The sequence below is a fragment of the Anolis sagrei genome, chromosome 1, assembly GCF_037176765.1.
Source record: "Anolis sagrei isolate rAnoSag1 chromosome 1, rAnoSag1.mat, whole genome shotgun sequence".
Classification (NCBI taxonomy): Eukaryota; Metazoa; Chordata; class Lepidosauria; order Squamata; family Dactyloidae; genus Anolis; species Anolis sagrei.
The window spans coordinates 237,322,323-237,394,411 of record NC_090021.1 but is presented as its reverse complement, the minus strand read 5'-3'; the positions used below and the strand labels follow the sequence as shown (position 1 = coordinate 237,394,411).

General features: G+C 41.5%; 1 protein-coding gene across 1 annotated transcript; it reads right to left on the bottom strand.

The window, feature by feature from the left end:
- Nucleotides 1-39,377: 39,377 nt before the first annotated feature.
- Nucleotides 39,378-71,156, bottom strand: LOC132771965 (acyl-CoA 6-desaturase-like). The gene is made up of 12 exons (XM_060770590.2): nucleotides 70,734-71,156; nucleotides 60,252-60,362; nucleotides 57,468-57,665; nucleotides 55,723-55,824; nucleotides 51,285-51,410; nucleotides 47,161-47,221; nucleotides 45,556-45,632; nucleotides 45,262-45,359; nucleotides 43,663-43,759; nucleotides 42,097-42,176; nucleotides 40,861-40,986; nucleotides 39,378-39,888 (listed from the first exon to the last, which is right to left on the bottom strand). Exons 1-12 carry the CDS (start codon nucleotides 70,962-70,964, stop codon nucleotides 39,837-39,839), a joined length of 1,359 nt encoding a protein of 452 aa, XP_060626573.2. The 5' UTR covers nucleotides 70,965-71,156; the 3' UTR covers nucleotides 39,378-39,836.
- Between the last annotated feature and the right edge of the window lie 933 nt (nucleotides 71,157-72,089).

The window sequence follows — 72,089 nt, the reverse complement described above, 5'->3', positions numbered from 1 at the left end:
TGTTGTGGCTTGCATTGCCTCTCCTGCTAACTTTGCACTTTCGTTTTATTTCGTTGGGTATTTATGGCTGTCTGTGATTATTTTATGGTTTTTAAAATATTTACTGGCAACTAGTAGCCACTGTTATTCCGACAGTATGCAAACTAGGTGAAAAAAGGAGGAGAGAGGGGATTTTGACAGATGCAACTGATCACTCAAAAGAAAGAAAAGTCACCTCATCCATATCCCTTAATTCTGTTGAATAAACTCTTTTGAGATCTGACTGCAGTACATATATCAGAGAAGACATTGTGAAGACCCAGAACAAAAACAGAGACTTCATCTTCTTACTGACCATGAAACAGGACACATTTGACTTGCTGGCTGGGCAGGAGCCTGACTCCAAGCACATAGGTTTGGGACTCTACACTCAGCAAAGGGTAGGACTGAGAGGTCACCATCAGGGAACTCCTGGTTGACAGCCAAAAGCCCTATTTCCTGGGTGAAATTTTGGAGGTTCCTGGCTAGAGAAGATGTGCTGCTGTATATCATCACCAAGAAGGTGACACTGTTCTGTTGCTTCCAAGAGTGGAGGTGGAGCAGGTTTTGTGTGTGTGTTTGTATCAGGAGTGACTGGAGGAACTGTAAGTCGTTTCTGGTGTGAGAGAAGTGGCCATCTGCAAAGACATTGCCCAGGGGATGCTCAGATGTTTTGATGTTTTACCATATTTACGGGAGGCTTCCCTCACGTCCCCACATGGGGAGCGGGAGCTGACAGAGGGAGTACATCCACACTCTCCCTGAATTCGAACCTGCGACCTGCTGGCACTTCATAGCCTCATGGCCCAAGTAGAGGTCATCAGGGGGAATCTGGCACATAGAAGAAAGGAGAATGGTGAACATCAGGCAGCCTTGCATTGTAGGAAACTTCAACAGGAAGCCACCCTGAGTTCTCATGGGAAGAGAGGTCAGGTTAAAAATAAAAGTTTCATATTATTATAAGGGGTAGGGATGACCTACTGGGTCAAGCTCTTCATCCTGGTCCCATTTTTTTAATATATGACCACAGGCCAAAGGCAGACCAAAGTTTTTCCTTCTTTGAATGGGTCTGGAACATGGCAAGCAGGGATATGGGCATGCAAATAGGAAAGGAATGTTTTTATCAATTTCATCCCTTAAGATGCATAATTGGGAGCAGAAGAACCCAGTTGCTTTGTCCAGGCCAGGACCTCCTTCACCAATGAGCCTTTGAGACTGCTGTTGTTTTGTGAGCTGGGCAGATGTGGGAGCCATCCCTCTCTCAGAGTGAAATCAAGATGCTAGTTTCTATTTTTGAAGTGCTCAAAATGGCCCAGGTTCCATATAGGTATATCTGCTCTTTGAGATCATTGCACATTTCATTACTAGTTGAAGGGAGGGAAGTGTGCCTTTGGATGGGGCCTCATTGGTACCAACTATCTAGTAGGGTTGCCAAAATGAAACCGGGGGTGGGGGGAGGGGCTCTTGTGCACTTAATGATTGTGTAGAAGATGACATTTTAGTAGGTGCTGCTTGCTGTCTGGTTGTATGTCAAGTGATGCCTGCGGAAATAGTATTTTCTGCACAGCTATGAAAATGGCAGGAGCCGTCTCTATTTTTCAGTCTGGCAACTCATAGTCTATCTATCTATCTGTTCATCTAAAAAGGCAGCCCTGCCCAGACTCTGGAATTTCCACTCTTGCAAGCTATGTCTTGCTTCCTTTCTCCTCATTTTCTAATGGTAAGTCACCTCTGACTTACCATTGCCTTAGAAAACACTATGGAAATGTATGAGGTTATAATAAAACAACTGGTGAAAGCTGGGATAAAAAGTAAGTAAGTAAATAAATAAATAAATAAATATAACCCAATCTATCTACTATGTTAAATATCTATATCACATTATAGTGCCCTATACCATACTGTAATAATATATCAACAATTCATATTTATGTTTCATTCCTGTAAATAGGATGATGGGTGATGCTTGTTGATGCTGGGTAGAAAATAGTCGCTTGGCTACAGGCTGGTGTGACCAGCCCTCACTAGTTAGGAATGCCTGCATATTTTGTTTAGACTGAGTTATGAGACTGTTATGGGTGCCTGGTATCCAATGTCCAATGTCCACCCTGTGTAAAGGACAGGTAAGGGGGGAAATCAAATATGTTTTAATTACCTGGCCAATAAGGGGAAAGCCCATTAAAATTTAATGTGTACTATGTCTGAGTCAATGAGCTACAACAGACTCTTTCAGATTACTGTATTTTCTGGCATTATTTATTTATTATTTATTTCCGTCACTTTTACCCCGCCCTTCTCACCCCCGGGGGGGGGACTCAGGGCGGCTTACAAGGAAGGCACAATTCGATGCCTTGTCACATATACATACATATATAAGCAAGTTAAACAATTACCTATTAAAAATTTAAAAACATCACTACACAAAATACAGTAACACAATAGTAGGCTAATCCTGAGCTCAGCATTCGAAGTTTCGTAAATCCATTCCGTCTCATCAGATTCCAGCTCGTCATCAGGTCTTTCTTTAGCTGCCTTGATGTCCAAATGCCTGGTCCCATATCCAGGTTTTCAACTTTTTCCTAAATGAAAGGAGGGACGTTGCCGATCTAATCTCCCCGGGGAGTGAGTTCCACAGGTGGGGGGCCACCACCGAGAAGGCCCTGCTCCTCGTCCCCGCCAATCTCACTTGTGATAAAGGCGGGGTCGAGAGCAGGGCCTCCCCGGAAGATCTTAGGTTTCGAGGTGGGACGTAGAGGGAGATCCGTTCGGACAGATACACTGGGCCGGAACCGTATAGGGTTTTGTAGGTCAAAACCAGCACTTTGAATTGTGCTCGGAATTGGATCGGCAGCCAGTGGAGCTGACACAACAGGGGGGTGGTGTGCTCCCTGTATGTCGCTCCGGTGAGCAATCTGGCTGCCTCCCGCTGGACCAGTTGGAGTTTCCGAGCAGTCTTCAAAGGCAACCCCAAGTAGAGTGCGTTGCAGTAATCCAATCGGGATGTAACAAGAGCGTGGACCACCGTGGCCAAGTCCGACTTCCCAAGGTACGGGCGCAGCTGGCGCACAAGTTTTAGTTGTGCAAAAGCTCTCCCGGCCACCGCCGAGACCTGGGGTTCCAGGCTCAGCGGTGAGTCCAGGATCACTCCCAAGCTGCGAACCTGCGTCTTCAGGGGGAGTGTAACCCCGTCTAACACAGGCTGTAACCCTATGCCCTGTTCGGCCTTATGACTGACCAGTAGGACCTCTGTCTTGTCTGGATTTAATTTCAATTTGTTAGCTCTCATCCAGTCCGACACAGCGGCCAAGCACCGGTTCAAGGTCTGGACAGCCTCCTTGGTGACAGGTGGAAAGGAGTGACAGATTTGGACATCATCTGCGTAGAGATAACATCTCATTCCGAAACTCCGAATGATCTCCCCCAGCGGCTTCATGTAGATGTTAAATAACATCGGGGACAGAATTGAACCCTGTGGGACTCCACACAACAACGGTTGCGGAGTCGAACAGGTGTCACCCAATAACACCTTCTGGGTCCGTCCCTCAAGGAAGGATCGGAGCCACCGCAGAGCAGTGCCTCCGAGCCCCATCTCCATGAGGCGCCCCAGAAGGATACCGTGATCGACGGTATCGAAGGCCGCTGAGAGGTCCAGCAGAACTAACAGGGACACACTCCCCCTGTCTAGCTCCCTGCGCAGATCATCTACCAAGGCGACCAAGGCTGTCTCAGTTCCATGTCCCGGCCTAAAGCCAGACTGTGCCGGGTCTAGATAATCAGTGTCTACCAGAAACCCCTGGAGTTGTGCTGCCACCACACGTTCCATGACTTTGCCCAAATAGGGGAGATTGGAAACTGGCCGAAAGTTGTCGAATTGAGTGGGATCCAGTGATGGTTTCTTCAACAGCGGTTTTATCACAGCCTGTTTTAGACTCGCTGGAAATTTTCCTTCCTGTAAGGAGGCATTAACCATCACCTTCACCCACTCCGCCAAACCCCCTCTGGCTTCCTTGACCAGCCAGGATGGGCAGGGGTCTAGGATGCATGTGGTGGGTCGCACCTCTCCAAGGATCCTGTCCACATCCTCAAGCTGAACCAATTGAAATGAATCCAACAAAACTGGACAAGCAGATGTTCTCGTTACATCCCCGGAGACTGCCGTTAACATGACGTCAAAGCCTGACCGAATCCGCTCAATTTTATCCGTGAAGAATCGAGCAAATGCTTCACAGCGGGCCACCGAGTTATCCGAGGCCTCGCATTTTGGCGGATTTAACAGGCCCCTGACAACTCGGAAGAGCTCAGCCGGACGATTCTTCGCGGATGCAATATTGGCTGTAATAGATGTTTTTTGAGCTGCCGCTATTGCCACACCGTAGGACCTTAAAAAGGCATTCAGGTGTGTTTGGGCTGGATTGGTGGGATTCTGGCGCCACACGCACTCTAGTCTCCTCTTCTTTCGCTTCATCGCTGCCAGCTCCTCAGTAAACCAAGAGGCTGGTTTAGCTCGGTTACTCGAGAGGGGACGTTCCGGAGCGATTGTGTCAATTGCCCTGGTCAACTCACTGTCCCAGCGAGAGACCAGAGCATCGACAGAGTCACCAGCCAAGGAGGTGGAAAAATCCCCAAGAGCCGTCAGAAAACCATTTGGATCCATGAGTCTCCTGGGGCGGACCATTCTAATGGGTCCACCACCCCTGCGGAGGTTCGAAGGCACAGTTAGTCTAAATCTGATCAGATGGTGATCGGTCCATGGCAATGGAGCGATGGTCAGCTCCTCCACCCCGTCACCTTCATCCCATCCCTGCGCAAAAACCAAATCCAAAGTGTGCCCGGCACTATGGGTGGGACCAGATATTAGTTGGGACAGGCCCATGGTTGCCATGGCGGCCATGAAGTCCTGAGCCGCTCCTGAGAGAGAGGCCTCGGCATGGACATTGAAATCTCCCAGGACTAAAAGCCTCTGGGAGCTCAAAGCCATGTCCGAGACCACTCCCGCTAGCTCAGGTAGGGAGACTGTAGTGCAGCGGGGTGGTCGGTACACTAACAGAATCCCTATCCTGTCCCGGTCACCTATCCTGAAGCCGGCACATTCGAACGAAGATGTTTGTGGGATGGGACGTCTGATCAGAGGGATAAACTCCTTATAGATCACTGCGACTCCTCCTCCCCGCCCTCCAAGTCTTGGTTGGTGCTGAACAGAGTAGCCTGGTGGACAGAGTTGGGAGAGGTTAACCCCTCCCCCTTCGTCCAGCCAGGTCTCCGTTATACAAGCCAGGTCGGCCTGTTCTTCTTGGATTAGATCTTGAATAATAGCAGTTTTTCCGTTTACCGACCTGGCATTGAACAGCACCACCTTTAACCTGGAGGGTCCACCATCCTGGGACCTCAGTTGTATCTTGTCAGGAGGATGTTTTGGAGCTGCCAATCTGTTTTTGCTAATTTCGGGCCGAATTGTAGTCTCAATTTTTGGAATTGCCAATGTTCTGTTATAGATTTTTGGCCGAATTTGATTTTTCCTTGGGTTGTTAGCATTTTTGAAGGTTGCCAATCTATTATCGTGAATTTTGGGCCGGAATAGATAATTTGCTCTCCCTTTCCCGTATCTCCCTCTACCTGTCACCACCCCTATGGCGGCACCCCCACCCGTGGGCTCACCCCTTTCCCCGGGGACATGTCCCCCATTTCCATCTATTGTTGTTCCATATGTCAATGCTTGATGATAATTGTAGTCACATATATTTGGAACTTGATGTTCCCCCCCCTTGTAATTGTCTGCTCCTTCCAGTGTATTAAAAATGGTAAAGTGCACTAGTATCGATAGCAGCAAAGTTGGAGTTAATGGTAGCATAGGAGTAGGGTGATTAATAAACAACAATATTTGTGCTTAGTTCCAAAGTGACTGTGCCAAACCCTGAGAAGTTGTTTAAAGTGCGACACAGTTGATCACAGTTAATCACAATTAATCAATCAATCACTTGATCATGGATTTGGGATTTGGGACCGGTTTGCTACTGGCAAGAGTTCTGGCAGATTAGAGATCTAAAGTGCTCAATGTAAAGTGGTATAAGACGACTGGGTGTATAAGATGACCCCCAACTTTTCCAGTTAAAATATAGAGTTTGGGATATACTCGCCATATAAGACTACTCTTCCAATGCACACCAAATAAATTTTTTAAAGCATCAGATTTGATTTCAATATTGTAATTTTCCTATTACTGTACCTCCCTCTCTGCCTCTCAGATCTCGCACATGCGCACCTGCACCACTTCACTGCAGTCTTCAGGAGTGAGATATGACAGGCAGAGGAGGAGGAATGGTAATAGGATACAAGGGCGGGCCAGGCAGGTAAAAGAGGTGTGTTTTTCCGGGCTCAGGGCCACTCTATCTCTTTTTTCCATACCCCGGGCACCCTGGACACCTGCAGCTTGCTCTGCCCTTCACTTACACCTTCCCAGTGAGGCGCCCCTTCACCTTACCATTGGGACCGCATTAAGTCCATGAATCCTGATGAATGGATTTTCTTCTACTGTACTTGTACAGCGTTGCCCTTAATGCTTTCATACAGTCGCTGCATATGGCAGGGACACGGCCATTGCCATTTTTGAGCTCCCCCCACCATATGCAGCAACCACAGGTTCTCAAATCCGGATTGGAAGTTTCAGCACCCGCTCTATAAAACTACTCCTGCGTATAAGGCTACTCCCACGTATAAGACGACCCCTGACTTTTGAGAAGATTTTATTGGGTTAAAAAGTAGTCTTATACACCAGAAAATATGGTAGTTTAAAGAAGTTTGATTTCTCACAATACAGACCCTTGGGTTTTTCTGGGTGCTCTTGTCTATGTCTACACTCATTCAATTCTTCTTGGGCCTGTTTGTAATATCAAGTCAAATCAAATTGTTTATTTTGGTCATAGACCAGCACAGGAAATGTTTGTAATATTTCCTTTGATCTGCATCAAGGTACTTTCTAAAAATGGGGCGTGGTTTGCTAAAGTAGTCCTATGGTTCTTTCTTTTAAAAAAAGAAATCTTATAGTTTTGACTTAATCACAGTCACCCAAAAAAGTGCCTTAGTATATTTTCATCCCATCTTCTGGATGGAGCCTCACGTCAGCCATCACACAACATTGTGTGACTTCCAGCAGAGGCCCCGCCTCCAAATGGGGTGAAAGCATTTCCGGAGGCTTCCCCCACAGCATGGGACACTGTGGGGTACTCCATGGAAGGGCGATTCTTCCCCCTGTGTGATGGGGAAAGCGTAGCAGAGAGAGGGAGCTGCATGAAGGGTGACATATTCGCCTTGCTGCTCTCTCTTTTTTCAGTGAAGCCTGACAAGGCGGAACACTTTGCCTGGCTTTTGTGATGAGACTCTTATAGTGGAAACATTCAGTTTTACTCTTACACTGCATCTATAATACACTATTAATCTTTAAAAAGTGATTTTTTTTTTACAATAATGGAGAGAAAGAACTGGAAAAAGGAATTTTACTGTTTTGTTTTTTCTCAAAATAAAAAATAAATCCTGGGGTAGGGGGAATAAAATGTTGCCGCTAGGACTTGGAAATGCCAAAACATTGTCTGGGGCTATGAATCATTCTTGGGATTGTTTAAAAAACCCACTGAAGTACTACAGCAACAAATACTGTAATTTCCACAAACCTCTCCTAACATACTTGCCCTATCTGGTGTGACCCAATATTATTGCTTTGCTCTAGGATGAATCAATAATAAAGTATATAAGTTACTTGGTCAGTTGAGAATGAGGTAAGAGGTAAATGGAAATCCAGGTACCATCACTTGGGCTGGAAAATCTACCAGACTTCTGTGGAATGAACATATAGAGCAGCGGAGGGAACATATAGATTTCGGAGGGGTCGCGAGGCCACTTCCGTTGGCCCTGCCCCAAGGGCGCGGGCCAAGCGAGGGCCCCTTCGCATGAGGCCTGGCCTCGTGCAAAGCCCGCCTCGCCTCCACGCACTCTCACCATCCGGCATGGGTGCAAGGCAGGCGAGGGGTCATCGGTGCAAGGCCTGGCCTCGTGGAAAGCCCCCTCGCCCACCTTGCAAGGGCGCAAGGCAGGTGAGGGGATCTTGACGTGAGGCCTGGCCTTGCGCAAAGCCAACTCGCCTACCTCTCGCTTTCGTCATCGTCGGGCCTCCTGAGTGGGTCACAAGGGGGGTGTCAGACAGGTCACCAAAGACCATCTGAAAACACAGTATTTTCTGTTGACCATGGGGCTTCTCTGTGGTAAGTTTGGCTCAATGCTATCATTGATGGGGTTCAGAATGCTCTTTGATTGCAGGTGTACTGTAAATCCCAGCAACTATAGCTCCCAAATGTCAAGGTCTATTTTCACCAAACTCCACCACTGTTCATGTTTGGCCATATTGAGCATTCATGCCAAGTTTGGTCCAGATTGATCATTGTTTGAGTCCACAGTGCTCTCTGGATGTAGGTGAACTACAACTCCAAAACTCAATGCCCATCAAATCTTTCCAGTATTTTCTATTAGTAATGGGAGTTCTGTATGCCAAGTTTAGTTCAATTTCATCATTAGTGGAGTTAAGAATGCTCTTTGATTGTAGGTGAACTATAAATCCCATCAACTACAACTCCCAAATGACAAAATCTCTTCCCCCCCCCCCCCCAACTCCACCAGTATTCAAATTTGGGCCTATCAGGCATTTGTGCCAAATTTGGTTCAATGAATGAAAATACAACCTGCATATCAGATATTGACATTACGATTCATAATAGGAGCAACATTACAATTACGAAATAGCAATGAAAATAATTTTATGGTTGGGGGTCACCATGACATGAGGAACTGTATTAAGGGGTTGCAGCATTAGGAAGGTTGAGAACCACTGATATAGAGGGATTAAGATATTACCATCCTGTGAATTGTCAAGGAGAGGAGTGGGTGGAGCTATACTGTACATATACAGTATCCAATCCCTACATCGCGGTTTTTCACTTATTGCGGGGGTTCCTGGAATGGAACACCCTATGATAGGTGAGGGAACACTGTCCTCAAAAGCTGTGGGACTAGACAAGTGTTTATGAATATGTAGCAGCTACAAATGAGTAACTGTAGGTTATGTAATCTTAACTTCTCAACAAGATTCCAGCAATTTCCTTTAGTTTGTTAAAAAGTTAGAAAGTAAAATTGGAATCAAGATGTCAATGGTTCTACCTGCCAGATAGGACAAAACGTATTGGGAGTTTGCTGGAGGTTGTTCAATGGATCTCTTCCAAACAAGTTTTTAAAAGTACAAGATGAGTTCTTGTAAGATAACTCTGAGTTTTGCTTATTGTTTTCTTTTCATTTCCAATTATTCTGGATGAGTGAAGAAGGAGCTCTTTATAGGAACTGCGTGGAACTGCAAACTTGGCTCTGGTTTTCTGAGGTGATCCTGTGGATTGAAGAGCAAGTTTTTAATCCCTCCCCACTTAGAGTTATCACATTATACTGCAAAAGTTTCACTGATTTATTCTAGTACTATTTTGTTCCAATATTATCAGAATTAAAAGAAAGCCCACTTGAGGGTGGAAGTCAGATGTTGCAATTGTTGCCAGAAATTGCTAAAAATTATTCTGGACAACAGAAGCACTATTTTGATACATTTTTAAAAATAATAGTAAACCTGAGAACTACAACAGCAAATTATACAACTCCCAATCTGGAGGAACCAGATATTCCTCATCCAATTTTACTTTCTGCCCTTTTTAGAACCTCAGTTTTTGACTCCATTTTTCCTCCCAAAAGGTTTTCTTGATCTGTTCTCTTATGGATAATTAACTACATCATGTTGCTTTAAGAAACCTAGGGCCCTTCCACACAGCCCTATATCCCTGCATATCAAGGCAGAAACATCCCACATTATCTGATTGTGGACTCAGATAACCCAGTTCAAAGCAGATATTGTGGAATTTTCTGCCTTGATATTTTGGGATATACAGCTGAGTGGAAGGGCCCATGGATTCAGAAATCACTTTAAGAGTACAAAGCTAATGTCATTTGATGGTGTAGATTTGAATTGCAGCTGCTCTTTTGCCAGGTTGCCCAAATACACTATTATCAGCTTCTTATCAATGGTGGGCTTGCAGTTTGGTGACCTGAAGTGTCATCGGGTGCGAGCATTATGTCAGAGAAAGGTGATGCAAGGCCTTCAAGGTCATTGTGGAGCAAATGTCCTGTTGGAATGAGATGCCCTGTGACCTATAACGTAAACTTCATGAGGGACATTGATAACCCTTTGCACATGCAATGCAGGGCAGTTATTCAACCTCCTGTAAGACTGAGCTATCAGCGGGAATTAAGGTTACCAATTAACAAATCAAAAGCCAATTTAGCTTGCCTGTTCCTGGGCCCCTGATCAGGAACTTCTGCTCTAGAAATTGGCAGGTGAAACTACAACCCAACGTAGATAAACATCTTGAAAGATCAAACTGCTACTGAAAAACAAGAATAGGTTTAAAAACCTACTAATGATCCAAATTTTCCAATTTATTTATTAAGCACATATAGCAATTGTTTAAAATCTTTATCCAAAAATTCTAATCAACCAATGGATTACGATTACTTGCAATAAAGTACAGGGGTTTTCTTTTAAATACTGGAGAAGGAATCTGAATATAAAATATCTTTTCTCCCAATTAAAATTAGAGTAAATTTGTGGGCATCTTTTGTGGAAAAACAAAAAAAAAAGTTGCTTTCATAGCAACCTTCCAGGGTATTTTAAAAAACCTTGTTTGTCTTGGACATCCAGAGCAGGCAAGTGCAATCAATGAGCCAAGGACACAATTTCAAATTAGAAGTTACTGAAACATTAACTAGAAGAGGTACTGCAAACTGAAAACAAATAACAGAACATAGAGGCAAGTGACACGATAATTGTTAAGGTTTTGACAAATAAGGACCCTCTTCTAGAATAACAAGGAAACAGACCCCTGTCAATGTATTGTCAAAGGCTTTCATGGCCAGAATAACTGGGTTGTTGTAGGTTTTACCGGGCTATATGGCCATGTTCTAGAGGCATTTTCTCCTGACATTTCGCCTACATCTATGGCAAGCATCCTCAGAGGTAGTGAGGTCTTTTGGAATTAGGAAAAAAGGGTTTATATATCTGTGGAATGACCAGGGTGGGACAAAGGACTCTTGTCTGCTTGTCATCTAGCTCCAGCAGACAAGAGTCCTTTGTCCCACCCTGGTCATTTCACAGATATATAAACCCCTTTTTCCTAGTTCCAACAGACCTCACTACCTCTGAGGATGCTTGCCATAGATGCAGGTGAAACGTCAGGAGAGAATGCCTCTAGAACATGGCCATATAGCCCGGAAAAACCTACAACAACCCAGACCCCTGTCAATTAGAATGGATGTCTCTTTGAAAATGGTGCAGTTTTGAGACCTATTCAAAATTTAAGGCTTATTAAATACAAAATGCAGATGTTTCTGCATAGGAAAAAAAAACTCATATGAGCCAAAAATGTTGTTTTCTATTCAAAACAAACATGTGTGATTTTTTTTGTCCTGTTATGCAAGATTCTAATTAGTTCCAGATTCCTTGTCAGGGTTACTCAATTTATGAATATTTTCAAATATTATTTCCATCCCAAACTTCCTTCCCCTGACACAGATGGTGTGTAGAGGGACATAATTATTCATACCTCAGCCATCAAAGTAAGCTACATCTATTTGGGAAGTCTGGCACCCTTTTGAGCTCATACTCCAGCTTCAAGGTAGACTGGTTAAAGACAAATGGGAACACCCAGACAAGCACTGGAGTTAGAAAATGCAACATAGATATGCTATCCAGTAGAGCAATTAAGCACCTATTCCATTCTGCTAGTGAGTAGTACCTGAAAAATAATCCTTACTAGGAATTTCTAGGTCTTGTAGCTTGATTCTATGTTCAACTTCTGTTGGAAACTGAACATAGAATCAAGTTGGGGGGATCTAGAGATTTCTAGAGAGGGACTCTCTATAGAAGTCTCTGGATCAATGGTTCACAACCTGTGGGTCCCCAGATGTTTTGGCCTCAACTCCCAGAAAGCCTAACAGTCGATAAACTGTCTGGGCTTTCTGGGAATTGCAAGCCAAAACACCTGGGGACCCACAGGTTGAGAACCACTGCTCTAGGTCCTCAAATATCACTGTTATGAAGTTGACCATAGAGTCAGACCTAGAGGTACCCCAATGAACATTTTAAATCAAATTTATGAATAATAATATCTGCAAAAGTCAAAATTTCTAGTATGGAGGGACACTTGTGTATAGAGTGAATGAACGAACCACTGTGAAAATATGAAGGCACAGAATGTACCGTATACTGAAAGTCTGTGCATTTTAGGGTGCACAGGCATAGACCTCAGAAATTGTACTAACTGTAGGCTTGGGCTGAAGCCAGCAAAACACCTTCCTGATTTTCCTTCCATACTTCCTCATCTAGACACTTCTGACTGTCAACTCAGGGCAGACAGAATTCCTGTCCATGGGAGGTGAATGTGGGGCACCCTATTTTCAGTCAGGTCATTCCATCCTAAGGAAGCCATTTTGACTAACTGGTGTTCAGTGACCTTTCAACCAGATCCTTCCTAAGAGTTCTGCAGGCCTTGTAAGGTCTAAGGCTCTTGGGTTCCCAACTCTCTGTCTTTTCTTTGATGGCTTCTTGGAAGGCATGTTGAGAATGCCACCACCTTGCCAGAACAAAGCCCTTTCAAGATAACTTCAAAGAAGCCTAATTGATTTTATGAAATATAGGAGCAATTTGTCTGAATAGCTGATGACTGATTTTCTTCTCAAAAGGAAGTCATCTCTTTGGAATTAGGAAAGGAATAGCTCAAGAACAAACATGCTATTCCACATTCCCCAAGCTTCATATTTTCAGCAACAAGTAGGAAGCTCTGAAATCTGACACTTATGCACTAAATTTTGTTAAAGTTTTTCTTAGGCTATACAATGGGCATGTAGCCTTCCAGATAGTGTTCAGTTTGATAAGTATTTACCATCCTGGGGCTATCTGAGCTAGACAGTGATGGGGGCTAGAAAATAAGTACATGCTCTAGTCTAGGCATCCTCAAACTGCGGCCCTCCAGCTGTTTGGGCCTCCAACTCCCAGAAGCCCTTACAAGCTTGTTCAATTGTCAGGAATTCTGGGAGTTGATGACCCAAACAGCTGGAGGGCTGCAGTTTGAGGATGCCTGCTCTAGTCCATATCAGTTGGGGAGCTGTTGTGGGTTGCACAATGAATTGAGCATTAAGCTAAAATAGTTAAGCTTAAATATTATTCAATTAAATATTAAACCCTAAAATCTGAAATAGTTCATCCCACTGATCATACCGAGGGATTCTGGGAGCATACTCCAAAAGAATACCTTTTCCAAGCTCTGCCTCAATTTATTTCTGGATATTTCTGGATATACATGGATATAGCCATGTATAAATATGTGAGAGGAAGCCACAGGGAGGAAGGAGCAAGCTTGTTTTCTGCTTCCTTGGAGACTAGGATGCGGAACAATGGCTTCAAACTACAAGAGAGGAGATTCCATCTGAACATTAGGAAGAACTTCCTGACTGTGAGAGCCGTTCAGCAGTGGAACTCTCTGCCCCGGAGTGTGGTGGAGGCTCCTTCTTTGGAAGCTTTTAAGCAGAGGCTGGATGGCCATTTGTCAGGGGTGATTTGAATGCAATATTCCTGCTTCTTGGCAGGGGGTTGGACTGGATGGCCCATGAGGTCTCTTCCAACTCTTTGATTCTATGATTCTATGACTTTTTTTTTCATGTCAGGAGTGACTTGAGAAACTGCAAGTTGCTTCTGATGTAGAGAATTGGCCATCTGCAAGGATGTTGCCCAGGGGACATCCGGATGTTTTTATGTTTTACCATTCTTGTGGGAGGCTTCTGTCATGTCCCCTCATGGGGGGCTGGAGCTGACAGAGGGAGCTCAACCCGCTCTCTCTGGATTCGAACCACTGACCTGTCGGTCAGCAGTCCTGCTGACACAAGACTCTTACCCATTGCGCCACTGCGGGCTCCTTGGGGATGACAGATTAACAAAGAAGAATTTTCTTCAACTCTGAATGTAATAAATCGAAATTCAAAGTGAAGTCAACAACTATTGATATTCTAATAGATTGTGAATGATACATCCCTTTTGAGGTTAGAATAAAAACACTTCGACAGATCACTATGTTCTGTTTTGAAAAGTGAGATCTCAATGAAAACTCTGAAAGCCAAAGCAAGGCAACCCCAGATCTCATTTAGTTTTTCTCCATAATCTTTTCCCCAGGATGCACAAAACCAGTCCCAGTACATCTATTATCAGGGAACTTCCAATGTCAAAAGTGAAGCATAGGTAAGCAAGGATTCTGTGCAGGGAACTTTGTGAGTGATAGTGTGCTCAAAAGAAACCTGTTCACACGAACAGTTCTCAAATATGTGGAGCCACATCAAAGGGCAATGGTTCACTGATGCCGCTTTCCTGGAAAGGCTAAACATGCAGGTGTTTCCATGTGAGATGGATTCAAACGATCGAAGAGTTCAACAGGTGTTCACAATGTCTCTTTTACCTGAACCTCACAGCGGCATTACAGCAAAGTGCCAGATAAAGCAGGGCAGATTGGGTTACTATGGAAGCACTGTACTTTCATCTCAGCCAGGAAAAAGTCAGGGACAGTCAGAAGCTTTTAAGCCCAAAGGCCAGCTGGACCTGTGACTGGTGGCTGGTAGTATTGAATCCATTCTGGTTTTAGTCTGAACTACTCTAAGGTGCTGGAGATATGGGAGACTGGATAGCTCCTATAAAGTTGAGACTACTTTTATTCATTCCAAGTGAAATCATGACTGTTCAATGAAACCTTTGGGATTTAATTTGTTTTACATGAACCCCCTCAAATAACATGGTTTAAACTAATTTTCTAGAGATCTATCCTCATTAGGAATTTGCTAGATCTTCCAACCCAACTCTCCAGGGGAAGCATACCATACAATGACCTGAAGGACCTAACAGATTCCTAAGGGGACCATTTTCCCCCAATGATGAGTAGTGAAACTGCAGATATGTATTCCATGGTTATGGGAATCTTACTGCATATGTGTGATGGGTGTCAGACCCTGTAACCCCAGATCTCATTTACTTTTTCTCCATAATCTTTTCCCTAGGATGCACAAAACCAGTCCCAGTACATCTATTATCAGGGAACTTCCAATATCAAAAGTGAGGCATAGGTAAGCAAGGATTCTGTGCCCCTTTCCTGTGCAAAGTAGATCCACTTCCCATCCTCTTCCTAATTGACTATGTCAAATCCATATTTAAATCAAAGGTAGAAGAGCTAGGCTAGGGCATTCAGGGTACTTTCCAAGCTCTCATTTAAAAGCATAAATCCTTTTGGTGTTATGATTCATTTGGCCTTGAAAGCAAAAGCTTATCGCCATAAGAGTGAAATGTGCCTTGAGTTCTATTTGAGACTAATCATGAGCCATAGCTATTGGACATCTGCAAAACAAAGTATTTCTCCACAAAAGGGTTTGTTTGATGGTCAGCAATGCAAAACTGCCAGAAAGAGCAGCTTTGTTTTTCTCCACTCTTACAGACTAATTTTCCTGCTGCCATAAAGAACATTCTTATCAAGGTTCATAATTAAGATTAGGGTAATTATTCTCGGTTTTATGCCAGCTTCTCCTGCCCAGTGTTGAGCCTCTTAATCAAAAGAATAGGGGTGGAGTGCAATTGGTTTAACCTCATCATCATTATGCATGAAGGGAAGGGAGAGTAACTGCAGCCTCTGGTCAAATGCTACTGAGAGATCCAGGGAGATCAGTGGGGTAGGGCTCTCTCATCTTTCCCTCAGAGTTGGTCATGGATAAGAGCTACTTATGTGGGTTCAGTACCATACCTTGGCCCCATCTACATTACCATACAGTGCAGTTTGAGATTGCATTACATGCTTCAGTAAAGGGGGATTTGCAAAAACAAGCTTGTTCTCATACAACTCTGAGTCAAATAAGATCCTCTTCAGGAGAGAGCACATCATAGACATCCTGTAAGAGCCCGACCAAAATATATTCCTGATCCAGATGGGATCATTGTACCAGTTTATTGCTGAAAACAAGCCATCCTTGCTCCAGATAATATTTTCTCAGAAGATACGATCTATCACCAAGGGCACTTTGGGGATTTGGAGGGGCAACTTTGGAGGGAAAGTTTCAGATTCTACAGTATTCAAAAATCCTAAGATGTATCATCTTTAAAGTATGCTGCCTTGGAAACTGGTCCATGAACCAAGGTTTCAAACTACCAGCAAAAAGAAGTCCACTTAATGTTTAAGTGGGGTTTTTTGCTGGTATTTTGAATCCTTGGTCCATGGACTGGTCTCCAAAGCAGCAAAAAAGAAAAAGAAAAAAGATCTTCATCTTCCACATGACATCCAGATATTTAAAGATAGCCATCATGTCTCCTCTCAGTTCTCTTTGCTCCAAGCTAAACATACTCAACTCCTTAAATTGCCCCTGATAAGGTTTCCAAACCGAATATTTTGGTCACCATTATCTGAACCTGTTCCAGCTTGTCAATACCCTTCTTGAACTGAGGTGCTGGAACCAAGATTCCTAGTGAGGTTTCACAAAACAGAGTGGGACAACTGCTGTCTTTGATCTGGACACTACACCCCCGTTACTGCAACATATAATTTTATTGGTTTTTTTAAAAAAGAAGGTCATTTTTTGTGTTTTTTCCCCCTACTGCATCACTTCAACTTTAGCTTGTAACTTAGTAAGACCTTTTGATCCTTTCCATATGCTTTCCAGTCAGATGTCATCCATCTTATACAGTATTTGTGCATTTCATTTCCTATACATAGATATATTACCTTACATTTATTCCAGTTGAAATTGCTTTTGTTAGCTTTGGCCCTCTGAGGTATTAGCTACCAACATTGGATGTCACCCACAATTTGATAAGCATGCTTTATACTCAATCATCTAAGATACTATAAAGATACTAAACAACACCTGACCCAGGACTGGACCCAGTGATGTCCCAATACCCATTTCTCTCTAGGCTAGAGAAATACTTGGTGAGCATTCACTGGAGTTCTTATGTCAGCCTGTTACAAATCTACAGCTTTGCTAGAAATGTTAGCAATACTATCAGACTCAGTTGCAGACAATATGGGATCAGAACATTTAAAGTGGGACATCTAACTGGGTCCCATAAGTAATATAATTATTTGCTAATTTTCTTCTCAAGGGATGCAATAAGTAATTTTAGCTATTTTTTCTGTGAGAATGTCTTCAAAAAGTGTGCAGTTTTCAAACAGCTTTCACAGTTTGGGGCTTGTGTGCAAAATCTGTTCATTTTGTTTTGCACAAAAAGTATCCTTTTTGTATGGAAAATAATGCTTATGTGAAGAAATATAATTTGTACACCGGAAATGTTACTTCCTGCACATAAAATGCTGTTTCCCATGTAAAACAATCATGTGGGAATTTTACACAGAATAAGTTCCAAATGTTTGTAGATCCTTGTCAGTCTAGGATTCTTCTTGTCAGGGATTCTTGATATACACAATTTTTTAAAGCATGTTCATTTTTTTTCTACAAGCCTTAGACATTGCATAGCACTGCAGTTTGGGACATAGAATCAAAGAGTTGGAAGAGATCTCATGGCCATCCAATCCAACCCCCTGCCAAGAAGCAGGAAATTTGCATTCAAAGCACTCCCAACAGACGGCCATCCAGCTTCTGCTTAAAAGCCTCTAAAGAAGGAGCCTCCACCACACTCTGGGACAGAGAGTTCCACTGCTGAACAGCTCTCACAGCCAGGAAGTTCTTCCTAATGTTCAGGTGGACTCTCTTTTCTTGTAGTTTGAAGCCATTGTTCCACATCCTAGTCTTTACAAGAACTGTCTGAGAGTGTGAAAGAGAAGGGAATCTTGTTTCCAAACAAAAACTGGGGATAGAGAGGATTCTTTCCCCCAGTACACAAAGGAATATTGTAGAACCTTAAAGCTTGACAAGATCACTTTCTATACTGTTATTCCAGATTTACACAGCTGGGTTTTGAATTCTTCTCTCTCATAGCTGGGAAAGGAAGGGCTTTTGGAAACACAGGATGGACCAGATTAGGTTTCTAGACATCGATGTCCTTCCTTAGTCTAGGGTGCATTTCCTCTTTAGAATTAATGCAGTTTGACACCACTTTAATTGACATGGCTCACTGCTATGGAATCCTGGGACTTGTATTTTCACAACGTCTTTAGCCTTCTCTGCCAGAGAGGACTGGTGCAGCACCAAGCCACAACTCCCAAATTAAATAGTTTTGAGTTATGGCAAAATGGAGCCAAACTGCATTAATTCCACAGTTTGGATTCACCCCTAGGTGTACAAGCATGAAAGTATACTTTATTGCTTATCAGAAATCAGTATCATAACATAATTGTGAGGGAGTGGGGGGAGGAAACAATGCACTAGATATTTGAAGTAATTTGCTCTGTGTATGTGAACATGTACATTCATATATATTGAATGTAGGTTTTAAATAGGATTTCATGTCTGGCTGTAGTAGCCGGACTGCGACACTAATCTTCTAGATCTCCTCTTCTCTGTGATGTTGAAGACTGGAATAGATTCTAAAGCGGGCCAGCTTTGTGAAAATAGGTCAGGTTGTCCTGGGAGACGCAAACTGGAGATTTGTGTTACATTTCAAGGGAAAGCTAACTTGAAGCTTAACCAGTGATGACACTGAGCCGAAGTCAAGAGGAGGAAGGCAAGCTGTTGTTAAGAATTAAAAAGTGAAGACCAAGTGAAGATTACTGTTGTATCTGGCATAGTCTATAGGCAGGCCTTAGTTACCCAGAGACTAACCTAATTGCTAGAGAGTAAAAAAATATGATACCTGCTTTTGTTGGGCTTGGACACGTACAGTATGGGTGGTCAGCCTATATATGTTATACTCTAGACAAGGGTGAGGCAGATAGCATCTCAGGATCTACTGGAAGATCTTTGTCATGCCTTGTCATGAATTTCAAACTCTCCATGGAGCCAGCTGCTGAAGCAAGGTAGCCTGTGGGCAGTGAAGCAATTATTCCCTGATCTTACAGTATTCTCAAAGAAAGTAAGAATAACTAGCAATTTTCTTCCCACTGTGAGAAAGTCTTCAAAAACCACGCACTTTCAAAGTCCATTTGCAATTCAGGACTGATTCTGCATGAAAGTAGTAAATAGTTGTTTTTCCTCAGAAACCAGCTTTTTCTACATGGAAATAGATTTATTCATTTATTTTTAATATTTATATTGGAAAGTGCTTATTGTACTTTTAAAGGTTGTATATTCTGTTATGTCATGGCCTATGTCTGGTACAATAAACAATTCATTCATTCATTCATTTTTCAGGAAGTAACAATTACCTGCAGAAGTATTATTTTCAGTGTGGAAAAAGCGTCTTCCTGCACAGAGAGTGCTGTTTGACACACAACATGCCACGTGCAAATCCAGGATTTTCTCATCAGCAAAACATGTTTTAGGCATGTTCCAAATATTTTAAAATATTCTGTCACTACCAGATGAAAAACTTCAAATTGTTGGTGAGAAATTGGACTAGTCTTTTCTGTGCTGAAAACAAAAGTTTAGGTTTTTAAAAAGCACAAAAAAAAAACTTGCAAAAAAGGGTAGGTTTCTGTGAGTTTTCCAGACTGTATGGCCATGTTATTATTATTTATTATTATTATTTGGGGTGCTTCTACCTTCTCAACCCCCTAGGGGGGGACTCAGGGCGGCTTACAAAAGGCACAATTCGATGCCTAACAATTACAACATACAATGCAATATACAATACACAAATTTACCACATTATATCACAGTTATAACTGATTAAAACAATCAGACAGTATAATTAGCAGCAATAAAAACATCTTGTGGTCAGTGTTCACCAAATCCAAGTCCGTAAACCATTTAGCATCGTCATTGTCCTTTCCTACTCTGGTCATTATTGGTTGTCTTTGTCCATCTGCCAGCTTACCCGAAGGCCTGATCCCACATCCAGGTTTTTAGCTTCTTCCTGAAGGAGAGGAGGGATGTTGATGTCCTAATATCCCTGGGGAGTGCATTCCACAGGCGAGGGGCCACCACTGAGAAGGCCCTGTCCCTCGTCCCCACCAGTCTCGCTTATGATAAAGGTGGGGCCGAGAGAAGGGCCCCCTCAGCAGGTGGGACATAAACTCCGAGGTGGGACATAGAAGGAGATACATTCGGACAAGTACGCTGGGCCGGAACCCTAAAGGGTTTTGTAGGTCAAAACCAGCACTTTGAATTGTGCTCGGAACTGGATCGGCAGCCAGTGGAGCTGACATAGCAGGGGGGTGGTATGCTCCCTGTATGATGCTCCGGTGAGTAATCTGGCCGCTACCCGTTGGACTAATTGAAGTTTCCGAACAGTCTTCAAAGGCAACCCCACGTAGAGCACGTTGCAGTAATCTATTTGGGATGTAACAAGAGTGTGGACCACTGTGGCCAGATCCAACTTCCCAAGAATGCTTCCAGAAGCATTCTCTCCTGACATTTCACCCACATCTATGGCAGGCATTCTCAGACATTGTGAGGTTTGTTGGAAACTAGGCAAGCGAGGTTTATATATCTGTCCAGGGTGGGAGAAAGAACTGTTGTTTGTTGGAAGTAGGTGTGAATGCTTCAATTGGCTACCTTGATTAGCATTTAATGGCCTTGCAGCTTCAAGGTTTGGCTGGTTGCAGCCTGGGGGAATCCTTCATTGAGAGGTGATTAGCTGGCCCTGATTGTTTCTTGTCTGGAATTTCCCTGTTTTTGAGTGTTCCTATGTCTTTACTGTCCTGATTGTAGAGCTTTTTAATACTGGTAGCCAGATTTTGTTCATTTTCACGGTTTCCTCCTTTCTGTTGAAATTGTCCACATACTTGTGGATTTCAGTGGCTTCTCTGCGTAGTCTTACATGGTAGTTGTTGGAGTGGTCTAGCATTTCTGTGTTCTCAAATAGTATGCTGTGTCCAGGTTGGTCCATCAGGTGCTCTGCTATGGCTGACTTCTCCGGTTGAATTAGTCTGCAGTGCCTTTCATGTTCCTTGATTCGTGTTTGGGTGCTACATTTGGTGGTGCCTATGTATGTAGGGGACCCCCTGCTTGGGGTCCTTGCTGAGTCCGTCACAGAGGGCAGCAAAATGAAGAGAGTCTAGTCTCCAGAGGTAAAGCAGAAGTCTCTTTATTTCAAGTGTGGCCACACAGGGAGAAACAGCCAAGACAAACCAGTGTCTTCAAAAAAGGCTGTCTCTGATATTTGGATATTTCAGTCACCTTATATACATGTCTTTTCACTGTGTCATGGGCACACACCTCTCTTATCGGATCAACCATTCAAAAACATGTTTTTCTCATATTTTGCCACTTCAGTGTCTTTCACTGCTAACCTTCTACAAACTACGTAAACACACACATTATTGTTACAGATAAGCATTTTGGGTGTTAACCCACCCTGAGTACTCCCTAGGCGAACTTGACAATACAGTATCTTGTGTCTTCCAGATTCATTATCTCCTCTTAGCTTTTGGTCTTCTGCAGGCCAGAGGAGAGGGACAAGCCTCTCTTTAGGTTTGCATTTCAGCACTTAAACACTTCTAAGTTCTGTTAACCCTTTCACTCCTTCCTTTTCTTTTTGCGAAAGCTGATCATACAGAAGCTGAAGCAAGATCAATATCTAGTTATAACATTTTTACGATACCCTGGCATTTGGGAACCGCACTTGTGGTGAACTTATAACACATCTTCATGATGATGGGAAAACACATCACAATTATAAAAAATACAATAATCAACAGGACAATACCCAGGAACAATCCCTTTAGCCATCCGAAATCTGGTAACCCTGAGGTTAGCCAATTCCACCAACTTTCACCTGTTGGGGAGTAGATAGATTGTACCATAGCAACAATCTTCTCACATGTGGGGTAATGTCCTAAATGTGTACTAACAGCAACTGTAGTATTTAGAATCACACAAGTTTCTTCTTGGCACAGGTATGGCATCAGGATGCTACAGCCCAAGTCATAGAATCATATCAGAATCACATCAAGGAGAGCTCTCGTGCACACACACATTCATTCATACTCACACACACACAGGCCTCCTCCGGCGAAGATGATCAGTCTTTTCTGAGGAAGCGTGGACGCTCCATTGTTGCAGTTCAGGAAGCATGGAGATTGTCAGGGGTCCCCTGCATTTATAGGCCAAAATCCATTTTTCTTCATTTCAACAGTCAGGTTTCTCTGTCCTCTTATTAAAGGACACTATGTCTTTGTTCTCTCCAAAGTTCAAGACATTCGCATTCCAGGCCTCATGACTTATGGGGTACCTCCTGCACATATCCTGCACTCCTTACATGCTCGGCCGCACACCTCATTGTCCATTGTTGTTCAGTTATGCCTTACTGCCTCCTCGCTTCGACTGCCAAGTTCGTCCCATATCATAACTCCACGTTGGTTTTTCTTCAGGCCTGTTTCTTCTCTTTTCCATGCATTCAAACATTCATTCCTCACATATTCCTCCCCTTGATACATAAATGCTAATTTATCGTATCACATACATGATCCATACATGATAAGCAATTCAGTGTTGGTTATACTTATAATCAAACTAGATTAAGTGTAGAGTATATATGTTTAGGTTAATATTGAACTTGTATGATTAATCAAACATCATAGTTCATAATTGTGTTTCTAAACACGTTAACTTGTTTTCAAATATAGATAATCGATTTGTCAATCCTGTCATTCGTCTAAGAGGCCATAAGATCCAAATGATTAGCAGCAATATAAGTATCTCTATACATACTATTGGATGTATCCTGTGAAGATATCATACCAGTGGTGTTCTGTTTGTGTTTCCCCATCAGACCAATATAAATCATTAGGTGATATAGCACATAGGCATTACATTCCATTGTCATATACCATGGTTTTGGGCTTTAGCTTTTGTAACCTGCAGATTGCATCTGCCATTTCCAATGCACATGGTTCAACTTGTTTTACTGTTAAAGGACATACATATCCCATTTCTCATTTATTGCATCTATCAATATCAATTGTTTCATTCAAATTTGTATATTTGGACCTTGTGCATATGGTTTTCTTGGATAACAAATATGGAACCCAGAACCATTTCCCCACATGCATAGGCATAGGAACTATATCACAAACCAAATTTTCTTCAATATTGACCATTTTTCCCAAGGTTTCCAGTTCCAATCTTAGTATATCATCTTCCCAAGAACATTTGACAAGCTTACTTCATACTTTATAATCTGTTCTTAACCAATAATGTAATTTTGTTAATTCTAGGAAGGCTTCTGAGTGTCCTCCCATTATTAACATCAACATTTTTCTCTCCAATCTCTCAAATTTATTTCCATAGTCAAACAACTTATAGACTTACTTATTTGTTGTAAGGTTTCATTTTTAGCTTTCATTAAAGCAACCAAGGATGATTCAGCTGGTCAAATATACTTAATTGCAATCCGGCAGTAATCCCATGAGTCCTGAATGTTCCCACAAACATTTGCTGGGGGACATGAGAGAAGCCTCCTCGCAGGATTGCAAGACATCCGGGCGTCCCCTGGGCAACGTCCTCGCAGACGGCCGATTCTCTCAACCCAGAAGCAACCAGAGACGACCAGGATTACCACCTCACCCTCCTCATAGGAAACCTGCTACAAAACAGGAGCTTCTTTGTTGAGTTCCAGGGCCAGAGAAGCAGATGGCGGAAACAGAAGAACGGCCTGCCTCAGGGGAGCGTGCTTGTTCCATCCATGTTCAACATCTACACAAATGACCAGCCACTGCCAGAAGGGACAGAAAGTTTCATCTATGCTGATGATCGTGCCATTACTGCTCAAGCAGGGAGCTTTGAGATGGTAGAACAGAAGCTTTCCGAAGCTCTAGGTGTTCTTACTGCCTATTACAGGGAAAACCAACTGATCCCTAATCCATCTAAAACACAGACATGCGCCTTTCACCTTAAGAACAGACAAGCTTCCCGAGCTCTGAGGATTACCTGGGAAGGAATCCCACTGGAGCATTGCAGCACACCCAAATACCTGGGAGTCACTTTGGACCGTGCTCTGACCTACAAGAAGCACTGCCTGAACATCAAACAAAAAGTGGGTGCTAGAAACAACATCATACGAAAGCTGACTGGCACAACCTGGGGATCACAACCAGACACAGTGAAGACATCTGCCCTTGCGCTATGCTACTCTGCTGCTGAGTATGCATGCCCAGTGTGGAACACATCTCTCCACACTAAAACAGTAGATGTGGCTCTTAATGAGACATGCCGCATTATCACAGGGTGTCTGCGACCCACACCACTGGAAAAATTACACTGCTTAGCCGGTATTGCACCACCTGACATCCACCGGGAAGTAGCAGCCAATAGTGAAAGGACCAAGGCAGAGACATCTCCAGCTCATCCCCTATTTGGCTATCAGCCAGCACGTCAATGACTTAAATCAAGACATAGTTTTCTTAGATCTACAGAGACACTCGCTGGAACACCCCAGCAAGCGAGAGTCGAAAAGTGGCAGGCCCAAATCCAGCACCTCAATTCATGGGTGATACCAGATAAGAGACTCCCCCCTGGGCACTCAGAAGACTGGGCGATTTGGAAGGCACTGAACAGACCGCGCTCCGGCACCACGAGACGCAGAGCCAATCTTAAGAAATGGGGCTACAGGGTGGAATCCTCAGCATGCGAGTGCGTAGAAGAACAAACCACTGACCACCTGCTGCAATGCACCCTGAGCCCTGCCACATGCACGATGGAGGACCTTCTTGCGGCAACCCCAGAGGCACTCCAAGTGGCCAGATACTGGTCAAAGGACATTTAACCAAATACCAAATTTGCAAAATCTGTGTGGTTTTTTTTCTCTTTCTTTCTTTCTTTCTTTCTTTCTTTCTTTCTTTTCTTTTTCTTTTTAATCTCTGTGTTTGTTTTGCTCTGTTAGAATTGTAATACAATGGTTGCTGATGACATGATAAATAAATAAAATCACATTTGCTATTTGAAAAATCCCATATACCAAAGCTGTACTTCTCTATTTGAAGCTCAATATTCTCCATCCATTGTATTCTGTCTTTCCTTCTATCACTTGGTTGATCTGATTCAAAACATCATTTCATCCTTATTTTTTTCTATACCCTTTATACAATAAATCTTATACTTTATACCATATATTGCTTTCATTTGTGTTAGAGCAATTGTTCTTTACAAGTCATGTAAACCAATCTTAGCAAATTCTGCACTTTGATATCTCATTTGCTTTGTTTTTCAAAAAGGTCTGATGCTGAATAGCTCTGGCCTCTAGAAAAACAACTGCCAATAGGTTCTGGTACCAGATAATAATATGAGTCACCATTATTATTATTATTATTGCACTCCTTAAAAACTATAAAACACAAACAATACATATATTTACTGTTCCAATTAATAGTCCAATTGCAATTTTTTTCATAAGCTTTGCATCCTTTTAATTGGTGGCCAGTTGCATTCCTGTTTAGAAACCAAATAAAGGGGGATATGATAGCCATGTATAAATATGTGAGAGGAAGCCACAGGGAGGAGGGAGCAAGCCTGTTTTCTGCTTCCCTGGAGACTAGGACGCGGAACAATGGCTTCAAACCACAAGAGAGGAGATTCCATCTGAACATGAGGAAGAACTTCCTGACTGTAAGAGCCGTTCAGCAGTGGAACTCTCTGCCCCGGAGTGTGGTGGAGGCTCCTTCTTTGGAGGCTTTTAAGCAGAGGCTGGATGGCCATCTGTCAGGGGTGATTTGAATGCAATATTCCTGCTTCTTGGCAGGGGGTTGGACTGGATGGCCCATGAGGTCTCTTCCAACTCTTTGATTCTATGATTCTATGAAAACTGTTAATTAACTTGCACAGCTTTCCAAGTTTTTCCTGGTTCGGATGAACCCACTTCTGTTTGTCATTAGCCTGTAATCAATAAGGATGAGGGTCTTCTGCTCAAAACTGCAAACACTTTATGAAAACTATCATCAATAAGAGTGAGACTAAATAAAATCTAAAATTACATATGTCATGAATGACTTTTCAATGATTTTAAAGCATAGGTTCTTTTTAGTGCAATTTCCAGTGTGAGAAGGTATATAAGATTACAGAAAACATTTAGACAAAGAATGACATTGGACATACAGACATACAGATTCTATGCAACTACATTGGATTCACAATTACATTGGTTAGCAAACAAACATAGGGGAATTACATTTTCACTCAACATTCACACACATGTACACGCATTCATCCACATGCATCCAAATATTACCATATCCTTTTCTCCCTCCTTGGAGAAGCACCTGTAAGGCCAGACCCTGCTTTCCTGCAGCCTGCCAATGCACAGTTCCATAATGCCATAACTTCAGAACACTGAAATGCCAAAACTTCTTTCCCTAAGCACAATGCCAAGGACCAGATCTCTGTTTTCCATACAGCAGAACCTGACTCCCTGCACAAAATCCAAGACTCCAAAGGCACACTTCTTCCTCTTCCCTTGAGAAAGCAGCCCCAAAGTGTCCAGAATCATGCTTTCCCATAGCATATCTGACACTCTCTGAATACACCACCTCTGTCCTTGCCATGGAACAGGGCATGGCGGGTGGAAGTACTGGAGTCTGTGTCTATTTTTTCTCTGAAAGTGCCTAATGCAACCTGTCTCACTAAAAGCAGAACCTATTTAATGTTTTTAAAAGTACTTATGACACCTATGGTCCCTTTCTGTATTCAATTCATCCTGCCTTTCCTTCGGTTAAAAACTTACATACATTCTCGAATCTAGATGGTTGGCAGCTATGTAACGAAGGCATTGCCTTACTATTTTCAAATCATAAGTTCCGGTTTCTGGCCATCTGGGATTTAAATTAAATTTCGGCCATTCCACCTGACACAGAAATTGCAATTTCTGGGCATTGTTACATCCTGGCATCTGTTGCCTAAACTTAGAGAAATTCTTAACCATACATTCCAATGGGCTTGAGCATTTCTTACTCCCTTTTTGCCCCATTTTTCTAAGGGTGGTGCCTATTCAGTTGTATCACACTCCCAAACAGACAATACTTTTCAACCTTCCACCCTTCTGGCGCCTGTTTACTAGTCTAGACTTTCCCTTTCCCCAAGAAAAACTCTACTCGCCTGGTCACGATGACTTGCGTTCCCTGACGTTCCTGGGGATGAGATTTCCAACTTTCCTCTCAAGTGGAGCGTTCCTGCTGACGAGGGCACCCAACAAAGATGAACAAAAGGATCGGTCTGTTGTTTTGGGATCCCTTCTCGACCTCTGTTGATACATCCCAATTGGGCAGCCTTCGCCTTCAGGAATGGGTTGCCAACAACCTCTAGAATCTCATCAAACCGGCACCTCTGCTATATCTCGGCGGAACCTCCAGAAATGTAGGGGACCCCCTGCTTGGGGTCCTTGCTGAGTCCGTCACAGAGGGCAGCAAAATGAAGAGAGTCTAGTCTCCAGAGGTAAAGCAGAAGTCTCTTTATTTCAAGTGTGGCCACATAGGGAGAAACAGCCAAGACAAACCAGTGTCTTCAAAAAAGGCTGTCTCTGATATTTGGATATTTCAGTCACCTTATATACATGTCTTTTCACTGTGTCATGGGCACACACCTCTCTTATCGGATCAACCATTCAAAAACATGTTTTTCTCATATTTTGCCACTTCAGTGTCTTTCACTGCTAACCTTCTACAAACTACGTAAACACACACATTATTGTTACAGATAAGCATTTTGGGTGTTAACCCACCCTGAGTACTCCCTAGGCGAACTTGACAATACAGTATCTTGTGTCTTCCAGATTCATTATCTCCTCTTAGCTTTTGGTCTTCTGCAGGCCAGAGGAGAGGGACAAGCCTCTCTTTAGGTTTGCATTTCAGCACTTAAACACTTCTAAGTTCTGTTAACCCTTTCATGTAGACTTATCCACAGCTGCATGGTATATGGTAGACCCCTGCAGAGGTGAGAGGATCCCTTTTGTCCTTTACTGAACATAGCATTTGTTCGATTTTCTTAGTGGGTCTGTAGATAAGTTTGTAGGTTGTGTGATAGGTTTGCCCTTCATTAATTGGAAACAAATTGGAAGCACAATGATGTGTCTTTATATCAGATCAAATCTGTTGATATGTCATACAGGATTGTTTTTGTCATCCATGGAGTACAAAATGTTCTCATAATACTGTGGACCTTTCTTTGATATGTGCCTGTCTTGATCCATAACCTAAGCTTTTGCTTGCAGAAAAAAAAAAACATTAATAGGATTACAAAAGGGGCCACATGTTATTCCAAGGCCAAGTAGACCCAGTTTTCATTCTAGAAACAAAGGTGGCTGACCATAGTGAATTATTATTTTTCCCCCCTTGAAAATGATATAAAATAGTCATTAATCTGACCTGCACAGACAGCAATCCACCTGTGGCAACAAGCTGGGTTACTGAAGGAAATACAATATGAGTTGGGAGTAACAACACCCTTTGTGGATAGGAAGATAAAGAAAACGAATTTGCAATGAATGTGTTCTGTTCTTATATCTTCTGATGGAAGAAAAGGGAAAAAGAAAATTACCTTTCTTTCCTAGCTGATTTGTTTGATTTGAGAATAAAATAATACCAGAACTATACTATGAGAAACAGGATACTCTGAATTTTCTTTTGTTCCCGAGTTTGCAGAGTTTTCTGAGCTCTAACCTCTTCCCAAAATCCATTTCCAGGACACTGGTGTTACAGAGAAGTCCTCAGATTTCTTGCAAAACCTGAGTCCTTGAGAAAGCATCTTGGGCCTGCTACTCTCATTGAGCATCCACCAAGGTTTCTCAGGGTGTGTCATTCTCAGAGAGTGTCAATTAAAAGCACATGTATAACACAAAGAGGAAAGAGTGGGGAGAGCATAGATGAGCTCCCTCTGTCAGCTCCAGCTTCATATGTGGGGACACGGGAGAACTGCCGCAACACCACAAGGATGGTAAAACATCAAAACATCTGGGCATCCCCTGGGCAATGTCCTTGCAGATGGCCAATTCTCTCACACCAGAAGCAACTTGCATTTTCTCAAGTTGCTCCTGACATGAAAAAAACATGGGGGGGGGGGGTACCCTTCCACCCCTTCAGATTCCAGGAGCCTGAAGAACTAGAATGGCTATGGGGATTGACCCCTGGGATCGGAGAATGTGGTCCCGGGAGTCAACCCACACAGGCCAAGCGCCTCAACAGATCTGTACTTTTCGTAGAAGGAAAGCAGTTTGTCGCCACTTTAACTGTCATGGCTCAATGCAAGGGAATCATGGGTGTTGTAGTTTGGTGAGGCACCAGAACTCTTTTATAGAGGTGGCTAAAGAGTGTAAAACTACACATGCCAGTATTATATGGCATTGAGCTATGGCAGTTGAAGTAGTGTCAAACTGCATTGATTCTTCAGTGTAGATGTATCCTTTGTAAGACTACTTTATTTTGAAATTGGAATCAGGCTTCAAATATATACTTTTCTCTCCAATCCCCATGTGTTTATGCATTAATCATTGTTCTGAATACATCTGATTTAGGAAAGAAGGACCTTTAGCCCAGTGAACTATAAAACTATCTACTTTCTAGATTGACTTCATAAATACCTATCATTTTATTTTTGACTTGTATGGGAAAAATTGACTTAGATGCAGGATTTGTTTTTGCTTCAACGGTGGTTACAGAGTATGGGGCAGGTAGCTCAGCATCACTCATTCTGACATCCTTTATACCAGCATTAAATCAACCCAAACTGCATCTGCAGACAGCACTATGATTCTCTTCCTGAAGGTATAAGAGAGAGAAACTGTGGCAAAGGCAGATGTAGCTACTCAGCTGAGAAATCTCACAACTATATTACCTCTAGCTATACTAGAGCTCTCAAAACACAGGGTACTTTTCTCCACATAGCAGGAAATAAATGTTCAAACCATGAACTATGATGGAGATGTGGCCTATTATTAATAACAATTGGAAGGAGGACAGCAAACACAGTTGGTGTGAGAAGAGGTGTGGTTGGTGAGGATACAGGGCAGGCACTTTATGAATGTAGCACTCTCCTTGCTTCATTCCAATCCTTGGAACTATCCTCTTCCTTTTTATATAGCCTTACATATATGTCCTAGGAGCTTCCGGTGATGCAATGGATTAAACCCTTGTGTCAGAAGGCCTGCTGATGGTTCAAATCCAGGGAGCGGGGTGAGCTCCCATCTCAGCTCTAGTTTCCCATGCGGGGACATAAGGGAAGCCTCCCACAAGATGGTAAAACATCAAACATCTGGGCATCACCTGGGCAACATCCTTGTAGATGGCCAATTCTCTCACACCAGTAGCAACTTGCAGTTTCTCAACAAGTTCTCATTGATTCAATGGGTATATTTTAATTGGGGCTAACAACTGGATTTATGCCATCATTAATACATGCTCTAAAGACCACTTTATTTTGCCAGGTAGCTGATTGATGCCAACACTCTCTCCGCCCTGCTTCCAGTTTGAATAGTCTTCAAATTGTCAGTTGTCTTGAATTATTTTCAGGAGAAGAATGATCCTCAGAAATGGTCCCTAGCCTTCAGAATCATTTTCAGGACCAAAAACGTGGTACAGGAATGGTTTTACAAAACCAGCAGACAAGAATGTTGAAGCTTGGAGTCAAAGCAGATACACAATTTAATCCCTGTGCAAAGCATCCAAGGACCCAATGCTGATTCCAACAGCGCCGTCCCTTGTACTATCATTAATTTCTGGAATAACAGAGTGGTTTTCTCTGACCATGATCTGGTATGTTTAGACAAGGTCCATTGGGTTATTTGTCTGTCTCATAAAAAACTGATAATAACCACTGGAATGGAAAGGCCCCTCTCGGTGTCAAGGCAAGCCGGACTTTGTGCTGTCACACAACACTTCTTCAAGACTGTTAACCCACCTTGAACTGAAACTTACATAAACATACCGTCACCCCATCAAAACTAGCCAAAGAGCATCCTTAGGAAGGAAAGGCTACTTTGAGTCACAGCAAGGGTAATCTTTGCATCAAGATAACCTTTAACTTGCAGCACACAAATGGGCCCCCTTGATTTATAGCTGTTTCCCAAAAGGCTGAAGAAATTACAGTTTAAAACTTATTTGTCATTTCCATTTGTCTTCTGCTTTCTCCCCATCAGTCTGGAGCTAAAATGCAATCAAACACCAAGAGGAAAAATATGTATACCAACCATCATTAAAACACACTAAGTGAATAAAAAAACTCCAGCCAGACATGAAAATAAAATGAAATTCTGTTCATAAAAGCTTGCTTGAAAATAAAAGATTTTCATCATTTCCTAACAATTGTCATTTTTATTATGCCTGCTCAGATATCAATTCCACTGAGATTAATATTTTGTGAGATTGCAGCTGGAATCAACCTTGGATCACTTCAATGAGGAGAAAGTTCTAAAATATAAAGGGTTATGTGAAGAAAGAGAACATGCAGGGAAAACATACAAAGTCACTAAATTTGTCATGATTTCCTAAGTTTGGGAGATTGGTCATTCATTACCCTAAACACTCATTCATTTATGGGCGATCACTTGTGTCTGAATGTGACTGTCTTCCAGAGGCAGTCTTGGCAGTGGATCCATAAATGACTGTGAAGACCTATGTTGATTGAAGATTATAGGAGCCAGTCTTTAAACATCTAGGGGCTGCACATACCCATTCCTGATATACAGCAATATGCAAGTCACTTCTGGTGTGAGAGAACTGGCTGTCTGCAAGGTAGTTGCCCAGGGGATGCACTGATGTTTTACCATCCTGTGGGAGGCTTCTCTCATGTCCATGTATGAGAAGCTGGAGCTGACAGATGGGAGCTCACCTCCTCCCTAAATTTGGTCAGCAGTCCTGCCAGCACAAGGGTTTAACCCATTACAACACTGGGGGCTCCGGTGTTTCTCAAGTTGCTCCTGACACGAAAGAAAATCCAGCAATATATTTGCATATATCCCTTTAATTACATTTTTACATTTCTTTAATTAGCCAGATATAACAGATACATTCTCAACTTGTTTGGTTTTTTTTTACTATGGAAATTGTATGGACATGTATATTCATGTATTCTATGTGTGCATTAAACATGTTTAATATTGGCAATTAAAGACACAAACATGCTTTTATATTCAACAGCTATGATTTTATTGAACAGTAGAGACACTAAAAAAATAGGCAATTTGATTGTTTTTTAAAAGTCAAGCTTGAACGATCCAACTGAGCATTTGTGTGTATTATAGCCCTCTTAGACTATCATTAGACCACATTGTAGGTTTAAGTGTACTGTTACAATAAGTCATTTTCAAAAACATGATTGTACACAGGATGAAATGTTTGGGCATTTATAACACAAAGAGGACTTCCTGGATTTTTTGCTTTGTTTTTGTTTTGCAGAGATTTTAATGAGGCTGGAGCTTAAAATATGAATAACTGACTTGTTGAAAATGGGTATTTGTTTATTTCATACCTAATTTGGACAACTGAACAATAAAATATTAAATTATATACTATGTTTGTAGCCTGCCAAATTCCTCTAGATTTCAGCTAACATTGTATCACAACTTTTGTCACACACAACAGATCTAAGAACTCACAGATTTTATCTAAACACATCAAGAAATGGGTCATAGTGTGCCCTGATGCTATGATTAAAAAGAGCATAGAAGATATCATTTGTAGCCTGAGATGCTTCCGAGACTCTGTTCCCTCAACGTTTCTTGAACTTTTGAACTACTTCTCAGAAACCAAAGTTTAATCAAACCATTAAGAACTTCATTAAGTAAAATGGGCACCTGTAAGCATCAAATAAGTTTGCAGGTGAAGAGAGGGGGAAACCTGGGCCAGAAGACGTGGGCACCTGCTTAACAATATGCCCGCCTGCTCATGCATAAGACATGGTTTAATCACAAACAAATCCTTCCTCTTTTAAATTCTGGTATATTCTTGCTTCATCATTCACAACCCACACTGCTACAATCCACGTTATTTAACTGTTACGGTTATGTCAAAATTATAAAACAGGATGGCTCCTCTCTTGAAACTAGGTATTCTCTCCTTTCATGTTTTTCCTTTTTACATGCCTAACGCTGTTGTTTTCTTTCATGTTTTCGGTTGCTTGCTTTCACCACATATTCACTTGGCTTTTCCCAGACATTCACTGACCCATAACATCTAAATCTTTCAATAATTATGCAAGCAAGAATTCTCAGAATATGTTCCTTTTGCTACTTAAACATAATCTGGAACATTTTAAAGAAAATAGCCCTGCACAGCAAGACAATACCATATATACTTGAGTATAAGCCGACCCGAATAGAAGTTGAAGCCCCTAATTTTATGACAAAAAACTGGGAAAATGTATCGACTCGAGTATAAGCTGAGAGTGGGAAATGCAGCAGCTACTGATAAATTTCAAAATAAAAATAGATACTGATAAAATTACATTAATTGAGGTATCAGTGGGTTAAATGTTTTTGAATATTTACATTAAACTGTAATTTAAGATAGGACTGTCCAACTCTGATTGAATCATTATTCTAACCTTCTTCAATGTAAATGTCCTTACGTATCCTTCCAATAATCAACATTATTGGGGGAAATGTTGTGTGAATATGAATAAGGAAAAGTGGGAAAGGCTGGCGCCAAGAGAAGAGGAGAGGAAGTTGAATGCTGCATCAAAAAAGGAGGAGAGGAAGGTGCACGCTGCATGAGAGAGGACGACAGGAAGGAGAGCTGGGCTTCTGTGTGGAGAGGTGATGGTCTTGGCAGGAAGGAAGGCGTGGGGCTGAAAGAGGCCCTTCTTTCAGCCCCACACCTTCCTGCCAGGACCCTCACCGAGTATAAGCTAAGGGGGACATTTTCATCCTAAAAAAAGAGCTGAAGAATTAGGCTTATACTCGAGTATATACGGTAAGAATTACTTCCTTCTAAATTTACTAATTATTGTTCTTCATGAAAAGAAATTAAATATATCATTTCATGTTGATTGGGCAGGGAGACAGAGGACAGATGGATCTTACCCCAGGCACATCATTTACTTCTATGCAAAAGCATCTTGAAGTGTCCATAATGCCAGTGCTCAGTTTACAACTACAGCTCACTTGACTGAAATTGTCTGGCTGATGATCAAACCACTAGAGCTTTGACTTCCTTTCTTGCTCAAGGAAGCCCTCACATATCAATCTCGCTGTCTCATGTAGCCAGAAAGGCAAACTCCATGTGGAATTACTACATGTTTCTACATCTTAATTTCAGCAAAGAATTTTGGTCCATTCCAACAGCGTATGCAATAAAACAATGTTTCATCTTACTGAATTTTCCTTCAAAATATTCTTCTCCAAGCCTTTAAAATTGGAAAAATCAGAAGCAGATATTTGGTTGGAAATGAGAAAATTCATTCGCTCACTCAAAGCAATGGTAGTTTTCACACCATGTGGCTAAGTATACTTAATGCAATTGTTTTGAAGGACTAATCTTAAAGGTCTGGATTAATTTTCAAAATATATCTGAACTGGGACTAGTTAGAGCAGCAAATTCCACAGAAGAGTGAACACAGGATGCTCAGTATTTACAGCTGGCATGACTACATTTGACTATACCCATTAACAGTGTGTACACTACTACAGATTTGGTGCTTTGATCTCCTGGGTGGAAAGACACATTGTCTTCCATTAAGAGCAATGAAACAGAACACTCAGGATATCTCCCAAATACAAAAACTACATTCATTTCAATTAATTATTTTTGTGAGTTTTCTTCTCTGTGAACAAGAATGTAGCCACTTGAACTTATCTTATTCAAGGGATTCCTGCCCATCTCCAGGAAAAGAAAAAGCCCTTTTCTATATTTACATTGTTCTTGAGGGCTCACAATGTTTTCACTGGAAATAACTGCCCTCTACGGTGGCATACTGGCCTCTACTTTTGTTGAGTGTCCCAGTAACTTTGTTCTGCATTCTAAATCAGAAACACCCATATATAGTGCTCTCCAGCTGTGTTGACTACACATCCCATTATCATCAAACAGCTAGGAGTGATGAGGGTTGTAGTCTGATACATCTGGAATACATTAAAAGTTGACAGCAGGGAATTCTGTTTACCTAACTATCAGAAGATGCAAGCGTCATTTGCTAAAGACTTTGATACCACAAAGACATGACATTTTTATTTCAGTAACACACTAGGTCTTCTCCACAGGTGATTAAATAAGGTTATTGACTTCGAAAGACTCAGTCTACACTTTTCTGAGGCTACTCTAAATTAATAGAAAATATTGGTGCAAAGCGGAAGGCAAGGACCATTTATACTCTCGTATAAGTCGACCTCATGTATCAGTTGAGGGCAGGCGTGGGCATCAAAATTATTCATTTTGAAATGACCCATGGACACGTTGAGGGTCATTCTGAAGAGGTAGGAAAGCACATTAATCACATTGGGGGCCAGCTGCCATTTTCCTATCCAGGCTTTCAAAAAGGCCAGAAGTGGCATTACGGCACAGAGAAAGTTGGTGCTTCTTTTAGGTTCTCCTAGAACAGTGGTTCTCAACCTGTGGGTCCCCAGATGTTTTGGCTTTCAACTCCCAGAAATCCTAACAGATGGTAAATTGGCTGGGATTTCTGGGAGTTGTAGGCCAAAACACCTGGGGATGCACAGGTTGAGAACCACTATCCTAGTACAGACTAAACTCTTACCTCCATTCAGATGAAAATTGTTTTTGATGAAAATTTCTAGACTTATACATCATTATATGGGATATATTAGATGGATTGGATGGAGCAAAATTGTGGGGAAAACTACTGTAAGTTGTGACAGTTTTTTTTTTCTGGAAGCAAAGGTTGAGGGGGGAAATGAAAAAAATCAGATCAAGTGAGCTTTCTAGTTGGAAAATTACACAGAAGATGTTACAGTACGTGTGTGCATGTGGTGCATACACATGTGGGTGCAGTACAGCAGAGAAAATGAATACATTCACAGAACCAGGAAGATAGCGCGAATCAGCCAACATTAAGCATTTTTATGAATCAATACTAAATTAAGTGTTTTAAACCTCTCAAGTTTAAACCAATGGGGTTTAAAAATGCTTAACTCTGGCTTGACCATACCCAGAGAGATTAAGGCAATATGCAATTGTGTTACCCATAATGTCATGCTAATATTTGTCCTATATAATAATATCAAAGTTTTACAAAACATGAAATGTTCCTGTTAATTTGGAAACCAGAGGCACCAGAAGTTCCTAAATTCACAAGAGAAACGATGTTGAGTAAACATAACCTAAAACTTCCATTGTGGTAGCTACAGTTATAGCTGCAAGCAAGATTTACGTCATTTACAAAATGGTAAAGAGGCACCAAAATGGCATTAGGAGCAGATTCAATTTGACTTCATTCACTAATATTAAGTCATGAAGGGCTTGTGTAACACTTCACTTGGACTGGATTTGAAACAGCGTACCTGTCCTCTCACTGTGGTTCATTGGGATTCCAAATTAGTTATTCGTAGTCCATCTGTACTGAATCCAATGGAGGAATAAGACTCCTCATTCACAGATCTAAGTCTTCTGATAAATGAAACAAGTGACTTAAAGAATAAACTCAGCGGCCCATGAGAGCATTCACGAAATTCCCTGTAAGTATATTCACATTGCTACATTTATTTATTCATTTTTTACATTCACAGCCCATTCTTTCTCCAAGGAACTCAGGATGACATAATGGGCTTTCTTCAATCCCCACCAATTATTTGGGAAGGTTAGGCTGAGTGAGCATCATAGCTGAATAAGAACATACAACTAGCAGCATTTTTTCTAGCATTTTTAACTACTGGATAAAAGTACCAGGTGCATCCAGATTGATGAAAAAGACCAGAAAATCCCATATTTTGTTTATTTCCTTTCCAATTTCATTTTGGAGGTCCATAAAAGTTTATTCCCAGGATATTTTATGTCAGCTCCCAGTAAGATCAGAGATGTTTTACACTAACTCCCAGGTCAGTTTATTTTAAAATCAGAAAGAGCAATGCAATCTAGGACTTTTTAATCAGTTTGGACGTGCCGCCAGCAGTAACCTGGATAATTAAGATATGCAACTTCAGAAGTAATCCATGCTCGACAGATACCCCATATAAAATTGGATGGGCTGTTAAAAAAACAACAGTTCACTGGGGTAAAGACTACTTTACTAAACCACTTGACTATCTCTCACTTGATAAACTACTTGATTATTACCCATTTAAAATTGTCCAAAGGAAGTATTTTTTTTTCACATAACACACAACTGAGTTGTGGCTTTTGTAGCCTTTTACATACAAAACGTCTACAGACCTCATGGCCTAAAAACCTGGCTTAATAAGTACTCCCACCCCTACTCCCATATTGTGTATACCATCTAGCTCAGGCATGGGCAAGCTTTGGCCTTCTAGGTGTTTTGGACTTCAAATCCCACAGCCTATTGGCTGTTAGGAATTATGGGAGTTGAAGTACAAAACAACTGGAGTGCTGAAGTTTGCCCATGCCTGGTCTAGCTTGATAGAGTTAGGGAGAACTCAAAGGCTTGTACAGTCATCCATGGCATTTTTGTTGAGTGTCATAAAATATTCCCCCAATGTGGATCTTAGGATATTCTGCCTAGTAAAGTGAATGTGCTCATTTGCACTACAACATCATATTATTTTGCTATTTCACACTAATTATCTAATGTCAACATAAGCACTCTAAGAGGGACTAAAGCAGAACTGAGATGAAAATCCTATGCAAATAAAACCTGGGGGAAATGTCACCCTGGAACCAGTGACACTTATTTCTCATTAGGCATGTTTAGGATTTCAGTGCAAGTCTCATTAATGAAAAATTGAAATTCAACATGTAGAAACTTAGCAAGGCTCACAAAGGAAATTATCGCAATGCCTACAAAAAATTCCAGTTGAAACATGATGGAGAGAGAAAAGGTAAGTGTGACAACAGCTAGTTCCACTTTTGTCTACTGGACGGGAGTGTTACATTCACTTTCACCCCTGAAAGTTTGTGAACTGATAACTGAAAAAAAAATGCTATCAAGCTGGAGAATGCATATAGTCTCATACAATCAATTTGACCTTTCCAAAATCTCAACAAACTTTTGTACCAACTTTTTGCAAACTGTCGTTTTCTGAGCTGTCAACATTATATGTAAGAAAAATGATGATGAAATATTTCTTAGAGCTCTTTGGAATTTCACATTACAAATAAAATCAGAGACAGATTGTTCTCAGCAACACACACTCGCAGAAATCGCGAAGGGATGGAGCATTTTTGTGGAAGAAAATATTCTAGGAGAATTGTGGCCAAATAAATTCAATGGCAGCAGCTCTGCCTAGAAGAGAACTTATCCATTTAGGCCAATGTAATTTTTCCCCACATGAATTGCATGAGGCAAGCTTTCTAAAGATATTAGCCCCAATCACTTAGGAATGAAGACAGTGAACATAAAATCCACAATGGTTCCTGGTTCCTGGTGTGATATGAGAGCTATCATGAGCCTTTTTACAGCTCTAGATACAAATGTTGGCATTCCACTAAATTGTAATGAGATTTCCCACCCTTTCCTCCCTACAGCAAGAAGTCCTTATTTCCAGTGGAGATACGAGTAAATATACCACCTGCGATTCATCTTAAAATAGAGTTTCTAATTGCGAGCTTCACAGATTGTGAATTATACACAGTGGCCATTTAGGTGCATAATTCCCAATCCAGTTAGAGATACAGATGAGAAAGCCTGCTTCCACACATGTGACTCTTTGTTGGATCGGGTTAGCTGGTCTCAATATTTTATAGATTTCTGCAGTGAAGTGATAGAGAAGAGGATTTAACCTGCACAAAGTTCAAGGTAAGCACATGTCACTTTGTTCAACAGAAGGAGAAAATAGGAAGATTGTGCACTCAAGGCCTAGGGCTCTGAACAAAGGAGTCAGACATAGATTTCCTGATTGCATTCTGCCTTTCATTTCTCTTTTTGGAAAAAGTGAGTAAGAAATTCCCCTAAGACATTCTCTGATGAACTGCTGACACTAATTACTTGTTGGTGTGTATGTTCCTTTCTAGCAATTTCTCCTTCTGGTGATTTGTCATCTCAAATAGATTATGAGGGTTTGTAAAGTAGAGGTTTCAGATGCTTCACATTATATTTCCTACTCTCTATTCCAGCATTATTCAGGGGAAGATAACCCATGCTGATTTAAGATTGACTCTTTAAGATGTTGGTCATGCTCCTTTTATTGTTTGCTTTTCAGATACCTGAAGACAGACAGGGTTGTTATTGTTTGAAACCTCTGTGTGAGCCATGTGCCTGTGATAGTGGAAAGGAAGTATTGGGAAGAGGAACAAGGGAAGATCTCTGCATACTTGCTCTTTCATTCTTCAGCCTGCCTTGCTGAATACTCCCCCATAACTTACTGGGACAATTTTCAGCCACCATGTCTTAGGAACAGTGTTTTCCATTTATCCTCTACAGACAATACTCGACATAGCTGAAGCCATCTCTATTTTTATACAGGTCCCCTGAACCCACCCCACCATTGGTGGAAACTCCTTTCAAACAAGCAGGTACAGATACAGACTGAAAATGGACAATAAAAACACACTTGAAACCCCTTTCCCCTCCCACCAGCCCTCTCCCCTCTACTAACACCTTCCCCTTTGCTTTGAAATCCAGCTTCATTTATGGAGATAGGCGTCCAACCAGAGTTCTCCAGATTTCTTTAGGGACCTACAGAGTAAGAAAAGAGAGATGAAATTCCAGTATGATCACAGATTCTAAGCTGGAAAAGTCACATTTTTTTAAAAACCCAACACTACGCTTTCCACCCAAAATATGAATTTTGGGGAATGTTTATAGCATCATGTAGTGTGATCCCACTGGCTCCTTAATATTTGAGACACATTGATTTGGCCTGAGTGACATGTTTTGGAGGCAAGGTCTAATGTTTTGTAAAGGACCACTTAAATGTCAGTAAAATGGTTGGCATCAGGCAGTGAATACGCTGCATACACATACTCCCTCATTATGTGTATACTCTAGTTTTGATGTGAACAATATATCCCATCGTTTGGATGCACACACTCTAAATAAATGTTATTTTTTAATTTGCAGAGCAGTGGGGAGAGAAAGATTCGATTTCAGGCATATAGATTCACATATCTACTTGCTTGTACTGTTTACACATAATGAATGGTATTTGCGCCATCACCATTCTCCATCTCTATCTCATGCAGAGGATTTCACAAGCCTATCAGTATGTTGACTATTTGTCTGCATAACATTTTCTTGGATGAAGCATAGTTTTCTGAGAGAAAAACTCTGCTAGGTTGAGTGTGTTACAACTCTTGGAATCACTGTCTTCATTAAAGTAACTAGAATTGAGATGAGGAATCTCAAGCCCTAGGATTGAATCTAACCTCTGGGGTTCCCCAGATAGAAATGTGTCCTGCTGGTTTCACTATACGTTATCAGGCTTGGGTAGGTTTTCAAATATCTATTTTAAGGACTAGCCACTAGATTTATGAGATTTAAACAACGTTTTGCTATTTTGGTCCCATCCTTTTGCCCTTGGTCATGACTTCTCACATCCTCCAGAACTTTCAATCTAATAAAACTTAGCAGTTGAGCTAAAGTAAGTTCTCCAGTCTTGGCATGAGACAATTTCATGATCATGTTGCCAATCCTCATCAAGCCTCTTACCCAACTATATCTGAGAATGCCTTTAGAAGAGACTTTTCTTCATAAGGGACATCATACTTGGCGCACAGTGACTTCACCAATGGGGCTATCTTGTAGTAGTTGTGGCGAGGCATTGTGGGAAACAAACTAAAATAAAAGAAAAAAGGAGAAAGAGTGCTAAAACCAGCAGGAATAGCAGATAAAAATCCACTTCACTCTCTTCCTTTCTTGCTTAAAGGAATAATGAGTGGACTATAGCAGCAACAGCCTACAGACCCTAAGGCAGTGGTTCTCAACTAGACGTTTTGGCCTTCGACTCCCAGAAATCCTAACACCTGGTAAACTAGCTAGAATTTCTGGGTGTCATAGGCCAAAACACCTGGGGACCCACAGGTTGAGAACCACTGTCCTAAGGGCAAAAAAAGCTCTTTGGTTATTACTTGGATGGTAGACAACTAATAAATCCCAGGAGCTGCAGACTAAATTTGAGAGGAAATAACTGAAAAATCCAACTCTTGAGTGTTCCTTTCTTAATAGAATTCTATGGCATCCATTGTGTCATCATGCATCAAGGCAACTTGAAGGCATGTGCACACTCAAAGTAGCCACAAAATAGGGTAGAAGAGTCTTGAGGTTGTGGAATGAAGATGACTGAAATGCTCCCTGGTCTCAGCATGTAAAGAAGAAATAAACTGATTCATCCTAATAGAAAAGAATCATGGTGGAACAGAATTCTGGGATATGAACTCTTTTGGAAGAGTTTTGGATTTTTTTTTCAAGGAGAAACATTCAGCAATTGAGTTTTCACTTTTTGAAACAGAACCTATTGCCCATTCCACCTTATTAATAAGAGAAAGTTGTACAATTAGAGCATACTGTACAGCAGGCATCCTTAAACTGCAGCCCTCCAGCTATTTGGACCTCCAACTCCTAGATGCCCTAACGAGCTTGTTCAATTGTCAGGAATTCTGGGAGTTGAAGGTCCAAACAGCTGGAGGGTCGCAGTTTGAGGATGCCTGCTGTACAGCATTGATATAGTAGCATGATGTTTGGTACTGTTTTCTATTTTGTTAAATGGCAATCATAAATAAGTACATGATATGGGTGATTATCATACTTTTATGTACATATTCTTGTAATTTTTTGGACACAACAAGAGAAGGTGGAACAGAAATAATATCACACTTGTTCTTTACTGTTGGTGAGTTTGCTTTACCTAAAGGATTATTTCTCTGAATCCAAATACTGCATACTTACTGGTGCTCTATTTGAAAGTTCAGGTGTCCACTGAACCAGTCATTGAAAAAAGATTGTTCAACATTGCAGGTAGCTGCCAACTGTAAAAGACAAGAAGGGAGAAATGGTGACACTTCATGAAATCAAGAACTGGAAAACAACCAAGTGGACTTTGTGAGTTTTGCTTTTTTTTTTTTTTTTTTTTTGGAGTCATCTGTTGCCCTACTTCCACTTTATGCAATCTGCTGCTCAAACAGTCAAATTGTGTCTACTCGGAATAAGTCCCAGTGAATATTATGGGGTTTACTGCCAGATAAAGAGATTTGGGATTACAGGCTAAGGCTGTACTCCAAAGACATCTTTCAGATATGTGCACAGGTTTCCATGCATTCACCTCATTTAAACACCAAATTCTTATGAAATGTTCAGGCAAATCTCAAGGTCGCTGAAACATTTAAAAATGCGTTCAAATGTTTTTTGGAACCTCAACAAAGAAATGTAATGTACAAAAAAAAAAAGATTTATGTTAGACACTTCTTTACAAATGGTGGCAAAGACTTCCAAAGAAGGCAAAACTGAGTAGAAATCTGATAAAATCTAATAGCAACCCACATATACTTTGGTTTATTTTCAGATCACATAGTCTTTCATCTGAAATAATCCTTGTATGAATGAGGAGTACTCTAGTTTCTGTTGGAAAAATCATTTTAAAAGGAGATTGTGGCTACTTTTCTGTTGCTAACTAAATTGACATTTTACTATTTTCTTTTTATTGCCCTTTGTCCCTGGTCCCCACATGGCTAAGAAGGGGAATGGCCTCTGCCTGCACTCAGATCCCTCCAGACCATCTTAACTGCAAAAAAAAAGAAGACAAAATTAATGTCTGTGACTCTAACATCATCACTGCTCTTCTTCTGTATGGATTTTAACATCTTTGCCTGAAGAAGAAATCAGGGAAGCTTTGGAATTTTGCTTGAGATGTTTTCTGCAGTTTAACTGACCACCAAAGGTATTAGGCCTGGGTAACAACGCAAAAATTTGTTTCTAAAATCGATTTGTATTTGGGGGTTTTTTTTGTTTCGATATTTAAAATAATTACAAAATTTTCCTTTTAAAAAGTTCGATATTTACGAAATTTCGTAAATAGTAAAAAAATAACGAATCGATTTTCGGAACAATAACGAATCGATTCGTTAATGGCGGACGCGACCGCGAAATACGCTAAAAAACCTCCAAAACCTTCTGAAGCTTCCCTCTCCCTCTGTTCTTGACTGTTGGTGTGATATTATAATTTTTTTTCACTAATTAAACCATAAAACTGGCCCAGACATGCGGAAATAATAACGAAACGACCTCTGAACAATAACGAAACGAATACAATAACGAAATACGAAGCATGTACAAAACGTGTTTAAAAATTCGTTTTTTTTAATGATTGCTCCAGAATGGTTCGTTATCGTTTTGTAATTGGAAAAATTAACGAATTATTAACGAATTACGAATTAACGAAACGAAACCGCCCAGGCCTAAAAGGTATCACTCTTTTATGGATTTTGGATTTTGTTGTATAAGACTAGAAACATTTACCTGAGCACCGAGCCAGTCTCTGTGCTTCTCATAGTCAATTTCCATAGGAATATGATTCATCTGTGTGACCCAAACAAACCAATGGCTTTCCAAAAACCTTTTATTAAAAAAGAAGAAAGCACACACAAAGATTCAATCTTATTGAACAGCAATAACTGGAAGGACAACAGTCAGTGAATTGGAACGGTGCTCTACTAAAACACTTTAAATAAAACCCCAAAAATGTTCCTAAGGATGAAAGAGACTCAGGGAGCTTCTATACTGTCACGATAATTAATCTTGGAACCAGTTCAAAAAGGATGAACTGATTGAAAGGTCTAGAACCAGTTTGAGTACACATCCAATTAGCCCCATGCTGCTCAGCCATGCTCTTTGAGCATTTTGGAAGCCTTCACCCTGGTTTGGGATCTTTGCTGCGCTTCAGCACAGACAGGTGTCTACACTGTGCTCTGCATTTTGTGGAGCTGATTTCACCCTGGCTCTGAGGACTCTTCCAGACAGGCTCAAAAATGTGGGGCCTTTTGCGCTTTTACCTGAGGTGTCCAGACAACGTCTCAGGTAAAAGCAAATTAATGTGGAACAAAGCAGGGTTTACCTGAATTAATTAGATACCCCATTAGATCCGAGCCTTCCGGAAAGGCCTGGGTCTAATGGGGTATTGGCCTCATGAGGACTCACCCCCAGGTAGTCCCCATTGTCATCTCACAACTTTTGGGCTCCTGGAGCCCAAAGATATGAGATGGTGTGCATCCCTTTCCATCAAGCCTCCAAAAGTACCCTAAAATGTTTAAAAACTTACTGGGCACCAGGAGATTTCTATGCATGTAGAAATGACCCCCCCCCCCAATCTCCTGGCATGTCATTTCTATGTGCCAGGGGGACTCCAGGACCACCTTAATGGCATTGTTGTTGTGTATATTTATTTAAAACCTGAACAGCAAGGAGGTGGTCATTCTGGCTTCCCTGGGAAGAAGGGAGTCCCAGAGTTGAGTTCCTGAAGATTCCAGGGCCTGGGTAGGTTTGTACAAGGGGTTACAGTTAGCCAAATAGCCTGGACCTGACTGTCTAGGTCATAATCAGCACTTTGAATTGTAATCCGGAAAGAAACTTTAGATCAGTAGAGCTGTTTCAACAGGGTGTTTGTCCACTCCCTGTAGCCAGCCCCATTTAGCAACCTGGCTGCAGCTCTTTGGACCAACTGAAGTTTTTGAACATTCTTCAAAGGTAGCCCCATGCAGAGCACATTACAGTTATCCAGACGGGGTGTAACTAAGGCATGTACCACTGTGGCCAGATCCAGTTTCTCAAGGAATGGGCGGAGTTGGCACACAAGTTTTAATTGTGCAAGGGCCCTCCTGGCCACCGCAGATACTTGGGCCTCTAGCTTCAACACTGAGTCCAGGATGACCCCCAAACTGTGGACCTGTGACTTCAGGGGGAAAGTGGCCCCATCCAGCACAGGCTGGATCCCTATTCCCTGATCCACCTACAAGACCACAACATGACTAGGCTACTCTGAAAGCACCTCAGTTGTGATACCTTCATGCCACTGACGGAAGGAAGAATTTCAGAAAGATGGAAGTTGTTTCTCTCTCTTACCTAACAAAGGTGAGGAGACACATGGATCCAATAACTCCATAAAATGGGGTGTATGTGATCAAGTAGCGTATGTAATAACTGAAGGCCCAGGCCAAGTCCTAGAGAAAGAAGGAAGAGGGTTATATTATATGGGTGATACTTCAGCTTTTGCCTGTTAGTGCCTGCATCAGCACAAAATGCAATGAGAAACTCCTTGCCTCCTCCAATAAGATCTTGTCGGAGAGCCTTTGACTCCAGTGAAATGGGATTCAATGAAGAAAATGAAGGCCGTGGGGAGAGGAATCTTTGACTTACCACCCAGTACTTGTGTTTGAACATGGTCGTGAAGATTTGCATATGGAAGTAAACTGGAATGAGGAGTGGTGGGAAAACTGAAAGGAAAACCAGAAGATTAGAGGAAGAAGGCAAGAATGAGGTATAAAAATGGTGGCTGGAGGCAAAGTAGCTACAGGTGGAGTATCCTTTATCCAAAAGGCTTATGGCGAGAAGTATTTTGGATTTTGAGATACCTGTATTTGCATTATGTGATAACTTGGAGATGGGGCGCAAGTCTAAACATGGAATTATTTTATGTCTCAGGTACATCTTACACACATCATCAGAAATGTTTTTGCTGGGCATAATGGATAAAAAAATGGATATAAATATAGACTACTTGTCTGATACATGATAACAGCATTGTTTGCTCAAAAAGGAAACAGGCTGAAGCACAGATGACATAGAAATGGATTGTCAAGGTTGCTGAGTTGGCCAAAAATTGCCAAGCTAATGCAGATTTTAAAGGATAAAACCACTGAAGATATAGTTCTTGAAAATCTGGAAACCATTTTGGACTTTTTGAGCAATAAGAAATCTAACATCGTAATAATTTCTGGCTACAGTTATTAGTAATTATAGTAGGAATTAGTTGGATTTTCGTAATGGGAGATTTTTTTTTCTTATCTCCTCCCTTTTCTTTTCATTCCAGTTTGGATTGGAAGGGGTCACAACCCTTTTGTGCTTTAGTCAGTATTATAATATTGTGTATTTTAGTCCTAGTTATATGTGTATGTATTCTACTGCTGGACTAGGAGCTGGTCTTAATAGCTTGCACTTACTGTAAAGTCATTCCTGGATGTCTTCATGACATTCAGGAACTTCTGGTCCTTACCTTGCGGTGAATTGGGTTAATCCAGTGTAACACCATGTTAAGGAAAGTTGGGCGAGACTCTAGAGTTTGGCTGAAATGCCAGAGCAACCCCAGAATTTGGGCACAGTTTGGACAGGAGGATTAGGTCCAGTGCAGATAATTCTGCTGTCCACATGGACCACTGCTACTATCTTCTCTTCCTTGTACATATTACTCTCCTCCTTCTCCCTCATCATGTGGCCACCTCCAAGGCCTGTTCAGGAATTTTTTACTCTACTGGCCTTGCAATAAGTGACCATTGTCAATGAGCTCTCGGACTCAGGAAAACCAAATTCTGATCCCTTTTTGGATATGTAACTCAATAAGTAAGGCTACAAGTGGAGGGAGCATATTTGGTGCCTTAGAGTTTTTGGAGAATGTGTTGGATAAAAATAAAATGATCCTGTGAAGTTATCAAAATACAGTCAGGAAAAGTGCACCTAGCAGGGGTTTGAAAGGTTTTTTAAATAAATAAATAAAATCCAAGGATACATGTAATACCCTGGAAACTTGAAAGAGACCACATAACAGGGGAGAGATCATAATAACAAAGCTTGGTGCTTTGGATTCCATGTGAAAGAAAATTAAAATATTAATTAATATTCTAATTTTCATTGATTATAAAGGTAATAAAACTCAAAAGGCTATGTTTAAGTAAGAAGGAATGGTACAGTAACATGAAACTTGAATTCTCTACATGTAAGAAAATGAAAAAATATGAAGTCACTCACCAAAAAAGAAATATTCATGTTGTCGGTTATAAGGGAAGAATTTCAGCTTCTTTTTTCCATACTAAAAAAAGAAAGACAGAAAAGGGACTTTGTCAGTCCTTAATGACCTAGGTATGGAATTTATTCCTTGGGTTGACTTTCCAGGCCCTCTCTACAAGGGTTTTTAGACAGAACTGGCCATCCATATCCATGGATTTGGCATCCATAAATTCCACCATCCAAAGCATGAAAATATTCTAAAATACTTTTAAAAAAATAACAAGTGAATGAACCAAAACAGACCAGATAACTGTGGACACATATACAGTGTAGATTTTTTTCAGTGGAATAAAATATAGCATTTTATGGTGCCCACATCTTTGTTTCGAAGCATTTATTTCCTTATAATACAAGTAAAAGGGTTAAATATTTAAAGCCCAAACTAAAAGGTAGATAGCCTGGGAATATATTGGGAATTCCTCTCCCCTCCCAAATTACCATGTGTCAGATCAAATGAGCTGTTATTCTGTCAGTCCAAAACTCACAATGAAGCTTGAGTATTATGAGATCTGAAAACTCCTGTTGCTCATCTTACTTGTATCATAAGCAGAGATATCTTACTGCAAACCAATTTCTAGCCATTGAAGCCACTGGAGTAGACATCTACTCCATCTACCTTTCCTCATACTTCTGAAGTGACCAGAGACCATAAACTATTCTATGGTGATACATTCTGTAAATGTATCAAGCTGTAGATGGATTCTGCATCTACGATTTGATAATTTTTTTTAAATCCAAAAAGCAAACCTCAAATTTGCCATTTTATATAATGAGATGTGACTTTGGTATCCACAGGAAGTCCTGGAACCAAACCCAGCAGATACCAAGAGTTGAGTATAAAACTGTACATGTTGTGGGGGAAAACAAGTGGATACTGTCTTCCAGAAAGGTATTTTTCAGTTCCTGCAATGACAGTATAAAATTGTGGCACCTTTAGGGAATGATATTCACTGTGGAATTTCCTTTCATGGGTGGGAATTTGTATTTTGAGAGAGTGATATGCTGGTTTTTAACCCCATCAAACAGATGACTCTTGTGCAGAATGACACATTGCTTACTTGTTTCCCGTTCTACCCTGGAAGGCCCCAATAAAAAGCCTTGCTTCATCAGAAGGATGCTTTATGCTCCTGATGGCCTCAGTTGCTCCTTCCTGTAATTTCTCAGACACCACTACATTCCAGTGGGTTTCTCAGCATGTAAAAAATTATGCTCGTCTATATATGTATGTTTGGATGAGAACATCATTGCATTAATTGGTCAACAGAAGCTTTCAAGAACAATTCGGCTTAAGGACCCCTTAAAAAGTAATCTAGTTCTGTAAAAAGTATATACTAACCATTTCCTTCAAAGTATATGTTTTGACAATCAAATGCTTTAAATTTTGAAATTCAATATGTGACATGTGAAAACTGCACCAATGTAGCTTTTAAAAAGGTTGTTTGGGTTGCAGTCCTAAAGAACTGAGAAAATAATATTCACCTACTAACAACTAGGCTCTGTTGAAGTATTGGTTATACTTCTTAGTAAATATGCACAGGATTGCACTGTAACTCTTACTCCAGAAGTGTAATTATTTTATTTTAATTTAATATGACTCCAGAGATAAATGCCACCAATGCCACTCTCCACAACTGAAAGAATGAGTACCAGGTAATTGGTAATGTTGTGCACTATTAGGCCCCTACAGTCTTCTGTAATGCAATATGAAACTACAATGTCAAGAAAAACTGTCACTTGAGATCCTCCTTTTTTTGCTTCCTCCTAAATAAGATAGTCTTGGGATTCTGGAGGATGGAGGGCAGCAAAATCAGCCTAGGAAGCTGTTTGGGGCCAAGGGACACACTTTTCACACTGATATTTGATGAAAAAGAATGGAAATGGAGCACTTTTATTTTTTTAATGATACACAGAGAAAGATGTTGGTAGTTCATGCTAATTGTAAATGGAAACACTATCTGAAAGATATCATAGAAAAGAAAGAAGAAATGGGAAAGGAAGTGGTAAACAAGAAAATTCAGGAATCCGTCAATGAAGATATAGTTCTTTCCTGACACCCAACTCCAAACCCACTTATCAGTTTCTAAATCATAGAATCATAGAGTTGGAAGAGACCACATGGGCCATCTAGTCCAATCCCCTGCCATACAGGAAAAGCACAATCAATCAAATGATTCAGTACTGAAAGTTGGCTCAACTCCATTATTATTTTTTTGTTTGAACAAACTATTGCTTAAGGACAGCCTGATCTTTGGAAAGAACAATCGAAAAATGTTACAGCATGAAAGAACACCTAGACATTTCTATCCTGAGGTTGGTTCATTTCCAGGTTTTGGGCAGGTTCTCCGCTTGTTAAGTTGGCCATCTTTTACTGAAATGTACCAAAGAAAAATGAATGAACCTTGGTCTCATAGGGAATAAAACCCCATTACTGAACCTGCCCAAAGAGGTAACACACTTTGGGCACTGTCTTCTGATTATGTCACTAATGGCTGAGCCATTAATATGCCACTACAGGTAGAGTATCCCTTATCTGGAATTCCAAAATTCTCCAAAACCTGAAATTGTCCACATGGGGTGCTGAGATAGGCTTTGCTTCTGATGGTTCAATGTACACAAACTTTGTTTTGTGAACAACATTATTTACAATATTGTGTATAAAACTGCCTTCAGACTATATGTATCAGATGTAATTGAAACAGAAAATAATTTTGTGTTTGGATTTGGGTCCTATCTCCAAGATATCTCATTATGTGTATGTGAATGTGTATACACACACATACACACATACATATGTACAAATACAGATATTCCAAAATCCATTCCCCACCCCCACCCCCAAATCCAAACCCTTCTGGAGGTATGTATTTTTGATAAGGGATACTCAACCTACATTTTCTTTTTCTTCCTGTAGCTACTTAAAATCTTCAGAAATAGATTATTCAAAGCATTTGTGTTCTCTTATACTTACTATATTTTCAAAATTTTCCCCATGGCCATGGATATTTTCAATATACTGTTCTTGAAGCTTGGGGAAAGGCGTTTTTTATTTCCTTTTCTTACAGTTCTTCTTTAGCACACACTATAATGGTATGTGTTAGAGACTCAGAGTTGCTGTGACAACCAGGTCAGAGCTTTCCAGCTGGCATAAATCATGACAAAGAACTGGACTGAACAGTGCATTTACTTGTATTTAGTAACTGAAACTTGCTGAAGTTGGGATTTATTGGAAACATGTGTCCCAAAACAAGGGCAACATTTCACCACAATATTCCAGAATTATTCACAAGCATTATTTAACCTAACATAAAAGGGCCAGCAGAATGCTGGATATGCAAAAATGTTGAATAATAAGGAGGGATTAAGGAAAAGCCTATTAAATGTCAAATTACGTTATGATTTTCCAAATTAGGCACCAAAACATTATGTTTTACAATAAATCATAAGAAAAAAGCAGTTCAATACACAGTAACATTATGTAGTGATTGCTGTATTTACGAATTTAGCAACAAATCATCACAATGTATTGAAACAGCTGTGGATCTGGGCAGGAGGCAAAATGCGTTGGATAATACAGAACGTTGGATGAGTGGAGGTTAGATAAGCAAGACTCTACTGTTTGGTTTATGTCTCCGAAAAATCCAGAACTAGTTCAGCACTATTAGCCAATAGATGGCTACAAAACATCTGTTCATCACCAAAAAGGCTGTTTACTACAAAATAGGAACACATTCACAAAAACAAGACTCTGTGCTGTTTGCTGTGTATGTGGCCTTCGAGTCACCTGTCAAACCACGGTGACCTCATGAATTTTAACAGGGTTTTCTTTGGCTGGCAATACTTGGAGGTGGGCTTGTCAGTCTCTTCCTCTCAAATTGAGCCTACAGTGCGCAGTATTAATTAGTGGTCTCCCACCCAAGTACTGATCAGGATTGACCCTGCTTAGTTTCCAAGGTCAGACAGGATCTGATGCCTTTAGGGTATTTAGGCCCACACTGTTTTTACTATTATGTTCTTATTATAACAAACCAATCAGATCTGAAATCTCCAGTGTAAACACAACTTGGCTTCACATTCTTTCATCTTACCTCGACAGGCTGAGTATCTCCTAGAACAAAAAGATGCATCATATTCACATCTGGATCTTTCTTGAAGATGTTGGGCTTGGCATGATGCTGGAAGTGCCGGTGATTCCACCAATTTGCTGAAGCACCCTGTAGAAATATGCGGACAGTCCATGGACATCTTGGATTTCTGTCAACGTGTCATCTCCACATTCTAAAAACCATTCATGTGCAGAAAAAGAGGCTGTAATGTTAATAATATGTACCCATATAATAAATATTTGTGGAACCCATGGAAAAGGTGATGGAAGTCTCTAACTAAAGGTATATCTACACTATAGAATTGATGGTTTGAGAGCACTTTAACTGCAACATCTTAAGGCTATAGTATTGTGGGAGTTATAGTTTTACATAATCTTTAATCTTCTCTGTCAAATAGTTCCAATGCCTCAACAAACTACAACCCCGATGATTCCATAGCATTTAGCTATGGCAGTTAAAGTGGAGTTAAACTGCATTCATTTTACTGTATACATGTACTCTTAGTTTTCTCTGAGTTCTGCTGCCATTGCCAATTGAAATTGGAATATAGCTTGCAGTTAAGACCTTAGGCCTGACTCCTTCAGTTTGTGCTATACAGCTAATTTGTACTATACAGTTCCTTCTTCCCTGGATGCGTCTTTGCTACATTAGAATAGAGAAAATCATTTTCAGGCTAGATGTGCACCAGGGACAAGCACTTATAATACTCTAGATCCTAAAAAGCTGATGGGAAGGCTGATAGGTAGAATTAAGAAGTCCCTTTTAAAAATAAAATGAAAATATATACCTTCAGGATTTCCAAGAATTTAAATGTGTGTGTGTGTATGTGTGTGTGTTTGCATCTATCTGACTTCAAGCCACCTGATTACTTAAGAAGACCCCATGAATTTCATAGGCTTTTTCAGGCAAGGAAAGCTCAAGACGTGTTTCTGCCAGTTCTTTCCTCTGAAATGTAGCCTACTGCACCTGGTATGTGTTGGTGGTCTCCTATCCAAGTACTTATCTTCCAAGATAAGATGGATCTGGTGTCTTTAGGCCCACAATTTAAACACACAGAACAAATGCAAACCATTTCAAACCCAGGGTATTGCAAATATAGCACTTCCTCTAGGATAGATTTGTTATGCTGGGAAGTCCCACTAACTAGTGATTCTCAACTTGTGGCTCCCCAGGTGTTGTTGTCTACAAGTCCCAGAAATCCCAGTTTACCAGCTGTTAGGATTTCTGGGAGTTGAAGGCCAAAACATCTGGGGATCCACAAGTTGAGAACCACTGTGCTAACCCAGAATGGTTAAAGGTAGCTGTTTCTACTCATCTTTCTGTTCAACTGCTCTTCCTTGATCTGTCTTTTCTTACCTCCTCTACTACTCCAGCATTGGCAAACATTTTTAAAAATCACATCAGTCTCCTTTCTGTCCATTTTATGTTCACCCCTATTTATGCAGCTCATACTTCAAGACCTGATGAGCCAGTATTGGTATTACACAACAGTGGGTGGGCTGGTGTGAAATTTAAGGATGTGCTCATCTAATAACTGTCCCGCTACCCTTACTGTTTGCAGAAAGTTTATCCTGGCCCTGAGAAGATAGTAGTCATATGGTACATCTGCATTATAGAAGTAATGCATTTTGATACCACCTGAACTGCCCTGACTCAATGCTATGGAATGATGAGAGTTGTAGTTTTACAAGGTCTTGATCCTTCTCTGCCAAAAAGTGTCAAACTACAATCCTGGGGTTCAATAGCACTGAGTCGTGGGCATCAAAGTGGGGCTAAAGGGCATTAATTCTTCAGTGTAGATACCCCCTAGGCCAACTACTCTTCCCAAGAAAAGCAGACCCATTGACTCACCTGTTTGATAATCGAAACTTACAAATGACAGTGAATTGATGTTAAGTGTAGTAGTTTCATTATGTAACAGACAGTTTAAAAAACTTAAAGGAAATGTGAGGGAGAGGGATATTGGCTTCTTCCTTTTTCTCCTTAGGATTTTACTCCCAATTGTCCTTGTGCAAAACGCAGTCCAGGCCAAGTGTTTCTTGAAACAGGCTCTGATGCCGTTGGCTCTCTAAGCTGTTCAAGACTGTTTCCAAGAACTTGAGGCTGACACAAAGTCTTCCTTAACAAAGAGGCCTTCAGTCCAGCTCATGTTTATCGCTGGCAGTTACAATGCTTGACTCACATATGCTGAACACCAGTGGTCCCAGACAGAAGTAGGAAAGGCTACCACTCAGAAAAAAGCTCTGAGAAATTACCACTGATGAGGATGGCCAAGACAGGAGCCTTTGTTTTGATGTGGCATGGGCACAAGGGTCCCAGGCTTGGCATGCTCATATAAAAGAGAATACTTAAAAGACTGTGAGAAAGACAGAAATCTATCACTGCGCATGAGAAGAATATTAATTCTGTTAGATGATGCTATAGTGATGATGTGTGCTCTTGGGCCTTTATCACTAACTTTAGACATAGCAGTAAAACATGGTTCCTGCTACTTCATCTCCAAAGCCGGAAAAGCTTCAGCGACTTAATTTCTATGTGCTAGTCTGTTGCTTAAGGCACATGAGCAAAAAAAAAGTTTCTGATCCTAGGATTAGAACTGCTAATTCTCTTAGGACTGTTTCCAGTCAGTGCTTCTTAGCATTAATTGTTAATGGCCAGCTGGTGGTATCTAAAGAATATCCACTTGCTTCTGTTGGGCAAAATAAAGGTAGTAAGTACTATTCTTGGTCCTGTTTCTCCAACAGTTTCTCAATGGCTTCTCGGGAAACCTGATTTCCTAGTCCTGAACTCTTGCTCCTCTAGCCATACCCCATATGTTTAAAACCAATTTTCTTGCATTTAATTACATCTTCCAGCTTCTATCATCTTAACCTGCAACATTGATCACTTACAGGTTAAATACATTTTCTTTCTCCTATATCAACATGATTTATTGCTGGGTGTAATCATACAAAAACTGCTAATGTCCTGATTCCACAACAATCTATATAAATAAAAATGTAATGTTTGTTTGTGGGATTAACATAACTCAAAAACCACTGGACCAGGCCCTTTAGGAAAGGAGGATGATCCAAATGCACTGCTTCCAAGCTGCAAGCTTTCTTCTCCTTGGATCTCTTTGAGAGCATCCCAAACCCTGCATATTTCCAATTTCCTATTCCTGGACTCCAACTCCCAGCAATCCTCCAGATAGATAGATTAGATAGAGATAGATAGGTAAATAGATAGATGGATCAGGAGGACTGCTGGGAGTTGCAGTCCAAGAATAGGTAGAGAAGGAAGAAAGGAGAGAAGGAGGAAGGGAAGGGAAGGGAAGGGAAGGGAAGGGAAGGGAAGGGAAGGGAAGGGAAGGGAAGGGAAGGGAAGGGAAGGGGGGAGGAAGGGAAGAGGAAGAGAAGGAAGGATGGAAGGAGAGAATGAAAGAAAAAAGGAAAGGAAGGAAAGAGGGAACGAGGGAAGGAAGGAAGGTGAGAAAGAAAGGAGGAGAGAAAGAGGGAGGGAAGGTTGGCCACAGCAACACGTGGCGGGTACAGCTAGTAAGGAATAAGAACAATTGACCAAGTAGGTTTGATAGCAACCAAGGCTCTAGACCTTGCAAAAGTCTTTTTTCTTATCTGATATTCTTCTAAACACATTAACATTACCTTTCAACCTGGACTGCTCTTTGATGACAAGTCTAAAACTGTTTATTTGGTTTTTTTCTTATTTTTTGTTTTGGTAAAAACCCTCAGTCAAACCTGTTATGGCATGCAAGAAATTGGTTAGTGTGTCTGTGTGTGAACTGTAAAATAAGATGCATAAAGCTGATTGGTTGAGTTTCAAGCGGGGAGATGGCTGAACCTGGGACTTTTGGTTACTGTTACATTTTTCAGGCTCGAGCTATGCAGGTGCTTGCAGAGAAGCAGAGAGAGACAGAGTTTGGAGGGTGCTCTCACTTCATGGGCTGCTGGAGGAGTTTATCCACACAGACAAAGAAAGACCATTTTAAATCTCTCACAGAAGGACATTATGTAAGTTGATGCAAGTGACCACATTGTACATATGTTGCTCTGAACTACAAAGACTAAACTACTTGTTCTTTATTGTTCATTTGCATGGCATATTTTCTTTTTCTGGCAAGGCAGTGTGAGGGCTGATCAAATGTTTGTTTTTATGTTATGCCACAAAACCTAAAGTTAGAATTTACTGTTTTACACCTGAAGAATGAAGAATATGGCCCAGAAAGCCTCCACTGAAGATGTGTTTCACTGTGGCTTTAATAGCAAGAAAGCAAGCAGAAATTCCAATAGGTCTCTGGTATTTCATAGTCATGTGATGAGGGATTTCCATCTTGGATTTCCACCTGCCTCTGTTAAACACACCGCAACCCTTCCATGATCATCTTAATGCCATCATCTTTTCTTTAATTAGGTGGCCTTACCTTCAAGTGACCAATCACAAACTTATGAACTAAATGGTTCCATTTGGATTTCCTAAACACAGAGAGGTGTCCAAAGTCATGCTGCAACCATCCAGCTTGGGCCTTTGGAGGAAAGAGAATGATCATAATAGAAAAGTGCCATTTAACAGAAATATGACATCAAAACTCATTTAACCATTTGCACATTCTTCACTTTCTGTGCAACATTGCAATCAACAGAGCTGACACTGATGTAGGTGAAATTCCAGATGCCTATGTTCAAAATAAAATCTAACACAGAGAACATTACTATAACTTTCAGCTGTTACTACCATAGTAACAGATTCTGACAACCACATTAGAAAGGAGACTGCTTGGAATGCAAATGGGCATTGCATACTCTGTCCCCACAGATGTTATATCTGTGGAGGAAGAGGAAAAATGTATCTAAAAGAGATCTAAGAAATCATTGTATTTTTTTTTTAGCTTGTATCCTATTTGAATCCTGCTGCTAGACTTTTTGCTCTAGTGCCTTGACTAGTTTGAGCAGGGATCCTCAAACTAAGGCCTGGGGGCTGGATATGGCCCTCAAGGGTAATTTACCCGGCCCTCGCTCAGGGTCAACCTAAGTCTGAAAATACTTGAAAGCACACAACAACAACAACAACAACAACTCTATCTCATCAGCCAAAAGCAGGTCCACACTTCCCATTGAAATTATTGTATTGTTTTTAAAGTTTTTTGCACTACAAATAAGATATGTGCAGTATGAATAGGAATTCATTCATGCTTTTAAAAATTATAATCCAGCCCTCCAACAGTTTGAGGGATTGTGACTCTGTTTAAAAAGTTTGAGGATCCCTGTATACAGTGTCTGCCCATCCCACAACTACACTTTAGCTTGGGACATAGGAACCACAGTGGTGCAATGGGTTTATACTGTGCCGGCTGAACTGCTGACTGAAGACCTGAAGGTTGGCAGTTCAAATCCATGAGATGCGGTGAGCTCCCATCTGTCAGCTCTAGCTTCCCATGCGGAGACATGAGAGAAGCCTCTGACAGGATGGTAACACATCTATGTGTCCCCTGGGCAACGTCCTCACAGATGGCCAATTTTCTTACACCAGAAGCAACTTGCAGTATATTCTCAATTTGCTTCTGACATGATAAAAAAAAAGCTTGGAACATGACTGGGACCTTATTTTAGTGGTCCCTTCAATGAATTTTCACATTGTAATCATGCCCTACTTTGCTGGAAAAGAGATAGAAAAGCTCTGAGTAAGTGATAGAGAGAAAGGCAGGACTGGAAAGAATCTCTTCATCTGCTCTCTTGTATTGCTACTAAATAGAAAGAATGGGAGCAGATAATTGTGGCTCCCTTTACTTCATTCTTCCTGCTCTTGTCCTGCTTACCAGATTATTTGATTTCCTAGCCTCCACTACCTTAAGATGATAACATGAGCACTCTCGGGTGCACAGCCTACTTCAGCTCCTTGTATTTGTGTCTGCTAGTTCCCATATGACTCTAACTGCAATGGAGCTGTCCAAGGTAATCTATTTTGGGGGAAGGGTTCTGAACCTTCAAACATCTAACAAAATCTGCAGTAAAGTCACTGATTCACTAACTCCAAACACATTGTAACTTGATTTCACTCTTCCTCATTACATGGAGGTCTGGATAACATTCAAGTTTGCTGAAATAAAGTCAATGTATGAATGAATTAGCTAGCCAATGGCAGCACCAGAATATAGAGAAGGAAATTCACCTGAGAGGTTGCAAGGATGATGATAAGGAGGAAAGTTATACTCCAACTTGTACCGTAGTATGAAACCATTAACCAAGCCAAAGCCTCCATCACAAGGATGTGACCCAAGCAAAAGGAAAAAAATACAGGACTCGCTTTGAATAAGTTCATTTCTTCTGCTGTCTTCCTCAGTGTGCGGAAATCTTCTATTATCTGGGCCTGCAAAGTGGAAGTACAGGAGATAGAAATAAATCCTGGTGGCTCAATGCAAAACTTTGGATGGTACATCAAGGTATCAATATCACAGGAACACTTGACCTTTATGTTTTGGACTACAATTCCAACAATCCTTTAAGTATTTGCATTGGGTGTTAGAAAATCTGGGAGCTTGCATTCAAAAGAGATGGAAGGTGAAAGATTCCCTATCTCTGCTATTCAGTATTCACCCCCTGTGCTTTACCCACTCCAGAAAGAGGAACACAAATGTCGGAACAAAAGGAGGTGCAACTGATGATTGCTTGGTATGAGTTATGTAAACTAAAAGTATGTTTGCAGATATTTCTAAGACCACTGCAAACAACTTGTGGATCGCTTTGGGAAGGGCTGGGGGCAGAGGGAATGAAAGGTCATGGAAGATAAGGTAGATAAGTAATCAAATCTGTGAGGAAAGAATTGTAGCTATGGCAAAAGAAGAAATTTTACAAGGACCTTTTTTCTCTTTTGTTTAACCATCTGCATATCTTTGTTTTACACACACATATTTCCATGCTTTTCTACAACATTATAGTTTTAAACAATGTCTTATCCAGAAGTAACTACAAAACAATGAGTTGCTCATAATTCATTTCTTTTTGCATCAATGAAAGCAAAAACATTCTGAATGTAACATAATGAGGAATGACATACATATTAGTTATTTTTAGAGCAGTGGTTCCCAACCTGTGGTCCGTGAAGCACCAGTGGTCCACAAGAACTAAAACATGGTCCATAACCTCACTGTTACAACAAGAGCAACTGGTCTCATGAAACCCTCTTACAATGCTGAGGCTTATTGAATATTGTTTTCTGTGGGCAAGTAGATGGCGACTACTGGATAGCGTATGTTCTCCACCAGAAACTGGAGCTGATGTGGTCTATCCAATGCAATTTTCTGAATCGGCATCCCAAATAACCAAACTGAATCTAAAGTTGACCAAAAACAGATTCGTAACCATTTTGATACTAATGTTGGAGAGTGGTCCCTGGTCAAAAAAAGGTTGGGAACCACTGTTTTAGCAGTATGACAGATACTGACTTAGCATAGATCTGTTTGTAGCATTCTCATTTTGTTAAAAAAATTAATAGAAGTGCATTCTCAAATTAATTTTGCATTATGAGAAAGTAAAATGATACTTTCAAAATTGTAGCTATGACACTAGTTATGGGGGCTTAAAATAGTAACTGGAGCTAATTACTTTTTCAAAACAATTGCTCAAGTTCTGATAATAAATACTCTCTTAGGAAAGGAACACACTGGGATCCCCCTTAAGTAGCTATTTATTGCGCAAGCGTTGGAAAACGTTCCTTGTATAAAGGAAATTATACAACTGCGAACATTTTCACTACTCATTCAAGTACGGCTAAATGACTCTTGCTTCAGCAGGTGTCTCCACTGCTTCTCTGTATTTTTGCCAGCTTGGTCTCATGAGGACAACAGGAGGTAATTAAAAATGGGCCAGCTTCTGCCCCCGCATCTGACAGTCACACTCGTTGGAAGGCAGAACGTTGTAGAATATGGTCTCTCTGGAAAGGAGCTAATGCAAAATCTTCAGCTTGAATGTTTAGGTGCAGTATTGTCTGTCGTGACCTCAGTCATCTCAGAACAAGAGGGAATGGAAAAGGTTGCCTCCTTTTGAATCAGCCAAGTGAGGCAGAGCGCCTGAATAATTGATAAGCTGAACATCTGGGATTCGAGAAATCTCAAGTGACATGGCAAGTAAGAGACAGATGGGGAAGGTACGGTGGGGTCTTGTTTGGGATCAGAATGCCAAATGTCTTTAAATTTTCATGTATGGCTTCCCATTACTCACAAGTAACCAGGGGCATGATCTCCAGTGAAGGAAATGTAAACATGTATATATGCATATATATAGCTGCATATACAATTGGCTTGGCACATAGACAGTGACTTGGGAATGGGATCCTACCAAATAAAACAGCCTCCAATGAAAATCTGCTGTTTTACGCAATTTGGTTAATTTCACACTTGTCATTTTTCTTCCCTAGTTCTCTTGCCTTTAGCTACATGACGTTTATATGGTAACAAGGATTTCCCCTTCAGAATATCCTTAAGGCATGACAGCAGTTCAGCTCTATTTGAGGGGAGAGGATCAAAAATGCCCTTAATAGTTGTCTCTCTTTCCCTGTTCAAATCAAGCACTCCCTCTGCTGACATGATGGGGAGGCAGAATCCATGTTTACCTATAGCTCTTTTAGTTTCATGTTAATTTGTTCAAAACCTCTTCATCTTCAAACCCTGAAATTATGCATTCTTTTGACCCATCTAACCTTAGACAAGCACCCCACAAGCACCCCACAAGGACCCCACAAGGTGGCTAAATCCAGATGGGATGATCTCATGTATTTCTGTGCATCCACCACTTATGGAACTTTATGTAGCTGTAAGGAGGTAAAATAAATGAAACAAGCACCCCAATTTCCAATTATCTTCTGGTATAAACCACAAAGAGTAGGGGTCTGTAGGAATTAGAGGTGTTTGTATTGCACACAAAAAAGAAGTCTCATTTAAAAGTTGGTAATACTCACATTCTTGTCTCTGTCTTGACTGGGTTCTCCTGGGGCAAGTTCTCCGATTAATAAGGGCTTAAGAAACTTCCGTACAAAGGTGATATCAGGATGAAAGGCCCGAAATGCATCCTAGAGTGAAAAAAGATAATACAATATCAATAGCTTTTTATCAGCTCATTTTTATCTTTTCCATTAATCTCTAATATCCCCTCTGCCCAATACTAATAATGAGGTAAAGGAACTTGTTTTTCCACATGATTGCTATTGCCCTGAAAAAAAAATGAGCTGAACTGAGGTCTGATCTATTGATGCACATTAACACTCTCTAGCCAGTATCTGAATGGACATCAAGGGGCATCACTGCTCATTGTGCACTTGTGGCTGATGCACAATGGTCACAATGGTCACTTTGCTGTGTCCTTTATGTAGGAATAGCAACCCTTTACTGAATACAGATATTTCAGAACTGCTCAATTCTATTTCCTGCAGATACCACTTGTGAAGATCTCAACTCTCTAGGTCAATTCTGGCCTCTATTCAGCTGTGAATGCATAGTCAAAAGGGGATTCTGGAGATAGTTGCAGTTGCATTGCCTGTTGTAGACAGGGCCAAACAGCTACAGTAGGATTATCTACAGTCATTTCAGATACTGACAAAATGGAATGAGTTTAGAGTTACACAGAGTTGACAGAACTTTGGAACATCTAAAGAAAAGTGAAAGGTGAACAGAGGTTTGCAAAGAGATAATACTATGACACAAAATAGCCTAAAGGCACCAGATTCTATCTGACACTGGACCCTAAGCCCTGGTTGGACGAGAGATCACCAATGAATACCAAGTGCTGCAGGCTACATTTAAGTGGAATGAACCAGCAAAACCACCTCTGAATATTCCTTGCTTTAGAAAAACTATGAATTTTTTGGAGTTGACATGAGTAGACTAGTGACTTGAAGGCACATGCACAGTCTTTATTTCATATTGCCAGGATATTATAACTAAACAAGTATTTAAATGTTGCATTCAAATGAATTGGTTTTTATTGGAATGCCAGGTGGGCAAGTTGTTGCCCAAACTAAAGGGTTATAAAAGCAGCAGGAGGCAATGAGGAAATTAAATGAGCCAGTAAATTATTAGCTCTTGTTATAAAGATCTCTGGTTTCATAAGAGGACTCTCTGGCTATTTATTCTTCAAGACTCTAAGCTTATCGAGATAGTTCAGAACTCATATCAATTTAAATATGGGGGACCAGGCATCCTCACTTCTAGAGTTAGACTAAAAAGAATCATAACTGGCAAATGTACACTTCCACTGTGTAATTGCATGGGATAATCCGTTTCCATGTAGACATTTTGTCTGGGGCACAATACTTTGTAATCCAAAAAATTGATTTACACCTTTCCCCTTTTATGATCTCATTTACTTTACTGCCACACCCTCTATTTAATCCTATGGACCCCTGAAATTTAATTATTATTAAAATAAAATAAATATACAGTCAAATAGTATAGACAGTGAATCATTTTAAACCATGATAGTGTGCAGGCCCGTAGCCAGGATTTCGTTTCCGGGGGGGGGGGGGGGGGGCTAAAAAAATTTCAGGGGGGGTTCGGGGGGGCCTGAGTTTCGGAGGGGGCTGAGTCTGAGTGAAAGAGGGTCTAGCCTAGCAAACCTTTTGTATCATTACCACAATACCCCCATGCATATGGGATATATTGAGTATGGTGATCAGATCATGATATGAATAAACATAACAGTTTAAATAATGCACCAGTAAGGCCTTCTCGCGGACCACCCTGAGAATTTCGGGGGGGGGGGGCTGAAGCCCCTTAAGCCCCCCCCCTCCCCGGCTACATGCCTGATAGTGTGGATAGCTAGGTAAGTCAGTATACAGTAAAGAGCAACAGAAGAATATAACAACACTTCTGCTGTATCAGATCATAATTCATTTAGGATAGTATTATGTTTCCAACAGACTCTTAATGCCTTTGGACATTCTGCTTCCAGAAATGGAAAAACAAAGTGTATTGCTTTTTAACATGGGAAATTTCATTTGACCATCATGGCTTATATATCCATTATTTTTGGTCAATTTTTTAAAGTAAAAGCCATAAAAGGCAATGGTCATTGTAAATTATAAACAAATCTGACATGTTATAGGATTTAATCCAATTAAATCTTAATCTAATTTCTCTTTGTGTTCCTTAAGTTACAAATAAGTTTCATCCTAGCATTATGAGAAAATCTATTCTTCAATACCATTTATTTTTAAGGCTTCATCAGACAATCCTCGGGTCAGCGGAAGGGCTTAAGTGGTTCACCTTGGACACAACAGAAACACACACACACAATAACAACATAATCAAACTGTAATATAAGCAGAGTAGAAATCCAAGTGTCTTCCTTGATTTCACTCAAAGGGAAAAGCATTTTCAGGATATTTCCATCTCAATACTTTCTCTGACTAGATAATTTAACTGCATATAATATTGCATGTATCTATGTAAGACTATATTGTAAAATATTTCATATATTTGTGAAATAGTATCAAGCTACAAGTTTGGTTTTCAATCTGTTTTTGAATGCTTCCTGACATTAAGAGGGAAAGCAACCTTACACTGCTACAGAATGCTTTCTATTATTCTGAAATAGTGTAAGGATACGGGTGCATATCTCTCACATAGCTTATAAAGTTGAACAAACTGAACATGGTAGGATTTCAATATAATGTGCGTATCACAAGTTCACAGGAAGCCTGATGCTAGGTTATTAATAGGAAACCTTTATCCTCAGCTAAGTTTCTATATGAGATAAACTAGCACCTTCATTGCAGCTTATCAACACAAGGCCTTGTCTAAAACATCAATGCTGGCAAATGAGAAATAATTCCGAGTTCTAGGCTAGATGACAGAAACTATGAACACAAATGAATATCAGAGGCATTGTCATATATTGGTAATACAGGAGTTGACAAAAGGGAAGAAAACAATTTCAGGAGATGTAAAAGCTTGCCAAGTTAAGTCATTACGAAAAATTGTTTCATGAAGAAAGGTCTCCTAATCAAAATATCACCATAATAGGGTCACCATAAGTTGCACTAACAACAAAACAATTAAGAACCAATTTAATGTATAGTGGTTTGAGTGTTGGATCAGGATTTTGGAGGATCAGCCCAAGGGCAGCTAAACACCACACAGGGCCGATCTGGCTTAACACGAGGGAACGCCCAAATCCTGACTTATATAGTGGTTACACTAAATGTGACAAATGGAATCAGTCCTCTTATTTCTCGAAAGAGAAGCCAAGCCACAAGAAACATTTTACTGGTGCCTTTTCATCCAAAGTGATCTAAACATTGTTCAAATTCAACAGACAAGCAGCTTAATTAGACTGAGAACTGAACTGGATGGCATTTCTCATCTGCCAATGATGCCTTCTACAATTTTCACCACCAGTCAGAGCAACTTGGAAAGATAGAGGATCTTCCACACACCACGGATCTGACTAACAGATGGTTTGTTTATTCATATGGACAGGCTTTGGTAAGTTATTTTTCTGGACTCACAATCTCACAAGGAAATAATCACTGGCCATGTTGGGTATTCAGCAAACTGTGCTTTAAAAAGGTGTCTTTCTTCAACTCAGCTTCTAGAGAAGAGCTTGGAAGGTTTTTAAAAAATATCCATTTCATGTATGGTTTAAACATTTTTACCAGCTTTGGGGAAAAGGTAGGGAAAATCATGGAAATCATTTGATGTATATAAAATGATTGTAATACCATGCTTCTTGTATCTCCAATTTATGGCCTTTATTTGTGCATTTTCCAAGTCTGTGACAAAAAACATATTAGGAATATGGGACACTTGTCAATGTAGAAGACTGTCTGTTGGCATTAGTACAAGTGACTTGGAAATGCCCACCACTATCCCAACCCACTGACACTCAAAATATGGCAAGTCAACCTGTGAGGAGAATGAAAACATGGCAAGAGGGAGGAAGAGCTTCATGGAGGCTTCTTGTTGGGTCACACAATGTTAGCACCCAAAGGATTTTCAGGCAAGCCCCCTAAAAGAAGAAGACATGTTCTTAGGAAAGAATACAAAGTATATTTAAGGGAGAAATTTGAGTTTTTTGGAAATTGGCTTGAGGCCTTCATTGCAATCCAGTAATTATGTCTTCCAGCAGTATATTGAGGGACATGGAAAGCCCCTTGTTAGGACTATATTCCATGACTGTATGCCTTTAGCCTTAACAAAACCAAACATGAAAGGCAAAGGGATAGAGAAAGAAGAAGAAAAACAAAGTATCCTTCAGCAATGCTGAACTAGTGTGCCTCCTCCCTCTGCTTTATTATTGGAATGGCAGCAGGCAAAGACAAGCACATGCAGAAATACACAATCTTAGGAAGAGGCAAAGTGGCTCGCTCCCAAGGCTGCTTTGCTGCTCTGTTGTGCTCAAGGCTATTTTGCAACCCTTAAATGTTCCAGCCTTCCTCTGGTCAAAAAAAGGGAAGCAAATTCCATCCCTCAGAAGCCTTCAAAATAGCATTCCTGTAGCAGTTTCATAATTAACTTTGCAAGTAAACCATAGCACCTTTTACTACTTGTATATCATGGTCTATTTGCAAAATGATTTAAAAGACTGCCCCAGTCATGCTAGTGACTCTTTTAAACAGACAGCTGTTTCTTTTTGGATTCTTTAATTCTTTGCTAGTAGATAGTAAGCTATGTTAGTTCCTTAAGCATCACTAAATGGTCCACGGGAGACAAGGGGATTCTTACAAAATGAAAGAGCCTCCGCATGAATCTGGTCATGGAGACAGAACTTTGTGCTCTTAGCGTTGGCAATTTAATGCACCAAGATTTGTCACTATCTTGAGCTAGCATTATTTGCTACATGCTTAAACTATTTGTTTGTATAAAAGAAAGGAAGTAGGTATCAGTCTCAGGGGCACTTGTGTCACTATTTGTGCTTACATAATGAAGTAAAAAGTGAAGTCCTTTTCATCTGTTGCCCCAAGACTGTGGAATGACCTGCCAGAAAAGACAGCTAGATCAGCTGTTGGAATTTAAGACAAAATTGAAGACCCATCGGCAGGCCTACCTGGTCAATTTTAAGTTGTGCATTTTTATTGGCATTTAAACATGTATTTTAACTCTGTTTGTATGTCTTTTAATAGTATTTTATTTATGGGTTTTATTATGTTGTAACCCAACTGAAGCTGAAGGAGAGGCAGGTAATAAATTTATCATCATCATCATCTTATTATTATTATTATTATTATTATTATATAAAGTATATAAAGCAACATCTCTGACAGCATGATTCCACTGAGAACCAATTACCACAGAGTTCAGTTGGATTTGTTCCAAGATAAGCATGTAGAAGATTACTTGTACATTCCCTTTTCCCAAAGAAAATCAACTGTATAAAAGATTGCTTAGGATATCAAAAATCTGTGACCAATTCCAAGTGCCTCTGAATTCCTAAACACCAAGCTAACTATACATTTGCAAAAGGAGTTGGAACTGTGAGGTCTTCTTAATATTACACAGCAGCTTCCAGCAATCCTCACTACTGCTTATTTTGGTTAGGAAGGGTGGGAGCTGTGGTCCAACTGCATCTGGAGGTCTGCAAGCGATCCCACTCCTGACTCAGAGGAAGACTATTACATAAACGGTCACTGCTAGTATTGTGGGTGTCTTCCTAACCTGTGGCAAGTGGTAATGTAAACACAAACAGTGACACAAGTGCCCATGAGACTGATAGCTGTGCAAAGATGTGTCTGAAACAATGACACAAATTTCCTCTGGTCACACTGCCCAACAAAAGAAATAAAACAAAAGCATGTCACATTTTTGTTAGTTGTTAATTTGTTGCCATCTAATTGTTTATCCAAAGAAAAATTAAAATGATCACTGCATTAATGAAAGCACAAGAATATGGACAGGATTACTGTAGTGGTTGTCTGGCCTTGCTGGCAAATGTTAAATAGTACCTCCTTGTGCATGCACACATATACAGTGTCATGATCAGGATGTAACGCTCCTGGGACTGATAGTATTGTGCATAGACTGGATCTGCACTGCTGCTGGGTGGCAACAGTGTTGAGCGCTAGCCTAAATATCAATAGTGTTCAAGTCCAATGTTGAAGAGCTACCACAGGCAGTAGGTTTAGAGTCTGAACGTAAAGGCAACAAACTCTTTGTAATCTACCTATGTTTTACACGCAGAAAGGTGGAGAGGTCATTGTGCAGTTTTATACCTTGGGTGAGAATACAATGCACCTTGAGTGATGGGCTGGGTGGGCAGTGACACATTATTTGTTGCTCTGCCACAACTGCAGCAGAAACTCTTATAGGTATGGTGGCACTGTATGCCTTTTGCTTCTATAACTTTTTGTGGAAGAGACATTTCCTACTTATTCCAGCTTCACCACTGTGCTCCACCTCCACACTCCATCCCTACTGCTAAGATGCTGTGGCTGGCCACTCGCCCACTCTTGATCTTGGGCTCCAAACCCACAGTGCTTACCAATGCCTTCATGCTGCTGCCAAGATCCACTGCCTAGGCCTTTCTTTCAACTGATTCACTCCATCCATCCTTTATTTACCTCAGTTGCCCCCTCAATCAGCAGACGTCAATGTTTCAAGATGCCAAATGGCAGGGAAAGAGAATATATATAATGAAGTAAAACATCAGGTGCTGCTTTAGCAATCAACTCAGCCAAATTAAGACTTTTTAATTTTCAGGACTTTGGCCCTCTAAATCAACTTGACACCATTATCTAACTATGGAAAAGTGTGATGGAAAAATGTGGATGCCTTTTGGCCACTAAGATTTGGTTTAAGGACGCCACTCTCACCTAAATCCATGGATGTTCAACTTCCATTATGGACCAGAGGACACAGTAAAATGGTGTGGCAAAATGGTCTCTCATATATAAAGTGGCAAATTTAATGTTTGCTTTTTACATTTGGGGGTGGGAATATTTTCAAGTCATGGATAGTTAAATCCATGAACATAGTATCTGTGAATATACTATGTTCTGACTATAGTACTTTTAAGCTGTCCTTACATACCTCCCTTGGAGTGGGAGCTGCTTCTGGATTAAGATGTATAAGGTTGGACTGTTAATTTACAATTGAAAATTCTGTGAGATAGAAAAGGTTTCCACAGCATTGAATAAAATTGGCTTAAAAGTAATTTGCTTTCTCCTCAGGACAATAGCTCTTCCGGGGCTCTGGCAACTCAACATCCCCACCAAACCATAAGGAACCATGCTTCCTCTTTCTTCACAACTTCAAACTCCAGGGAAATCAAGACACAGCACCTATTCATAAAATACCTCAGTTTCACACCACACAACTATCTGGATGCTTTCGCTCAGCGTGTGCCTCCAGTTTTTAAAAAATGTTGCTTTAGAAAAACTCACTGTAATCTCAAACAACCAAGACAATAGGATCACTGTGGGTTTTTGTTAATGGTTCAGGCATCGGAGATGAGAGGAAAATGGCAATCATAACTTAAACATTTTAACAACTGCAGTTAGAGATCTGGATCCATATATTTTAAGAGGCCACAGATGTAAGGGTTGGAGGATAATGGCTATGTGATCATGGCCATTTGCTTCATCTGAAGGCCTCCTTCTTCACATAGCCTTTGAAGGTGCCACCAATTTCAGGAGATTCATTTCTAAATAGCTCAAGAGTATAGTGAACCCTTTATAGCAGTTAGTTATTAGAAACCACAAAGTTGGTACCAATTGGACATTCCAAGCTACACTCTATTTGACAGGAGCCCCCAGTGGCAGCCCTTGTGCCAGCAGGACTGCCGACCAAAAGGTTGGTGGTTCAAATCTGGGGAGCAGGGTGAGCTTCCATATGTCAGCTCCAGCTTCTCACACAGGGATATGAGAGAAGTCTCCCACAGGATGGTAAAACATCTGGGTATGCCCTGGGCAACATCCTTGCAGATGGCCAATTCTCTCACACCAGAAGTGACTTGCAGTTTCTCAAGTCGCTCCTGACATGAAATAAACAAACAAACAAACAAAAACAAAACAAAACTCTATTTTGAAAGTGAAAGTGTGCTATTTGATTTGGGATAGCATGGCATCCTCAGGCACCACTGATAATACATGTTAACAGACGGTGTGTTTCCACTTAACAAACACATAGCTGATCAAAAACAAAATGCAGCAAGACACCTATTCTGTGAAATGAATGTTTGACACCACTCCCAGTCCTGCAAAGTATTTTGGGAGTCCCGCATAGCCTTTTACTACATACAAAACAGTTATGACGACAGGGATTCCCCTTTCCTGCTCCCTCCTGAATGATCACAGTTGACAGGATCATTGAGCACAGCCCATCAGGTCTTAAGGCTCTTGGGTGCAACTTGACACGTTTCCCTTTCCTTCAGTGTCAAGGCTCAGCTCCAGAAAAAGTGGCCAAATAAGAACAAGAGACTGTCTCTGACTACACCCTGAGCCATTCCTTCACTATGACATCTCACAGGCCACTTGATACCACTGATCTGAAGACAGGGAACCAGCGTGCTGTGAAAGCTAGCATGGCATCATGGTTTGTGTGTTGGACTTCAACCCTGGAGACTTGGATTCCAATCCCTGCTCAGCCATGGAAATCCACTTGGTGAACTTGGGCAAATCACACTCTCTCAGCCTCCAGGAAGGCAAAGGCAACCCCATTCTGAATATACCTCATGATAAGTTTGCTCTGGAGTTGGTAAAACCTGGAAACAACCTGGAAGCCATACAACGTTCCAAGACAGAGGACAGAAGGAGCCTTCTCCTTTCTGAATTCCTTGGGCCCAGCTCTTGGTGTTTTCTGCCATTTCCTGACTGGTGTACCTTCAAGGAGTCTAGTCACTTATGGCAACCTCACTAATGCAATGGGTTCTCTTAGCCAAGGAGCTGGTTGGTCACTCCCTACTTCTGAAATGTAGCCTGCACTACCTGGTGGCTTCTCATCCAAGACCTAATTGGGACAGGCCCTGGTCTAGTATCTTGTAAAGGCCCTGGTCTAGTATCTTGTAAAGCCAGAATCCCAATATAAAAGAAGAAAGTTGTTGAAGGCTTTCATGGCCGGAATCACTGGCTTGGTGTGAGTTTTTTGGGCTGTATGGCCATGTTCTAGAAGTATTCTCTCCTGACGTTTCACCTACATCTATGGCAGGCATCCTCAGAGGTTAAGGGGTCTGTTGGAAACTAGGCAAGTGGGGTTTATATATCTGTGGAATGTCCAGGGTGGGAGAAAGAACTCTTGTGTGTTTGAGGAAAGAGTGAATGCTGCAATTGGTCACCTTAATTATCATTGAATGACCTTGCAGTCTCAAAGCCTGGCTGGTTGCTGCCTGGGGGAATCCTTTGTTGAGAGGTATTAGCTGACCCTGATTGATTCTTGCCTGGAATTCCCCTGCTTTTTTAGTGTTACTCTTATCTTTTTTTTTTTTTAATCACGAACAAAATCTGGCTTCCAGAATTTAAAAAACTCTAAAATCAGGACAGTAAATAAAGAGCAACACTCAGAAAACAGGGGAATTCCAGACAAGAATCAATCAGGGCCAGCTAACACCTCCCAACCAAGGATTCCCCCAGGCAAGAAGCAGCCAGACTTTGAAGCTACAAGGCCATGAATCAAAGTGGCCAATTGCAGCATTCATATCTGCCTCAAGCAGACGCTGGACATTCCACAGATATATAAACCCCACTTGCCTAGTTTCTAACAGACCTCACAACCCCTGAGGATGCCTACCATAGATGTGGGCGAAATGTCAGGAGAGAATGCTTCAGGAACATGGCCATACAGCCTGGAAAACTCCCAGCAGCCCAAAAGAAGAAAGAGCTGTAGTGGAGGGCTCAGATCCTGGACCTTCAGTAGTCTCCCGTTTTGTTTCCTCGGTGGCCAATGGGACAACCAGCAGCAGCCTAGAGATATGAGTGAGCCCAAGTGTAGGCTCTCTCCTCCCCTCTGCCTTCCCTGACCTGCCTTCAGAGCCCAATGTGAAGCCGCTCTCTTGAGGCGACTCTTGTTTAGGGGCTCCTCCCCTTCCCCCTTCTTTTGGGGACACCAAAAGTTTCCGAAGCGGCACAAGCAGGCAGCCCTTGGCCTTCCCCGGACTTGCGCCCCTCAGCTCCGCCTCGCCATTGCAAGCCGGGAAACAGTGTTGAAGAAAGCAACCCGTCCTTGGGGCGGGGGGGGGGGGGGGAGTGGAGAGCGAGGCGGTATTTTAAAGGCCGGGACTCTTCTTTCGTATCTGCCCCCACCCGTGGATCCTTCCCACAACAAAGAAAAGCCTCTAAAGCAGGGGAAGACCGTTTGCGCCTGAAAGGAGCGCGCCTCCCGAATACACGGGGACCCCCTTTCCCCTGCTTGTGGGGTGCCAGGGCGCCCGTGTTTCCGCGGCGGGGCCGTGGCAGGTGGCGCGGGGCCGAGCTTCCCCGTGGGCCGCCTTCCGCGCTCCTGCCGCCGGGTCTCACCGTGGCGTCCTCGCCGGCGTAGTGGCTGATGACGCGATGCCCGCCCGGGTGCCGCTTGACCCACTGCGAGATGTCGTAGACCTTGCGCTCCACCACCAGCCACTTGTCGGCCTGCAGGTTGTGCTTCTGGACCTCCTCCCAGGTGAACGCCGGCACCGGCGCCTCCCGCTCCCCGCCGCCACCGCCGGCGCCGCCGCCGCACTCCTCGCCCTGCTCGCCGCCTTTCCCCATCGGGGAAGCCCGGCTCCTTTCTCCGCCCTGGCCTCGGCTTCTCCCACGGGTCCCGCAGGAGCGTGGCCGGCGGGGCGCGTCTCCTTCTCGCGGGCGAAAGGAAGGAGCGCCGGCTCTGCGCCTCGCGGGTTTAATTCATCCGGCGCGGCGGCACCTTCGGCCCCGGCGCCTCTTTGTGCCTTGCCCTCCCCTCCCCTCCCCACGCCACGCCCCCGACGGCTGCTCCACAGAGGAACCCCCCTCCCCTCCTCCTCTTGCTGCTGTTGCTGCGGCGGCGGCGGCGTCTCCCTCCTCCTCCTCCTCCTCCTCCTCCTCTTGGGTCCCGTAATCCCCCTCCATCCCACGCCGAGGAGCGCCGAGGAGGTCCCCCCGCTCATCAGCAGAGGCCCTCCGCCAATCGCAGCGCTCCCCTGCACCAAGAACGCCCTCCCATTGGCTGGCGGCTCTCTTTCGAAGCTGGACCAGCGCCGGAGGAGGAAAGGGGGGCGGGCGGGCGGCTCTCTCTCGGCTCCCCAAAGGACCCCGGGGGACCACCAGGGATTTCGGAGGTTGCGGCTACAGGGCGCCCCCCCCCCCCACCCACCCATTCCGCCTTCTGAGAAACCAGGGATGACGTCTGCATTGCAATAGCGGCTCCCTGTCTGGTTTTATTCCGAAGAGAGGGAGGGAGGGAGGAAGAGAGAGAGGAAACAAGGGGGGATGGAAGAAAGGAAGGGAAGAAGAGAGGGAGAAGAGAGGAAGAAAGAGAGGAAGGGGGGAGGGAGGATGGATGGATGGATGGAAGGGAGGGAGATAAGGAGGGAGGGAGAAAGAGAGGAAGGGAGAAGGGAGGGAGAAAGGAAGGGAGGAAAGGAACAAGAGAGGAAGAAAGGGAAGGAGGAGGGAAGAGAGGGAAAGAGGATGGAAGGGAGGGAGAAAGAGCAGAATTGAGAAGGAAGAAGAAAAGAAGGGAGAAAGAGAGGAAGAAAGGTAGGGAGGGGGAAAAGAGAGAGGGAGGATGGGAGAGAGGGAGAGAGAAAGAGAGGAAGGGAGAAGGGAGGGAGGGAGGAAGAGAAAGAGAGGAAGGAAGGGAGGATGAAAGGAAGAGAGGGATGGAGGATGGAAGGGAGGAAGGAAGAAAGGGAG

What these genes read in the sequence shown, in the direction of transcription:
- LOC132771965 (XM_060770590.2), bottom strand. Translation starts at nt 70,964, where the DNA reads ATGGGGAAAGGCGGCGAGCAGGGCGAGGAGTGCGGCGGCGGCGCCGGC. An exon ending in GAGACTGGCTCGGTGCTCAG is followed by an intron (nt 42,177 to 43,662) that starts GTAAATGTTTCT and finishes TGTCTTTTACAG; the next exon opens with TTGGCAGCTACCTGCAATGT. An exon ending in GCATTCTCAGATATAGTTGG is followed by an intron (nt 39,889 to 40,860) that starts GTAAGAGGCTTG and finishes CTTACTCTGTAG; the next exon opens with GTCCCTAAAGAAATCTGGAG.